This window comes from Hyperolius riggenbachi, chromosome 5 (assembly GCF_040937935.1).
Source record: "Hyperolius riggenbachi isolate aHypRig1 chromosome 5, aHypRig1.pri, whole genome shotgun sequence".
NCBI lineage: Eukaryota > Metazoa > Chordata > Amphibia > Anura > Hyperoliidae > Hyperolius > Hyperolius riggenbachi.
Window position 1 is genome coordinate 376,853,007 of NC_090650.1, and position 60,948 is coordinate 376,913,954.

At 45.3% G+C, this 60,948-nt stretch overlaps 1 protein-coding gene across 2 annotated transcripts; it reads right to left on the reverse strand.

The window, feature by feature from the left end:
* Window positions 1–2,229: 2,229 nt before the first annotated feature.
* On the reverse strand, window positions 2,230–59,496 carry LOC137519027 (Y+L amino acid transporter 2-like). 2 transcript variants are annotated; one of them, XM_068237614.1, is made up of 10 exons: window positions 59,381–59,496; window positions 44,499–45,031; window positions 41,224–41,349; window positions 37,013–37,157; window positions 30,911–31,034; window positions 30,715–30,818; window positions 20,947–21,043; window positions 14,541–14,690; window positions 9,084–9,267; window positions 2,230–3,662 (listed from the first exon to the last, which is right to left on the reverse strand). In XM_068237614.1, exons 2-10 carry the CDS (start codon window positions 45,010–45,012, stop codon window positions 3,586–3,588), a joined length of 1,521 nt encoding a protein of 506 aa, XP_068093715.1. In that variant the 5' UTR covers window positions 45,013–45,031; window positions 59,381–59,496; the 3' UTR covers window positions 2,230–3,585. The 2 variants fall into 2 exon arrangements, with proteins under 2 accessions (XP_068093715.1, XP_068093716.1); XM_068237615.1 differs by lacking the exon at window positions 14,541–14,690.
* Between the last annotated feature and the right edge of the window lie 1,452 nt (window positions 59,497–60,948).

The following is a 60,948-nucleotide window of genomic DNA, read 5'->3' on the forward strand; positions in this document are numbered from 1 at the left end:
CGCGCTGCAGCGGCGATCAGGCAGCACACGCGGCTGGCAAAGTGCCGGCTGCGTGTGCTGCTTTTTATTTGGTGGAAATCGGCCCAGCAGGGCCTGAGCGGCAGCCTCTGGCGGTGTTGGACGAGCTGAGCTCGTCCAGACCGCTCAGCAGGTTAAAACAGAAAATGAAAAATTGTCTAGGAGAAAATTCAAGAGAAAAAATGAATTGAATAAGGGCAATTGGGGTTAATGCACAAAGCAGCGGCACATTGCAACATGGGCGTAACAATCACCCCTGCAACCCCTGCCATAGCAGGGGGGGCCAGAGGCTTTGGGGGCCTCTCCTCCTCCCTTTCCCCAACCACAAGTGCAGCCAACTTGCAAAGAAACCTCCCCATTCACTCAAGAAAACCGCATGACGTTTTTCCTGCTTCCAGACGCTGCTTCATAGCAGAACACTCTCTGCTGCCGTTTGCCGGCTCCCAATCCCATGGGGTTCGGGGACAAAGGGAGCCCCATGCTATCATTTTTGCAGGGGAGCCCTATTAAGTCTAGTTACGACCTGTGACTGCAATATTACTGCTACTACCTCCAGCAGTGTACCATGAGCTACACTATAAGCGCGGTCCGCGGTACTTGAGTAACGTGAGCATTGCCACAGTAATGCGCAGTACTAACAAGCGTTACTATAGCATTAGCAATGCTAGCGGTGCTCGAGTACAGCGGGCCGCACTAATAACGTCACTCTCCAAACACAGCATTGTTACCACTGCATTGTACATCAACCCCTATGTTTGTTAACAATACAACACGCAGCTACAGGGTCGGACTGCGGCACTGAGGGCCCACCAGTGAAGTGTCAGCTTGGGTCCCTCGGTCACATGATTTGGAGTTTGTATACTTTTGTAGTCTGTAAAGTACTGCAGAAGATGTAGGTGTTACATAAATATACAATAATATGTTAGGCCCTTAGACTATGGTAAGGATTAAATTGTGAGCTCCTCAGACGACAGTCAGTCACATAACAATGCAAGGCTGGCATGTCATGTGACCCAAAGCAGGTCACATCATGGCGTATCTATTAAATGGCCGCCGAGAGATTTAATTACTATTTCCCCTCCAGGCCGCCATGGATAGTGGGGGAAAGATGTAATTTGGCTTCCAGCTGTTGCTGGCGGCCCAATTACACTGTTTCTGTAGTCATTTGTGTTCTTTCTTTTGATGGTGCCCGAATTACTCACTAAGCGCTGCTATAGCCGTAATTCCTATTACAGCCTATGGTGGCGCCGACTGCGGCCCAAATTTCCTGCGCTGTTTGTACAGAACACACACATAACATGCCAGGGCCCGTACATGGACACAGGGAAGCCACTGGAAGCTGCAGAAGTGTAAAAGACGGCACCCAGAGGACTGGGCGGTAAGTTGCTTCTGCTGCACAAAACCTCTGCACATAACAAAAGTACAGTCCCCATTGTCCATCTCTCAGGCATGTCGGTTAGTTGAGACTTCTGGGTGCCTGAGTTCCGGATAAAGAGGACTTAACTGTACTATTTTTGGACCCAAAAAATACTGTATAAATGTATATTGTGTCGCCACTACATGGGCAGCAGCACATCAATTACTGGCAGGTTGTATTACCTCCAAATTCATTAGCTTGCTCAGGCTGTTTCAAGAATAATGTAATATGGTATAAGAGACAACAGTGGCAAGTTGGAACTGCCAAGTTGAATTTGTTATTACAATCAACAAAGTGCACATTGTTTTGTTTCAATTGTATAAAAGTGCAATTTTGTGAGACATGTTACCATAATACCACAGAAAGTTTCCTGCTGCGCCCACCATCACTCTCTTTGCTGATCCTCTATCATGGTAATATGCCTCTTATGCACAAAATTGCACTTATACAAGTTATACAGCTGAAATGGAAACTTGCACTTTGTTGATTATAATATTCCAACTTAATAGTCCCAGCTTAAAAGGAAGGTCCGAGGAGCATAACAATCTACTTACCTGCCCCCCGGCAGTCATCCTGTGCCCTCACCGCAGCTCCGGTGGCTCCTGGTCTCCTCTGCTGCAGATGCCGACCTCATCAGGTCTGCATCTACTTGCGCTCCAGCGTGCGACTCATGGAGTCACACTGACGTCATCCGGACTGTACTGGGCAGGCGCAGAACTACTGTGCCTGCGCAGTACAGTCCGGATGATGTCAGCGCAGCTACGTGAGCCGCACGCTGGAGTGCAAGTAGGCCTTTTGCACCAGAGGGGACCCCGGCCACTGGCACGGAGTGGAGCTGCAGTGAGGGCACAGGAAGGCTGCAAGGGGCTGGATGAAGCCCGAGGTAAGTTGATTTTTGCTTTTTATACACCTCGGACCTTCCCTTTAAGTCGCCCCTGACTTCTCTTATACCACATTTCTTTTTCAGCCTGCTTTCTGCATCTCAATTTTAATCACCCCAATGACCCCATTCCCAACCTCCTGCTAGCTTCTTGCTAGTTGCTAACTTGACCAGCATGCAGAAACAGTCGCTCTCCTCTAGCAGACAGTCACACTCTCTGTGTGCTTCCTTCTGTCTTCTTGACTGAATTGATCCAGTTCCACCCTCCAATCCCTGGGCCTGGCTGTAGCATCCAGGCTGGCGCATCCTTGCTCTCTCTCCACTCTCTCCAAAGATCACCACCCTTGTGGCAGAGGCTCAGCTCTTCTTATAGATGGTAGACACTCAAACTGCAACTGACGTCATCACGCAGTGACATAAGCACATGGGGCACTCAGTAGGAATGCAGTGGCTGCAGACAGTTTGCCCATCAACCCCAGCATGGCACCATGGGTGGGCACAGTTACATAGAGTTGCACCTGCTGCTGCAACATCATTGTGCGCAGGCCAATCAGGCGCTGGACACGAACACTGGAGGGAAGAGGCATAACAATAGACTCCTTCACAGTCTTGGAAGTTGGATGTCATATGGAATTTAAATTCTGTGCCTACAGAAGGGCTGACCAGAGATGCCCACAGAAAGGCCCACCAGAGGTTTCCCCATCCCTCTGGTGGCCCAGTCCAACCCTTCACAGCTAAATGGTACACTTTAACTTATGTTTTGTCACTTTAAAGGTCTGTAATACCAAACTTACGCAGAGAAGCTTAGTGAATCTTAAACTCTTAAATTTGTCACAGATCACTAAATGATCTAAGAGGCAGCTCTCTGGCCATATCACACCGCAAATGTGGTCACACAAAAATAGATTGCCATCCAATGCAGCAAACCAATGATCCCTCACTGATCTGAATCTGATCAGAGAGGAATTTCTACCACACACAGCACATTCATTTTTAATAGATTTCAATCGATCGAACTGCAGTGTTGCAGTGCATGATTGCCACTCTTATGGCCAGCTTCAATGACATTACTATAGAGATTTCTGTAAATGAAGGTATTTTTATGTATCACTAAATCCAAAAACCAAGCCAGGTATAACCTGAGTTACTGCAAGTCTTACAAAAAAGTAAAATCTGTGCTAATTGAAAAAACATTATATACAGTACTAATCATCAGTGCATGGAACAGTGCAGATCTTCATCCAGAGGTGCGTTGAGACAGACGAGTATCTTATAGATCCTTTTCCTCTTCATCCAGATCTGTCAGGCAGCAGTTGCATAGGATTTGCATGTACTTTGTTATTGATACTGAAAAGAACATTAAAATTTAATTTCACTTCAATAACATTTGTCTTTAAATAAAATTAATTTCACTAACACACTACTCAAACTAAACAACGTAGGACTGTGAGAACCATAAAAATGATTCCACATAAGGTTGTCTGTCATTTTACATAGCCTGACGACAGTCATTAAAGGGATCCTGAACAGTTAATACAAATGAAATCGGTACTTACCTGGGGCTTCCTCCAGCCCACCGTAGGCGTCCGTTCCCTGGCATCCTCTTGGCTCCTCCCCGGGTCCTGCTGGCGGCTCCATTACCAGCGACTTTAGGGCTGAAGGTCGGCAGTACAGTTACTGGACAGGGAAGAACGCCATGCATCATCACGCAGGCCGGTACGCGTCATCACGCCAGACGGTGTATCAGTTCAGAGTTAGAAAAGCGCATTTGCAGGACTGTCATGCCGGCTTGCATGATGATGCGTAGCAGCCGGCGTGATGACGCGGAGCATCCTCGTCCAGGAAGAGTACTGGCAGCCTTCATCCCTAAAGCTGCCGGTAACGGAGCCACCAGCAGGACCGGGAGAGGGAGCTAGGAGGACGCTGGGGGACCTAGCAGCCTACAGTGGGCTGGAGGAAGCCCCAGGTAAGTACCAATTTCATTTTGATCAACTACTCAGGGTACCTTTAAGTAAGGCAATAAAATGTAATTAAAGCAAACTTCAAGCGAAAATAAACTTATGAAATAAAGAATTGTATGTGTAGTACAGCTAAAAAATGGAACATTAGTAGCAAAGAAAAGAGTCTCATATTGTTTTCCAGAGCAGGAAGAGTTAAAAAAACGTAATTTGTTATCTATGCAAAAGAGTGTGTCTGAGCAATTTGACTCACTGGTCCTATTTTCTGAAGCACTTAAATAGCTAAGAAACAGTGAAAGACGTATGATAAGGTTTTACTGCAAGAAAGTTCAAAGGGCCATTATTTATCTTTTTGTTTTATGCAACAACTGTGATAATACGATGCACTGTTAAAAAAAAAAGCTATATAACTGAAAATAAAAAAACTATGAGACTCTTTTCTTTGCTACTAACGTTCTAACAATTATCTGTACTACAAATACAATTCATTATATCATCCGTTTTTCTTCACTTCAGGTTTGCTTTAAAGTGGACCTGAACTCGTGCATGGGACAGGTGGAAAACAGAGAAAAATGTACCCTGTAAGGACGGCGGCGTGGGAGCGATCCGTGCGGATGGAGTTAAACTTTTCACAGCGTGTTAACAGTTAGCACCGTTTTGTGAATCAAGCCCCCTGTCTATGGTACACTTTAAGTATTGCTGCACACAACCACTAGAGGGCACTCACATCCATTCCTCATAGACCTTGCAGACAGTTTGCCAACTAGAAGATGAATTGCTGAAGAGCTAGCACTAATCAGTATTTTACATATACCATTAAAACTAGCCTCTGCTGACAGCAATAAATAACTGGTTCATACAATTCATTCAAAATGCATATGGATTTATTCAAAATCTATTTAGAATGATACTTATCAGGTAAGTTCAAAAAATTGGACAAGATTAAGCACTTTTACAAATAGGAAGTAATTATTTAACTTTTATTGCATTAATTACATGGAATATGCTCTTCAACTTAATTATCAATTAAAAGAAACAAATGTCCCAGTGTTACAAACTTTAATTTAAAGTGCACCCAAAGTGAAACCTGCACAAAAAAACCCCCACATACTTACCTACATAGAGGAAAGCCTCTGGATCCTCCTGGGGTTTTCCATGTCCTCCTGGCCTTCCTAAATGCATAGATCCCCCTGGAACAGATTCAACAAGAGCTTGACGGACATGTTACCATGGCCACAGTACACCAGCACCTGCATGTGCACAAGCAGCTACGTGCTACTGTGCAGGCGGGACTGTACTGGCACAGGCACCTCTTTAATAATATTAATTATCCTACCGCAGTTTTGCTATTTAACCTTTTCATGACCGCTCCACACCAATTGGCGTGGACACGGCGGCAGACCCAGGACTGCTTAATGCCGATCGGCGTGCAGTCCTGGGGGCGTTTTGCAGGAGATGTTTGAATGACGAAGTGGCGGTCGCCACTAGGAAACTGTTAGACGGCGTCTATTTACTTCTTACAGCTCTGCGATCTAAGGCAGCGCTGTACCGGGGACAACCGTGTCACACGGCTGTCCCCCTGGCAGGCTCATGGGTGATCGGCTGTCATAGGCTGATGCCTATGACAGCTGATCACGATGATTGGCTGATCACAAAAAAAAAAATAGTGCTTTTTATTTTAAAAATAAACATAAATAAATACATCAAAAAATATATAAACATGCCGGTGGGGATCAGACCCCACCAACAGATAGCTCTGTTGGTGCACAGAAAAGGGGAGGGGGATCAATTGTGTGATGAGTTGTACGCCCCTGCAGCGAACCCTTAAAGCTGCAGTGGCCTAATTTGTGGAAAATAGCCTGGTCACTAGAATAAGACAAACAGACAGTTGTTGTTACCATTAGTGACCTGTTAGATTCTCCCTTTCATCCTCTCTCAATGCATTTAGAACTAGAGCTTTCAAGGACACCTAAACTGATATAAGTCAATAATAAGCTTGGGTACCTATAGTACTAGCTGTAACGATTGGTGTCAGCAAGAACAGATTTTCTGATCATTGGTGATCTGCAGTATCACTAATAATACAGATGCTATACCTGATTATGTAGTGATCTGCAGAATCACCAATAATGCGAGTATAGCGAGACACAGGACAACCAGATGTAAAGATAGGTGTTTGGTGCAACAGTAATACAGATAGAGATACCAACTTCCCAGAGGAGCTAGTAGAGGGAGATATCGCTATAGAACACAGGGATCAGCATTCCAGCAAGCCGGAGAGATGCAGATGAACTAGTAATCAGTTCACCCGAGGAGCGGGTGGTGCACAGTAAGACAACGTATACTGATCACCCGTGAAGTGGGTGATTAAGACTGCACTGCAGCCGGTGGTCACCTGAGGGGCAGGAGATCAACACTGTACTGCAGCTCCTAATCACCTGAGGAGCAGGTGACTAAGACTGTACTGCAGCTACTGGTCACCTGAGGAGCAGGTGATTAAGACTGTACTGCAGCTACTGGTCACCTGAGGAGCAGGTGATTCAGACTGTACTGTAGCTACTGGTCACCTGAGGAGCAGGTGATTCAGACTGTACTGCAGCTACTGGTCACCTGAGGAGCAGGTGATTAAGCTGTACAGAGAATCCCTCACCAGGGACTAGGCTCACTGGTGAGGGCAGGGGAGTCAGACAAGCAGATTCGGCAACAAACGGACAGATACGGTACAAAGACAGAAAGCTAAATCAAAGTAGTGTTCAGGCTGAGTCGGCAACAGGATCAGATAGGCAGAAGCACAGAATCAGTAGGCAGAAGAGTAGTCAAGGCTAGCAGAAGGTCATAACAAATAATACAATTCAACTAGTACTTTAGCTATCAACAGAATCTGACTAAGTGTGGATCCCCAGCTCCTGCTGGTTCTAGCACACTTTGGGATCTGACTAAGGTCTGAGTGCTAACACGTAGCATTTGCAACAGCAGCCGAGGAGCTACTGACAGGCAGGTCCTATATATACAGAGAGCGCCCCACAGCGCCGCCCCAGTCACTCAGCCAATCAGGAGCACTGCTGGAGTCAGCTGACCGGCCGATGAGCTGACTCCCCTTCAATTCGCATAAAGGTCCTGTCGCCTGGCGCGCGCGCGTAGCCCTCAGTCTATGTGCAACTGAAGGACCAGGCAAAACTCCACCATGTAATTGCACGGCGGAGGCCGCCGGCTGAGACGCGGAGACAGCCACCATGCCGCTCACCGCTGCGGCGGCATCTCCGCTATCTATTACACTAGCCCTACCAATAATTTGGTGGAGGTCTCTTTTTATTTATGTATTTTTTCTTGCAAGCGTTAATAAAACAGTGCTTTTAGCTACAGTTGAATTAGCAGTGTCCTCCTGAAAAATAAAAAAAAGTTAAAACACTATTTGGTTGAGCAAACACTGCTAACAGGACAGGCCAGAAATGTTCAAAAGGATATTACCATATTTTTCGGACCATAAGATGCACTTTTCGGCGCCGGTGGGGGAGGAATCAGTGTGTCTTATGGTCCAAAGATGTGCCAGGTGTGTCCCCACAAGCAATTACCTATCCAGTAGCGTGGTCAATCCGTGCTCAGCTGGTGATCCAAGTCCTCCTTCTGTCCCCTCCTCCATCTCCAGCTGGTGGTCTCCATCCTCCGTGCCTTCTTTCATTGCTAAGTGACATCACCTGTGTGTCCCCATGAGTGACCTACGCATGGCGACTGTAAGCGCCTGTGCACAACCATGTGTGAACCCAAGTCAGGTATCGCAGCGCATAGGGGCCGAGGTCACATATAGCGATGCACAGGGGCTGTCACTCAACGATGCAAGAAGGAATCACCAGGAGAAGATGGAGGTGGCGGATGGAGGAGTTGGAGCAAGGAGGAGATGGACAGAGGAGTGGGAGATGGACAGAGGATTAGGTGAGAGCCCCCACTTGTGCTTGTTGTTCTGAAGTCTTTTATTATCATCCTGTCCCCTGTAGGTTATCTCCCCACATATTGTTATTTTGGATCCAAAATAGCAGGGTTGTAAATTTGCTGACTTACCTGCTTTTGCTGTCCCTGTGCTCTGCAAACTTTACAACTCGCTATAATCTATCATAGTGTAGGGTAGTTAGTGTAGCTAGTGGGGCAGCAGGGGTTAGTTTGCGTAGTTAGTGAAGCTAATGGAACAACAGGGGTAAGTGTAGGATAGTTAGTGTTGTTAGTGGGGCAGCAAGATTTAATGTGAGGTAGTTAGTGTAGCTAATCGGGCAGCAAGGGTTAAAATAGGGTAGTTAGTGTAGCTAGTGGGGCAGCAGGGGTTAGTTTAGGGTAGTTAGTGTAGCTAGTGGGGAAGCAGGGGTTAGTGTAGCTTATGGGGCATCAAAGCTTATTGTAGCTGGGCAGTGTAGCTTAGAAAGCTTGGTGGGAGAAGGTCCACAAGATGCCCCTGCACCAGGTTTAGTATATTTTTTCCCCTGATTTTTGTCCGCTAAACCCAAGTGCCTCTTATGGCCAGGAGTGTCTTATAGCCTGAAAAAATATGTTTTTGTTTTGCAGCTGAATGAAGCAGATTTTACTTCACATTGACATGGCTGCTTTGGAGTTCAGTCTTAGCAATTCAGAACTTAAATGGAAATTGAGAATACGAGACTCTAGGAAAGTTCTATTTACCATAAGTGCTACACATACAATTAATTATTTTCGGTTCAGGTTTGCTCTTAATTAAGAAAATAAGTTGCATAGCGCAAAAAGATTTCTTATGTTAGTTTGATAAAGAAACATAGTTGTAAAAAAACACATTCTATAGTCTACTCACCACACAGGCTAGAAAGGAGTTTTGGTCTCTTTGCAACTGGTAAGTAAACCCCTAAGAAGTAGGCTGGGATTCCAGAGAGTGCGATTCCAATGCCGATCAGCGAGTTGATGGTGTCACCATAGAGTGGCACAATGGTGAGGAAGAGGCTGCAGAGACAGTATACCACAGGGAAAAACAGACTGACCTGCAATCACAGAGAAATGCCATTCAATATCTGTAAACCAGCAAACATCATCCCATTATTACATTATTCAATTCACTAGAGCTTCCTGCAGGGCCTGATTTCTGGAAAGGCCACAAATGCCCAGGCCTTGGGCGGTAGCTGGCAAAGGGGCGGCTGGACATGGAAAAGGAATTGCTGCATATGGAAGAAGAGGCTGCAAAAGAACTATGGAAGTTGCAAATAGGGAGCAACATATGGACATAAAGAGCTGCTGCTGTTCAGGGGCTGCTGTACAGGGGCGTAACTAGAAATCCGGCCCCCCCTGCAAAAATTCGGATGGGCCCACTCAGGGCCGTTTTGGGGGGCTGGAGGGGTCGCAGCATGAGGGGAAAGCGTGGCCAAACATCAGTGGGGAGGGGGGACAGTTCCCCCCTCCCTCACCTCGGGCTCTTTCCTCTGCGCTCCCCTCCAACATCAATCATCAGTGGGAGCAGGTGGCGGGTAAGAACACATACCTCCATTCCCTGCGAAGGTCCATCTCTAAGTGCCTCACGCTACTTCCTGTTTAAACGGGAAGTAGTGTCAGACACTTAGAGATTGGAACCTCCGGCGCGTGGATGGAGGTATGTGTTCCTGCCCGCCGCCTTCTGCAACTGATGATTGATTCTGGAGCGCTGAGGAGAGATCCTGAGGTGAAAGGGGGGGGGGGGGGGGACTGTCCCCCCTCATGTGTGGCCACGCTTTCCCCTCATGCTGCAATCCCTCCTGCCCCCCAAATGGCCCTGAGTCTCCCCCCCCCCCCACAGGTGCAGGGGCTACATCTCCTATTGTTATGCCAGTAACATGAAGGTTAGACATGGAAGAGTGGTCTGCAAAAGGATTAGGAGGGGGGTACTGCACTAGGAAGCTGAGCCACAAGAAAGTTTGCCGAGGGGCAAAAAAACCCCTATAAATCCGGCCTTGGCTACCTGGATTTCCACAGTTCATTACCAGGACATTATTTCCATTTCATTATAGAATGAGTGTTTAGTAGACCATGCTGTAATATGCCAACCATCAGAGGAAAGGCAAGAATCCGTATTAAAGTGGTATGGAACTCACAATTGCAGATAACATTGTCCTGCAAGCTTCAGTGAAGTGGAACCAAGCCTTTCAGTGACATTATATCAGTCTTTTTATGTTTTTTGATTATTTTTTTTTCTGTGCTAAACAAATCAAAAACATAAAAAGGCAGGTATAATGTCACTGGAAGGCTTGGTTCCGCTTACCTGAAGCTGATTGATCATTTGTCATTTCTCTGTTTCTCCCTGGATACAGCAGAAGCTTGTCAGGTTGCTCCTGAGTGCAGATGGAAACTGTTTGCCCTTCCAGTTGGAAACCAGTGATAACTCTTTTTTTTTTCCTAATAGTTTTATGCTGTATTTCATGCTCTAGACAAAATTTGATTTTCATAATACTTTATTATTATAATAATGGCAGATCGAGAGTATGATTGGACCTAAGCAACAGGAAAACAACTACACAGATTTATTTTGCTTTGTTTGGCCTAGTGCACACCAGAGCGGTTCGGCTGCGTTTTGCGATCCGCTTGCGGCTGCGGATACGCTTGGGTAATGTACTTCAATGGGCTGGTGCACACCAGAGCGGGAGGCGTTTTGCAGAAACGCATACTCCCGGGCTACTGCAGATTTTGGATTGCGGAGGCGTTTCTGCCTCAATGTTAAGTATAGGAAAAACGCAAACCACTCTGAAAAATGGCACTTCAGAGCGGTTTGCTAGGCGTTTTTTGGTACAGTAGCTGTTCAGTAACAGCTTTACTGTAACAATATATGAAATCTACTACACCAAAAACGCTTCACAAAACCGCAAAATGCTAGCTGAAACGCTACAGAAAAAGAAGAAAAAGCGTTTCAAAATCTGCCAGCATTTTGCGGATCTGCTAGCGGTTTTTGGTGTGCACTAGGCCATAGAGTCCGATTTTACACTTGTTTTTTGGGTTGTGTTGGAGATGCTATGCTTCTGCCGCATGTCACCGCAACACAAAAATTGACAAACATATGACCCTGCGGAAGGGTCATATGGATTGCCCCGTCAGTGACGCACCCCGCTGGACAGGAAGTATGTCACTGGAATTCCCGTCGGTTTGCGCATGCATGCCAAGACGCACTGCGCTCCATTATTCACACATGGATTTACATTAAACCAAGCACCGTGCATTAAGCGCGGTGCTTGCAGTAATGTGCTGTTGCCCTTGCTTTGGCTCGGATACTTCACCGCAAGGGACTGTAATAAGTGGGAAAGTCTCCACAGATTGTCATTGCTTTTGCGACCCTTAATGGAAAAATAGGGTAATGCAATGCAGGTTTAGCCTGCTAGTGTAAAAGGGGCCTGAAGCAGAATGAGGAAGGGTTAGAACCTCTGTCAGGATTTTTGTTGTGGTCTGTGGGTCACAGGGTCTGTTGTGTGAAAATTCCCCCATATCAAGTTCCCTATTGACAGCTGTAGTTATTCCTTTGCAATAGGCTCACAGTCAGCTGCAGGCTGCAGTTTTGGACAAGATTGTACAGTGCTGCAATCTTCAAGGCCAATTTAGGGACAGCCTCCGCAGCATGTCATTTTTGGCCATTGCAATGCAATTAAATGTAGTAGATTTGTTTAACGGGTTGACATAATCTGTGTGGCTTAGAGAACTTTTCCATAGCATCTTCATTGCATTTTACCTTGTGATAACTAGTGATGGTCAAGTAGATGCAAATAACTTTGAGTTGATGCCAATTTATGCAATTTTTAAGCAAATGTATGCAGATTGAAAATGAACCAATCCAATCCTGCTGAGGTAAAATTCGAATGGTTCATTTTCAAGCTGCATAAATTTGCAGCAACTCAAAGTTATTTGCATCTACCTGTCCGTCACTAGTTATAACTAAAAGTTAGACACATTTTTCTTGCCTTTGACAGACACCAGTCTGAAGTCAGTGGCATAACTAACATTCATGGGCCCCCTCAGCAAAACTTTTATGGGGCCCCACAATCATGGCCGGATTTAGGCCAAGGCTAAAATAGGCCATGGCCTAGGGCACCACAGGAGCAAGGGCACCAAAGCAGCAGGCTAAACTGGTGTAGCAGCTTTCAAATGCTGCAATGCAGGGAGATCAGGCGAGCACCTGACCGTGGTACTCAGCTGCTAGCCGCCTGTGCAGCAGCCACCATGTTCTCTGTGCACGTTTGTGTTGGGGCCGGCGGCTATGGACTTGGGCAGTATTGGAGATGGGAGATGAGTGGAGAAATTAGTGACACTGATGGCTGCTGCAGTGTGAAGGCAAACTGTCTACCTATACTGAAAGGGGGGGAAGGGATTAAGGGAGTCATCTACCTATACTAGAAGGAAAGGGGTCATCTGGCTACCTATACTGGAAGGAAGGGAGGAGGGGGTCATCTCGCTACCTATACTGAAGGGGGGCGGCTGGTGAAAGTGGCCTAGGGCAGTAAAGAGTACAAATCCGGCCCTGCCCACAATGTTCACACCCCTTCCTTTGCCTCCCATTGGTGCCCTTCACGGCCTTGGGGCCCATCTCATAAAGGGTCATCATGATCTTTACAGCCATAACAAGTGTAGCCACAAAAACACCCGATCTGAAGTATAGCCCCCTGTACAGGAGGAAGGGAAGGTTAGTAGTTAGCCCCCCCCCCCCCCCCACAGCTCTGGGCCCCCCTGCGATCTCAGGAGCTGCTCCCCTCTAGTTACGCCCCTGGTCTGAAGCATCCCTATCACAATTCTTCTCTGAAGCTTGAATAATAAATCAAAAATGCATCAAAAACTCAGGAAATGCTTTGAGGGCAAGCTGTGTGCATGCGTTAGGGACAGTGCATGGTAACCATGGTACGCATGCGCAGCAACTGCAGTACATGAACAGATTGCATTCATGCCATGATTGTGCTGCATTCACACCACAGATGTATCGAGACAGATCATTTAGGCGCTCTCTCGGCACCCGTGCTGAGCCAGTTTGGGCACCGCTAAAGGCTGCAATGTTAATAGTTGGAGCTCGAATTATGCTAAAATCATTATAGTTCCAATTACGCGACCACTATAAAAATGAGGTAATCAGTAGGGGAATATATTTGTGATATTCCCAGAGATTACCAAGCACAGAAAGGACCGTCTTTCTGCTCCTCCCTACGCCCAAATGAACACGCAGCCAATCAATACCTACTCAGATGTATTACATCTGCAGCTTTCCACACACAGCACAGCAGAACATGCTGCATTTGGAAAGTAGTGATGCAATGCAACTGCAGTATAACTATGGCTCACATATGACTGAACTGGTTTGTGTACACAAGCCCTTAGGATGATTTGGCAAGGGACAATATAGGACTCTGCATTGAAATCGATGCTGCTGGCCCCAGGCTCCGTCCTCCATCCATGCACATGCCCCATGTGGTTGCCAGAGTAACGTGGGCATGTGTGAGACGTCACACATGCACCCACGTATTCGCTGGTAACCATGTGGGGCGTGTGTATGGATGGAGGATGGAGCTAGGGCCAGTGGCAGACAGGGACAGGTAAAGTGTACTGCACTGGACAGCGAGAGAGGCACAGTTTACTTTAGGATGGACAGCGCTGAGGGAGGCGCGGCAGCAGATGAGACATCACAAGGCCAATTTCTGAGAAATTTTACGCTGAAATCGATCGAGAATCAACCTGCGGTGTATGGGCTGCCGACAGATCTCTCTGTAATCAGATTCGATCAGAGAGAGAGATCTGTCTCTTGGTTGATCTGCCTATACATCGTCTGATGTATGGGCATTGGGCACCTTAAAGAGCAACCGTAACCTAGAATTGAACTTCATCCTAATCAGTAGCTGATACCCCATTTCTCAAACAGATCAACAGGGGGCTCTGTATGGCTGATATTGTGGTGAAACTCCTCCCACAGTGTGGTGTCAGGACCAAGATCTTGACATCACACTGTGGGAGCCTTGTTGCATTGTGGGAAATAACAGCTGTTTCCAACTGACAAAAAAGCAGGCAGCTTCTCCTTTCACTGACATCACCTGCCAGCAGTAAAAATGTGACCATGTGATAAATGGCAGAATGTAAATCAGGGAGTGGAAAGATTTTACAATGGGCAAACACCGACTAAATCATTTATACATAAATATTGAAAACATGGAGCACTTTTTTATCACATTATTTTCACTGGCTTTCCTCTTTAAAACTTAGACCTTTGGCATAAGAGTAAATAACCATTATTAATATCATCAACAAGATTAGCAGTAGCACCACTTACCTTTACAGGACGTGACCTATCGGGCTGGGTAAATCGCAGAACTATTAGGCCAGCAACAGAAAGCCCAACAAATAGCCAGTAACTGAAGCTGTAGTAGTTTATCAGCTGGAACACATCTTCCACTAGTAGATAGAGTATCGCCATCAGCCCCTGGACACAGAAAAAGAAAGTGTCTAAGCCATATTCATGCTACCAATTGCCCACAAGTACATTACTTAGTATTCCTATGCACTACCAGAGACCCAGCCAAAGCAGACAGTGTACCTGATGCTAACCAATGCAGTGTACCTGCCAGGGGCGCAACTACAAATCACGGGGCCCCCCAGCAAAACTTTGAAGGGGCCCCACAATGTTCACACCCTTTCCCTTGGTGACCCTCACAGTATGGGCACTCCTCCTGCAAGGGTCATAAAACAACTGTGGCCATTACAATTTTCACATCCTTAAAGTGAACCTCCGGACTAAAAATCTACTGAAAACTGAAAAGGCTTGGTGTTTCTTTAACAGTTTCACAGCATCAGAACTTTGTTTTTCTTACCAAAGCATCATTTTTAGCTGCATTTTAGCTAAGCTCCACCCATCAAAGAAAACTGCCTGGGCTTTTTTCCCCTGATGCTGTGCAAAGCATGATGGGATTTCTTATGTTGTTATTCACGTTGCCTAGCAACTGGGAGGGGTGATCAGCACACAGGACAGTTGGAACTGTGTCTCATGCTCCCTGTCACCTCCTTTCAACTAAAAAGATGGCTGCCCTCATTAAATCAAGCATTTTCCTGTTCTTTTAAAACAGGGTGGGTAAGAGATTATATTACCTATCTATTTTAATTAACATAACTAATGTAACTTAATGACAGTATGTTTGTTTAGGCTGAAGTTCCTCTTTAACAAGTGTAGCCACAAAAATACCTGATCTGAAGGATGGACCCCTTTTTTGAAAGAAGGGAAGTTTAGTAGTTGGGGCCCCGTCACAGCTCTGGGCACCGCTGCAAATCCAGGGACTGCTCCCCTCAAGTTACGCCCCTAGTACCTGCTGGGTTGGGGATGAGGCTGGGAATGTCCATTGTGGGATCCATATCTGGTGAAAACGGACCTTGCGATTAGACCGTTAGGAAAGCATGGATCATTTCTACATATCCGTTGGTCCACTGCTGGCAGAGGGTCTAGTGTGAAGCAATCCTTATAGTCAGGCTTCATCCTCAGCTTTATGGTTAGAGAAATGTCATCAATACAGGTAAAGTGTGGCAGATGGAAAATAAGGGCGGTTTGCATAAGGAAGAGGCAGTGGCGTAGCAATAGGGGTCGCAGAGGTCTCAACCGCACCAGGGCCCTTGGACCAGAGTGGCCCGTAAGTCCCTCCCTCAACCGCAGTATTAGCTCTTTATTGGTCCTGTGCTTGTAATAATCACTTCTATAGATGCTGTAAATCATAATAATCATTAACAAAATGTTCCCCATCCCCTTCTTGCCCTTTTGACACTGTGATTATCCTCTGCAGGTTTTGGTGCGCCGCATCAATTGTTATGTATAGAGTGCTTTGGGGGCCCAGTTTAAAACTTGCACCAGGGCCCATAGCTCTTTAGCTACGCCACTGGGAAGAGGTTGTTTAAGCCTGGAAATGTTCTCCATCCCTATTGCGTGGTCCCTGTCTAGAAATCTGTTACATCTGATAAATATGTGTGCATGAAATCAGAGATGGATTAATATGGAATGGGGTCCTAGGCAAGATAGTAGCCTTTACTCCCCCTTGTGGTCCTTTTGGTAATCTGAGGTGGAGAGGGATCAGAGAAGGTGGCAGGTGGGCCCTTGAGACCCACTAGGCCCCAGGCACCTGCCTAGATTGCTTTGTGGATGATCCTGCTCTACATGAAATGGGAAGAAGGAGTTTGGTATGTGATATTGCAACTTAATGCCGCAATTCTAACAAAGCGGCGATACTCTCTTTTTTCAGTACTAATTAGAAGGGTTGATTTTTGGGAGCTCAAATTCTCTCTATTATATCAATGAGCGTTCTGATTTACCTTCCTAATGATTACAAAATGTAAGAACATATTTTGGGGTTTATTCACAAAGCAGCATTTTGCCACAACACTTGGACTCGTGTACAGTATGTCATTTCATGTAACAGTTTATGAAAAAGCACTTACAAACGTGTTATCTGCCTGATTGCCTGGTATTTTATGCATTATATAAACAAATGCTACATTTTATACTTGTATATTTGAAATGAGTGCACACATTATTATTATTATTTAAAGTATAGGTATTATTTATTATTATTATAGTGCTGACATCTTCTGCAGTGCTGTGCAGAGTATATTGTCTTGACACTTAAAGAGGAATTCCAGTAAAAATAATGTAATAAAAAAGTGCTTCATTTTTATAATAATTATGTATAAATGATTTAGTCAGTGTTTGCCCATTGGGACATCTTTTAACCACCTGAGCGGTCTGGACGAGCTGAGCTCGTCCAACACCGCCGGAGGTCGCCGCTCAGGCCCTGCTGGGCCGATTTTAATCAAATAAAAAGCAGCACACGCAGCCGGCACTTTGCCAGCCGCGTGTGCTGCCTGATCGCCGCCGCTCTGCGGCGATTCGCCGCGAGCAGCGGCGAAAGAGGGCCCCCCTAGCCGCCTGAGCCCTGCGCAGCCGGAACAAAAAGTTCCGGCCAGCGCTAAGGGCTGGATCGGAGGCGGCTGACGTCAGGACGTCGGCTGACGTCGATGACGTCACTCCGCTCGTCGCTATGGCGACGATATAAGCAAAACAAGGAAGGCCGCTCATTGCGGCCTTCCTTGTTTATTCTGGGCGCCGGAGGCGATCGGAAGATCGCCTCCGGAGCGCCCTCTAGTGGGCCTTCATGCAGCCAACTTTCAGTTGGCTGCATGAAATAGTTTTTTTTTTATTTAAAAAAAACCCTCCCGCAGCCACCCTGGCGATTTAATCAGAACGCCAGGGTGGTTAAATCCCTGATTTACATTCTGACATTTATTACCGTATTTTTCGGACTATAAGACGCTCCGGACTATAAGACGCACCTAGGTTTAGAGGACAAAAATCAGGAAAAAAAACAAAAACTAAACCTAGGTGTGTCTATGGTGCAGGGGCATCTTATGGATCTTTCCCTCCAATTATTTTGCTCCCCTTATGCATTCCTTGTATTTATTTTGCCCCCTGTGGTCCTCCTATGTCCCTCTGTACTTTGTCCACCTTGTGTCCTCTGCCCCGTGTCCTCTTTCACCCTTCCTCTGTCTCCATGTTCTCTGGCCCCCTGTGTCTTCTTTCCCCCCTTCCTCTGGCCCCCTGTGTCTTCTTTCCCCTTTCCTCTGTCTCCATGTCCTCTGGCCCCCTGTGTCTTCTTTCCCCCTTCCTCTTTCTCCATGTGCTCTGTCCACCTGTGTCCTCTGTCCTGGCGTCCAATGCCCTGTGCTCTGACCCTCTTCCTTAGGGCTGGTTCACACGGGCGTCTGCTGAGCTTTTGCTTGGCATTGCGTTCAAACGCCAGCGTTTAAACGCCAGCGTTTAAAAGCTAGCTTTTGAAAGCTTTTGAAAAGCGTTCAAGGCTAGCAGTTCTGGTCTCTGCTATTGTTTCCTCGCGTTTACTGCCTCTGAAAGCAGCATGTTGCTTTTGAGACTAGACGCAACGCTGGGATCTACTGCCAGGCTTTCATGAAAGCCTGCAAAAGCCAGCTCTAAACGGTCCTATTCACTTGCATGGGATGGCAGTAGATCCCAAAAAACGCTGCGTCTGAAACGCTGCGTTAAACGCCACAAAAACGCCCGTCTGAACCAGCCCTAAGTCCCCTGTTTCCTCCATGTCCAGGGTCTTTATCCCCATTGTCCCAGTGTGTTCTGTGTCCCAGGGTCTGCATGTCTGCCAACCCCCTATGTCCCCGTGTCTGCCTGTCTCCAGTCACTCTGTGACCCAGTGTCTGCTTGTGACAGTGTAATAATCACATAAATGCAACTGCCCGGTGTCTGCTTGTCCCGGGGGCCGCCTGTCTCTAGTCACTCTGTGACCCGGTGTCTGCGTGTCTAAGTGTAATTACATGCAGCTGCCCGGTGTCTGCTTGTCCTGGGGCCGCCTGTCTCCAGTGTTGGTGTTCCAGCCAGGGTAATAATCATATACATGTAGCTGCCACTTATTAACCATGCTGTCCCCCGTGTCTCAAATACATACCTCGTATCTTTTATCATCGCGCCGTCCCCCGCTACCGCCGCAGCTTGCATCATCGTGAAGTCCTGGACGTCTTTGCAGAGGAATAACCAATCAGGCTGGTGGCCAATCTCTGCGCACTGTGATTGGCCCAATTGACGGAGAGGTGGTCCCGCCCGCGAGACCATCGCGTCCTATCAACATAGGAGCAGGAAGCAGAGAGCATTCTGATTGGCCGTTAAAGCCAGCGCCCCCTGCCTGATTGGTTAATTCTCTGCAAACGTCCAGGACTTCCCGATGATGCAAGTTGCGGCGGTAGCGGGGGACAGCGCGATGATAAAAGATATGAGAGGTATGTATTTGAGACACGGGGGACAGCGTGGTTAATAAGTGGCAGCTACATGTATATGATTATTACCCTGGCTGGAACACCAACACTGGAGACAGGCGGCCCCAGGACAAGCAGACACCGGGCAGCTGCGTGTATGTGATTACACTTAGACACGCAGACACCGGGTCACAGAGTGACTGGAGACAGGCGGCCCCCGGGACAAGCAGACACCGGGCAGTTTCATCTATGTGATTATTACACTACGACATGCAGACACAGGGACATGCATACGCCGGGAGCAGGCAGACACTGAAATAGAGGGACTCATGGACGGGGGATGCAGACGGGAAGGAGGCTCAGGTCCAAATATGTAGTATTCGGACTATAAGACGCACTGACTTTCCCCCCCCACTTTTGAGGGAGAAAAAGTGCGTCTTATAGTCCGAAAAATACGGTACATGGTGCCATTTTTACTGTTGGCAAGTGATGTAGCTGCTGCATGCTTTTTTGTCAGTTGGAAACAGCTATTTCCCACAATGCAGCAAGGTTCACAGACAGGAAATTGCCAAGAGTACGTACTCAGAATTTCTTTGTGGGAGGGGCTTCACCACAATGTCAGCCATACAGCACCCCCTGATGGTCTGTTTGTGAAAAGGAATAGATTTCGCATGTAAAAGGGGGTATCAGCTACTGATTGGGATAAAGTTCAATTCTTGGTCGGAGTTTCTCTTTAACTGTGCCTCTGAGGAGCTCACAATCGAATCCCTGCCATAGGCCTCAATTCACTAAGATCATGCTAGAGATAATAAGGCAAGAGAAAACTTACCTCCACACGTGAGAGAGTTATCTTACCTCTTCATTCCTTAAGTTACCTCTCCTGTAGTTAAGTTACCTCCTCTGTAGTTAATTTACCGCCTCTGTAGTTAATTTACCTCCTCTGTAATTATTTTCACATGCAGCTAATTAACAGCCTGTCTTTAAAGAGGAGCTGTTAGGTATAAGGTCTCAGAGAAAATAAACACATATATCAGTAGCTAAAGATTGGCTGTACTTACATTACATATGCATTTCACTGTCCACGTTTGGATTTCACAGAATTTGTATATAGTATATACAGAGATAGATGCTCCTGACAGCTCATGGCAGGCTCCATGTTTTTCTGTCAAATGTGTCGTCATGTCCTGCCTGCTTCCTGATCACAGAAAAGCTGGTACTTGAACAACACAGTGTGCAGTGAATATTAATGAGCCATGTGGCTAGGAACAATAGCTGACTCCTGCAGTGTACTCTGCCCGGAGATTTATCAGTGCTACGCGCTGGACTGATTACAAGCTGCTGTAACGTCTCATTAGCAGCCCAGGGGAGGGCCCCAGAATGCTTTGCAGTATAGTATGCGGCTTGCGTCCTCTTGGGTTTTAACAGCCTTGCTGATAAGCACACATCAAAGGTAACTGAGATTTTTATCTTCACTAATGGCTTTTGGGCTTCCTTCTAAACTGTTTAACACAGGAGAATAGAGGTTTAAATTAGCTTCTGCAGCCTGACAGTTATTCTTTAACTCTGGAGTTATTTTAAGGATTGGAGAATTAATTTAAAGACAGAGGAGTTAACTTTAGGCTTGCCTGAGGTAAAATGTTTCCTGAATACTACATGCCTTATCACCATGGTAACAACTCTAGAAGAGTTATTAAAGACAGGAGATAAGTTTAGTGAATTGAGGCCAAAGTCATATGTCTATGTATGTATTGTGTAGTGCATGTACCATAGTCTACGGTCAATTTTAGGGGTTAATTAACTTATCTATGTTTTTGGGATATAGAAAAAAGAAACCAGAGTGCTCACAGGAAACCCACATAGACACCGGGAGAACATACAACCTCAGTGCAGATACATGCCATCTTGTGAAAAATGTCTGTACTTACATTAAAAAGAAGGGCGGGCACAGGGGTAAAGTTGTCTAGGTGAATCAGACTCAGACTTGCAGGAAGGTGACCTTCTCTTGCTCCAACATAGAAGAGTCTGGAAAATAAGATTTTCGAGTTGTTTGCTGATGCTTTACAAATATAGGCCTTTCAATACTCTAGTCTAGACTAACTCAAAGTTCTTTATTGTCATGAATATTATTGTCTAGCTAGGACTGACTGATGGGTTTCAGGTAAGAGTTAGAAAAGCATCAGGTGTAAGTTGTGGGTGAGTAGACCTAGGTTAGGGTTAGAGTATTAGGTTTAGTTTAGGAGGTGCGTATAAGTTAGACTTTAGGCAAAGGTTAGGTTTGAGATATCATTCGGCATTCAGGAGAGCTATAGGTGAATGTTATGCATTGGGCAGGGGTATGGTTAATGTTGTATTCAGTGTTAGGCATATGGTGACGGTAAAGTTAGTGTTAGGTTTACTGTTAGGCATTAGGTGACAGTTAGATGAGTATTATACTTCACATGAGGGTTAAATAAGACTATGGATACAGTGGCATAAACAAGATAAATAGTGAAATAAGTGAAACAAAACGATTAAAAACTGTTTAAAAATAGGGTGGTAATTTAAATGTAAACTTATCTCTCAGAAAAAAAACTCAATCGTGAGGTTAAAGTGTAACTGTCGGGCATAAAATCAAAAATCAATTCTTTATTTTTATCTGGTAAACAAGTAATAAGGGTGCTAACCAGGCAATCCAAAAGCAAAATCACTTACTTTTGTTGTTGATAAAAGATCATTCCCCAGTTTCCCTGACTCTTATTTGGTACGTTGCCGCACAAAGGAAGTTGCAGGACATGCTGGGTTGGGTTTTTTTTGCTTCTTTACTATCCCCTCAGACTTAATTAATGCAGCCTGATTGGCTGAAGACTCTTTCCCTCCTGTTTTCGCCTCCCACACCTCTGTTCCTCTCTGATTGGGCAATATTTCTCATGCTTCTCAAGCTACAGTCACACAATGACAATGCACTTTTCTATTACAGATCTGGGTGGGAGTGTCTGAAGACTGTGTTTGCATTAGCCGCCCTCCTCCCAGAGTGCATATTATTTCGGCGCGGGTAGAGCCGAATGGCAGCTTTCCCCACTGCCGCTAAACTCCGAGGCGGCGTTAAATACTATTCCCCCTCTGAGTTGTCTCAACTCGGAGAGAGATGTATTTCGGGGTCTGGCAACCGCTACACGGGGCACGCATCATATCATTGCTGCTATGACAGCACCCAGTCTCGGCGCTCGGCTCTCAGAGTCGCACGCTGAAATGAACTGATCCGCTCCTCCTAGAGTAAGGGAGGAAATAACATCAGTATTGGCTTCAGTCAGAGAGAATTAAGATGGCAAATGTTTGAAACAGATTTCTCTTTATTTACTATGTGAAATTTACTAAAATCAAAACGTGAACAATGCAGTACATATGTCATGTACGTAGAGTAGTGTTGGGCGAACAGTGTTCGCCACTGTTCGGGTTCTGCAGAACATCACCCTGTTCGGGTGATGTTCGAGTTCGGCCGAACACCTGACGGTGCTCGGCCAAACCGTTCGGCCACATGGCCGAACTAAGAGCGCATGGCCGAACGTTCCCCGAACGTTCGGCTAGCGCTGTGATTGGCCGAACGGGTCACGTGGTTCGGGCCCGAACGCGCTCTGATTGGCCGAACGGTCACGTGGTTCGGGTAAATAAATACCCGAACCACGTCATATCTCCGCCATTTGTCTGTGGGCTTAGCTTTGGGTAGGCAGGCAGGGTAGTTCGCTCTCCAGCCACGCTAGCCAGGGTCCCCCCCAGTCATTGTGTGTCGCTGCTGGGAACAGTAGTACACCGCTCGCTCAGCCACACTATATATAGCATTGTTTACTGCCACTGTGTACCTCGCTCAGCCACGCTATATATATAGCATTGTGTTTTCTGACACTCTGTGTACACGGCTTAGCCTGGCTATATATAGCATTGTGTGTACTGCCACTGTGCACCTCGCTCAGCCACGCTATATATAGCATTGTGTGTACTGCCACTGTGCACCTCGCTCAGCCACGCTATATATAGCATTGTGTGTACTGCCACTGTGCACCTCGCTCAGCCACGCTATATATATAGCATTGTGTTTTCTGACACTCTGTGTACACGGCTTAGCCTGACTAATATAGCATTGTGTGTACTGCCACTGTGCACCTCGCTCAGCCACGCTATATATAGCATTGTGTGTACTGCCACTGTGCACCTCGCTCAGCCACGCTATATATAGCATTGTGTGTACTGCCACTGTGCACCTCGCTCAGCCACGCTATATATAGCATTGTGTGTACTGCCACTGTGTACCTCGCTCAGCCACGCTATATATATAGCATTGTGTTTTCTGACACTCTGTGTACACGGCTTAGCCTGACTAATATAGCATTGTGTGTACTGCCACTGTGCACCTCGCTCAGCCACGCTATATATAGCATTGTGTGTACTGCCACTGTGCACCTCGCTCAGCCACGCTATATATAGCATTGTGTGTACTGCCACTGTGCACCTCGCTTAGCCACGCTATATATATAGCATTGTGTTTTCTGACACTCTGTGTACACGGCTTAGCCTGACTAATATAGCATTGTGTGTACTGCCACTGTGCACCTCGCTCAGCCACGCTATATATAGCATTGTGTGTACTGCCACTGTGCACCTCGCTCAGCCACGCTATATATATAGCATTGTGTTTTCTGACACTCTGTGTACACGGCTTAGCCTGACTAATATAGCATTGTGTGTACTGCCACTGTGCACCTCGCTCAGCCACGCTATATATAGCATTGTGTGTACTGCCACTGTGCACCTCGCTCAGCCACGCTATATATAGCATTGTGTGTACTGCCACTGTGCACCTCGCTCAGCCACGCTATATATAGCATTGTGTGTACTGCCACTGTGCACCTCGCTCAGCCACGCTATATATATAGCATTGTGTTTTCTGACACTCTGTGTACACGGCTTAGCCTGACTAATATAGCATTGTGTGTACTGCCACTGTGCACCTCGCTCAGCCACGCTATATATAGCATTGTGTGTACTGCCACTGTGCACCTCGCTCAGCCACGCTATATATAGCATTGTGTGTACTGCCACTGTGCACCTCGCTCAGCCACGCTATATATAGCATTGTGTGTACTGCCACTGTGCACCTCGCTCAGCCACGCTATATATATAGCATTGTGTTTTCTGACACTCTGTGTACACGGCTTAGCCTGACTAATATAGCATTGTGTGTACTGCCACTGTGCACCTCGCTCAGCCACGCTATATATAGCATTGTGTGTACTGCCACTGTGCACCTCGCTCAGCCACGCTATATATAGCATTGTGTGTACTGCCACTGTGCACCTCGCTCAGCCACGCTATGTATAGCATTGTGTTTACTGCCACTCTGTGTACACCGCTCAGCCAGACTATATACCGTTGTTTACTGACACTCTGTGTACACCGCTCAGCCAGACTATATACCATTGTTTACTGACACTCTGTGTACACCGCTCAGCCAGACTATATACCATTGTTTACTGACACTCTGTGTACACGGCTCAGCCTGACTATAAAGCATTGTGTGTACTGCCACTGTGCACCTCGCTCAGCCACGCTATATATAGCATTGTGTTTTCTGACACTCTGTGTACACGGCTTAGCCTGACTATAAAGCATTGTGTGTACTGCCACTGTGCACCTCGCTCAGCCACGCTATATATAGCATTGTGTTTTCTGACACTCTGTGTACACGGCTTAGCCAGACTATATAGCATTGTGTGTACTGCCACTCTGTGTACACCGCTCAGCCAGACTATATAGCATTGTGTTTACTTCCACTCTTTGTCTGCTGGGCCTGGGAACAGTAGTACACCGCTCACCCGCCTCTGTATAGCATTGTGCTCTGTGTCGCTGCTGGGAATAGTGGTACTGTATAGCATTTCTGTGCTGCCACTGTACTGCTGCCAGTCAGCGTGTACTGTAAGGATAAGTGAAATGAGGAAGAAATCCGGTGAAAGAGGAAGGGGCAAGGGAAGAGGTGTTTCCCCTGACGGTTCACGTACAGGCCACAGGGGAGCACCCAAGAAAACCCACTCAATACCGCCCATGTTGTCCAGGACAACAACCCTCACAAATCCAAAAGAACAGGACCAGATAATTACTTGGATGACCTCTCAAGCGTCCAGCAGTGGGTTAAGCAGCACCAGCACATCACGCACGAGGCCCGAGTCCTCAGCCAGTTACAAGGAGCCAGTGGGCACAAAGCTGACACAACCGGCAGCGACACCACGCACACAACTGCCAGATAACCAGTCCTATGAATTACCTCAGGACACAATGGGGTATTCGCAGGAGCTATTCCCAGCCCAACAAACTTCCACCTATGAAAGGTCAATGGAGGAACAGCCAGAAATGTTGTGCCCGGATTCACAACCATTAACTGTGGGAAATGCACCGCGCACTGAAATACAAGGCGAGTCCGAGGAGGACTCGGAAACCCAAATCCCAGAGCAAGTTGGGCAGGAGGGGTTGCAATTGCAGGAGGTCGGCCGACAAGATCTGGAAGACGACGTTGGAGTGAGCTGCGCAGAGGTTGTTCTGGGAAGCTCTACTCCACGGCGGCGGCCCCCACAATGACATATGACGAGTTTGAGGAGATGGAAGAGGAGGGTATGGACAATGTGGACAGAGACCCAGATTTTATTTGTGAACGAGAACATCGCCGTCGTAGCAGCAGCACAGATGAGTCTGTTGAAGAACCCACTGCTGCACGAGTTCGCCTTGTGCCACAAGGTAGGCGGCGCGCAATTTCAGGCACCACAAGCGTGGAAGTTAGAGTGAGAGGCAAAAGAGGAGGAAACAGAAATCGCCAGCAAGGAGGCAGGTGCTCCAAAGTCTGGGCTTTCTTTGAAGACTGCACTGAGGATGTTACCATGGCGATTTGCAAGGTGTGCAAGACTCGCCTGAGCAGGGGGAAAAGTATTAACAACCTCTCCACCACCAGCATGAGCCGCCACATGCTATCCAAACATCCCACTCTGTGGGCAAACGCGGCAGGACAGGGTACCAGCAACACTGCCTCCCTTGGGTTCACCAGACTCACCACCAGACCCGCCTCAGCAGCAGCAGTAGCCCAGCCATTGCGTGGTTCACAACATTCACAAACATCAGACGACGCTGACACTGTCACTTTCCGGAGTAGTGCTCTTGAGGTCTCCCAGTGTTCATCAAACACAACAACCAACAGCCCTTCCGTGTGCAGCGCTACGGTTCAGTTGTCTGTGTCGGAGATGTTTGAGCGCAAGAGAAAATTGCCAGCAAATGACCCCCGGGCCGTGGCAGTAACAGCCAGCATAGCCAAGCTTCTGGCCTGCGAAATGCTGCCATATCGAGTGGTGGAGACAAACAGCTTCAAGGGCATGATGTCAGTGGCCATCCCACGTTACGTGGTTCCCAGCCGCTACCACTTTGCGCGCTCTGCAGTGCCTGAGTTGCATGAGCACGTGGTCAGCAAAATAACCCGAAGCTTGAAGAATGCCGTTGCCTGCAAGGTTCACCTCACCACTGACACCTGCGTTCGGCCAGGGTCGATACATCTCCCTTACCGCGCACTGGGTGAACCTTGTGGAGCCTGGCAGCGATTCCTCACCTGCTACGGCGCGGGTGTTGCCCACGCCGCAAACAGCTGCACCGCCGTCCCTCCCACTGGATAACAACAGCAGCACCTACCTCTCTGACTCCTTCTCCTCCAACGCATCTCAAAGCTGTACCTCTTTCGGAAACGCTAACCCAGCAGCAGTAGGATCGTGGAAGCAGTGCAGCACAGCTGTTGGCATGCGTCAGCAAGCGTTGCTGAAGCTGATCTGCCTTGGGGATAAGCAGCACACAGGGGAGGAAATTTGGAGGGGAATAAAGGAACAGACGGATTTGTGGCTGGCACCGCTGGACCTGAAACCGGGCATGGTTGTGTGTGATAATGGGAGTAATCTCATTCGCGCTTTAAGGTTGGCTAAGCTGACACACATCCCTTGCCTGGCGCACGTGATGAACCTAGTAGTTCAGCGGTTCCTGAGGACATACCCAGGCGTGGCCGATCTTCTGTTGAAGGTGCGTCGAGTGGCCAAACATTGTAGAAATTCCAGTACTGCTTCGGGGGCACTCGCCAAGATGCAGGAGCGCTTCAATCTCCCCCACCATCGCTTGCTGTGTGATGTCCCTACGCGCTGGAATTCTACGCTGCACATGCTAGCACGCTTTTGTGAGCAGAAGAGTGCAGTGGTCCAGTACATGACGGCGCAGTACCGAGGCGCATCCGGACAGCTGCCAAGCTTCTGTGGATCCGATTGGGCCAACATGTTGGACCTCTGCCAAGTCCTCCAAAATTTTGAGCAATCCACGTTGCTTGTGAGCAGTGACAACTCTTCAGTCAGCATTGCCATACCACTGCTGTGTTTACTGAAGAGGTCGATGTTAAAAATCAAGGAAACAGCTGTCATGATGCAACTGGGGGAATCTGAAGGAGAAAACGATCAGCGTGATGGTACCAACATCAGGCCATCCGCCTCAGGGAACGCTGGCCCCAGCAGCTATGACGAAGAAGAGGAGGAGGAACAGCTGGAGTTGGAGCAGGAATTTCATGCCACCACTGACGAGGGCCAGAGCGGTGCACGTTGGACTTCCACAATTCAACGCGAATGGTCAGCAGAAGCAGACCAGGAGGAAGGTGACGACTATGATGCATCACAACAACTATCACAACGCTCACAAGAGGATGATGAGGATTCTGGTAGGACTCTGGCACACATGGCTCAATTCATGCTAGACTGCATTGAACGTGACCCACGCATTGTGCGCATTCTGGACAACACCAATTACTGGGTTTATACCCTTCTGGATCCACGGTACAAACACAATGTTCCAAAACTGCTTGAAGAAAGAGTCAGACAGGTCAAAATGGAAGAATACCAGCAGGCCCTTGTGGAGACTTTAGAGAGGAGATTGACATCCTCCCCCTCCTCTAGCCAGTTGTACGCAGACAGACTGACTTCCGCAAACCCAGGACGACCAGGAGGGCAGCAAACAACGCAAGCCGCAGCTAGTACCCAAAAGGGAACGGTATCGGCAGTGTCCTTGGAGTGGAAAAATTTTCTGACACCCATGCAGCAGCAGCCCACTGAACAGCAAGCGTGCAGATCCACCTCCAACACCGATCGCCTGGAGAAGATGGTCAAGGACTACATGTCAGATGACGTAGCTGTGTCGAACAATCCATCTGCACCCTTCAACTATTGGGTATCGAAGCTAGACACCTGGCACGAACTGGCAATGTACGCAATAGAGGTGCTGGCTTGCCCGGCAGCCAGCGTTATGTCGGAACGCTGTTTCAGTGCTGCCGGAGGCATCGTCACAGATCGGCGTATCCGCCTCTCTACAGAAAATGCAGACCGTCTGACTCAAATTAAAATGAATCAATCCTGGATTGGAAATGACTACGCAACACTCCAGGACCCCAACCAAGTAACATGACCAATGAACATCTGGGATGGTGTAGCGTTTCCGGTCCCTGTTTATTGAACCTCTCATCTGTATTACATTTATGACTGCATGGCGGCAAAAAGCATTGCTGCTATATCCGCACGCTTTTTGTCCTCATGCAAGGCCTGGGTTGTTGTGTCTCAAAAACCGTGGCCTTCTCCTCCTGCGCCTGCTCCTGTTCCATCACGTCTGCTGCTGCTGGGTTAGCGTTGCCGCGTGGTCCCTGTTTATTGAACCACTTATCTTTATTACATTTATGACTGCATGGCGGTACAAAGCATGCTATCCGCACGCTTCTTGCCCTCATGCAAGGCCTGGGTTGTTGTGTCTCACAAAGCGTGGCCTTCTCCTCCTGCGCCTCCTCCTGTTCCATCACGTCTGCTGCTACTGGGTTAGCGTTGCCGCGTGGTCCCTGTTTATTGAACCACTTATCTTTATTACATTTATGACTGCATGGCGGTACAAAGCATGCTATCCGCACGCTTCTTGCCCTCATGCAAGGCCTGGGTTGTTGTGTCTCACAAAGCATGGCCTTCTCCTCCTGCGCCTCCTCCTGTTCCATCACGTCTGCTGCTGCTGGGTTAGCGTTGCCGCGTGGTCCCTGTTTATTGAACCACTTATCTTTATTACATTTATGACTGCATGGCGGTACAAAGCATGCTATCCGCACGCTTCTTGCCCTCATGCAAGGCCTGGGTTGTTGTGTCTCACAAAGCGTGGCCTTCTCCTCCTGCGCCTCCTCCTGTTCCATCACGTCTGCTGCTGCTGGGTTAGCGTTGCCGCGTGGTCCCTGTTTATTGAACCACTTATCTTTATTACATTTATGACTGCATGGCGGTACAAAGCATGCTATCCGCACGCTTTTTGTCCTCATGCAAGGCCTGGGTTGTTGTGTCTCACAAAGCGTGGCCTTCTCCTCCTGCGCCTCCTCCTGTTCCATCACGTCTGCTGCTGCTGGGTTAGCGTTGCCGGTCCTTGTTTATGGAACCTCTTATCTTTATTACATTTATGACTGCATGGCGGTACAAAGCATGCTATCCGCACGCTTCTTGCCCTCATGCAAGGCCGGGGTTGTTGTGTCTCACAAAGCGTGGCCTTCTCCTCCTGCGCCTCCTCCTGTTCCATCACGTGTGCTGCTGCTGGGTTAGCGTTACCGGTCCCTTTTCCTGGAACCTCTTATATGTATTACATTTATGACTGCATGCCGACAAAAAGCATGTTACCTGTGCAAAGAAAACAGACATTTCCTGCATTTAAAAGACAGTTTTCCCTTTGAAACTTTAAAATCGATTTTCTCAAAAACTATAAGCTCTTTTTGCTAATTTTTTTTTCCTCTTGTACCCACTCCCAAGGTGCACATACCCTGTAAATTTGGGGTATGTAGCATGTAAGGAGGCTTTACAAACCACAAAAGTTCGGGTCCCCATTGACTTCCATTATGTTCGGAGTTCGGGTCGAACACCCGAACATCGCGGCCATGTTCGGCCTGTTCGGCCCGAACCCGAACATCTAGATGTTCGCCCAACACTAACGTAGAGCAAGTATTTATCTACTTATATCTTATACATGTGTTGTTGTTTTTTTAGATAGTATGACTGACAGCTCCTCTTTACAAAACTGTCATTTTATTGATCCAAATTAACAAAACTCTCAAAGATTGCAATGCATTTCTTAGGACTAGGTTCCCGCTTCTTCAGGTATATAAAGAGAGCAAAATCTCCAATGAGCCATAGTAGATCCTAGTGCCTCAGTTTTAAAACTCACCATTGAGTTTTTCCCTCGAGAAGAGGTAAGTTTACCTTAAACTCTATTTTTTAACTATTTTTAATAATCTTATTTTACTTTGGTACCTCGGAACCACATACATAATCATTCGGCCTCGTGTGGAGGGTTTATCCCATTGTTTTATTATCCATAACTGCAGGGAGTGAATTTTTAACCAGAGTGGGGTTGGGATTGTTCTCCCCACCAGCCTACTGCAGTGCCAGTGCCACTGCTGTGACACACAAATGTAAGTATAATTATTCACGCCTTCTTAATCCCTGTGTCAGAAACGTACTGCACTATATTGGCTCTTTGTTTCCTTCAAACATTCCCCTCCCCCATTTTTTCCCTTGCATAAAAATATTACATTTTTGGTCCATCCCAGCACTAGAAAAGAATGCGGAGGTCAGACCCCGTCATTTCCTCACCTTGATGCTGCAATGATAGATGAGTTGAGTCCACCATAGCAAGACATGGCAACGGCTATTGGGATCAACCATTTGGCCAAGCCAAGAACTTCATTTCCAAACATCTACATAAATAGATAGAGGTGTGAACCGTTGTTAATTACAATAATGAATAACCAGAACACTTTGTCAGCAAATAATAAAACAATAAACTCACCACAGCAACTGCATCGCTGGTAAGAACAGCCGCCATGTCCAGAACCACGTAGTACGCCACGTTGGTCAGCAAATATATAATAGTCACAACAGGCATGGAAATAGCTATAGCAAGAGGGAGGTTCCTGTGGATTACACAAGAGGTACAAGGAATCTGTAGAAATACCTGAATAATTCAAACATGAAAATAACTGTTATACTTTTATCACCACATCCTTTTCATCTTGTTGTTTTGGCATCTAGCTACCTTATGTAATGCAAAAGCTTTTTACTGATAAACAATGTTATTAAACTTTTGCATCTCATTAACCAGACAAGACACCCTGGCCCATATGCAATTCATTTTTTCTCCTGAGTTTTCTCCTAGGTGATATTTTTACAACTTGTCATAAAATACCTTTTAAGTCTCCAACAAGCAAGGAAACACTCAAAACAAATTTGATAGTACTTTTTAACCAATTTTTGGGTACTTTTTCAATTGTAAAATGCTGAAAATTTAGTTTACAGAGAAGATGAAAATTATCTCCTAGGAGATAACTCAGGTGAAAAAATGAATGGCATATGGCCCCCTGGGCCTGATTCAATTCACTTTTTCTCCCAAATTTTCTCCTAGGTGATATTTTCACATTATAAATAAAATGCCTTGTAAGCCGCCAGCAAGCCAGAAAATAATAATAAATAGGAGAAAACTTGGATTGGTCCCAGTGACAGAGCTAGAGATCATGGGGCCACATAGCAAAACCTCCATGGGGCCCTCAGATGTAGGGACTCTTAAGCAATGCCACCTGCCCCTATCCTATGGATATGAGTTAATTGGGTAATTTACATTCTCATGCAATCAACACTGCACATAGTTCGTGGGCACCGAGACAAAGTTTGAGGGTGGAGGAACACAAGAAAGTTAATGGTGAATACATTAAATCGGACCTTAAGATTGTTTTTTTTCACTTACCTAGGGCTTCTGCCTAGTTTCACTTACCTAGGGCTTCTGCCTAGTTTCACTTACCTAGGGCTTCTGCCTAGTTTCACTTACCTAGGGCTTCTGCCTAGTTTCACTTACCTAGGGCTTCTGCCTAGTTTCACTTACCTAGGGCTTCTGCCTAGTTTCACTTACCTAGGGCTTCTGCCTAGTTTCACTTACCTAGGGCTTCTGCCTAGTTTCACTTACCTAGGGCTTCTGCCTAGTTTCATTTACCTAAGGCTTCTGCCTAGTTTCACTTACCTAGGGCTTCTGCCTAGTTTCACTTACCTAGGGCTTCTGCCTAGTTTCACTTACCTAGGGCTTCTGCCTAGTTTCACTTACCTAGGGCTTCTGCCTAGTTTCACTTACCTATGGCTTCTGCCTAGTTTCACTTACCTAGGGCTTCTGCCTAGTTTCACTTACCTAAGGCTTCTGCCTAGTTTCACTTACCTAGGGCTTCTGCCAAGTTTCACTTACCTAGGGCTTCTGCCTAGTTTCACTTACCTAGGGCTTCTGCCTAGTTTCACTTACCTAGGGCTTCTGCCTAGTTTCACTTACCTAGGGCTTCTGCCTAGTTTCACTTACCTGGGGCTTCTGCCTAGTTTCACTTACCTAGGGCTTCTGCCCAGTTTCACTTACCGAGGGCTTCTGCATAGTTTCACTTACCGTACCTAGGGGTTCTGTGCCCGGCCCCATGCATATCTGGAACGATCCTCTGGTCCCCCGCCATGGCTCACTTTCTCTTTCATCGGTCGCCGTCCACTGCGCCTGTGCGGCCCTGGTCTTGCAGGTCCTCGTTCGCACACTCGTCATCGGGAGCATCCTACACAAGCCTAGTAGAGATTTTCTCGTACTACGTCTGTGCAAGACACTCCTAGTCCCGGGGATATGAACGAGAATACGCCCGGCCAGGGTCATGCAGGCGCAGTGGCTGTCGACTTGCACTGAAGAGAAACAGAGCCGCAGTGGGGGACTGGAGGGTCTATGAGGACCAGCGTGGGACAGAATGGCTGCAGGGGGCTGGGAAAAGCCCCAGGTAAGTGAACCTCTCTTTTTTTAAAAAAAAAACTTATTTCAGGTTTGCTTTAAGTACCACCTGGGCCCCCTATATCCCAGGGCCCCATAGCAGCTGCTATGACTGCTATGGCTATTGCTACGCCTTTGATTAGTCCCAAAGTGGTTTCAGCACTAGATATGTATCTGGTGAGTATATTCTGTGGGCATTGGTTTGGAAAGCTGGTGGCTTTTTTATGATGAAGTGCTAGAAAAGTTGGATACCCTCATACAGCTAATTCATACTGGTGGCAGCTGGTTGATGCTGGCACTCATGTACTGTACATGTGCTGGTGCCCAAACACTCATGTAACCAAACATTCCAGCTGCTAATGAAGATGAGGGAGGGGTAGTATCAGTTATAGTTAGTCATATGGGATAGAAAATATTTTAGTAGGGTTAGTGTTGGGGCTAAGGTAGGCGGAGGTTAGATTTAATAAAATGCTTCTCGATTTTAGGTGTCAGAAGGCAGTATGCTGGAGGTGTTAGGCATCAGGAAGTGGTTGCACAATGATATATTAAAAAGGTGCGCGGGTGAATAATTTTTTAAAAAAATTGTATAACTTTATTATACTTTCTCTCAACAAATAATATATATATCATGCCAACACACACCAAACATACATGGGAGTCTAGGTGGTGCCCACAAAAGGAGAAATTATAGCTCTAAACTGTGTAATAGGTAGCTGTAGGTGGGAAGAGGAATATTTAGGAGTCACAATTTAGTAACCTAGAGAAGCAGCGCCATCTAGTTTTTTATAAAATCAGGAAGTGGTTGTTTATGTTAGGGTAAGGGGGTGTTAGGGTTAGGCATCAGGAAGTGGTTAGCATTTGTAGGGAAGGCCAGGGTTAGGGTTAGGCATTTGGAAAAGAGGAAGAAGAAAGAGATTTGGAAGCCAATCGATGAGAAGAAGTGCCGAAAACCCATATAAAAGCACTGTCACACAGAGGTGACATCCATAATCCAACTGATCTTATATCTCTATCATACTTACAGTAATCCCTTTATGGTGTTAAAAGGCAGAGTAATTTAGCTCCTTGTTGCATCATATTGGTGTCATTTAAAAGTATAAAATCTGCCTACAGGGATGGTAAATTCATATACTGTACGTATGCTAGTAATGTGGTGGAAACTGGTGTCCGTTAAAATATCACGCTAATCTCGTGTGTTTATTAAATTGGGATAAAACTCTGACATAACATTCACTAAAAATGTGTTTTCTTACTTTGTATTACCCATACAGTTACTAGATTTGCTTTTGTGCACAAGTAATATTGTCTGTCTACAAATTAGAAATTCCCAAAGTACAGTTTATCTGCTCTGAAAGCTGCCATTGCATTTTATTGCATACTTACTGTATTTATACATTAAAATCAGTCAAGTGATCACTTCACAGCTCTTTCTGCTCCTCAGCTCAGTACAGCTTAGTTTGGGCACTTTGCTAATGTTTATTAAATGTATCTGACAAAGGAATGTAAACAAAAGAAAATTTAATCAGCTCTCCGGATGCAGCCAGAAGCTGCCCACTGAAACAAGGAGCTTTCCACTGAAGAACCAAGTGCTGTGTTTAACTGTCTGAATGCTGTTTTGCTACATTTTTTTGTGTGTGTGTGGTAGTAGGTTTTCGGCTGTAAATAATCTTTTAGAGCAAAGAGGACATGCCAGGGGTATAACTAGGCCCCACCGGGCCCCCCTGCAGAAATTCTGAGCGGCCCCCGACAGGAAGTCGCGTCAGAGGCTAGATAAAGGAACTTCCTCGTTGGAGCGCACGGAAGGTATGTAACTGCCGCTGCCCGCTGCCTGCATACCCAAATGCATTGATGATGGAGGGGAGCGCAGAGGGGAGAGCCTGAGGTGAGGGAGACGTCCCCCCTCCCCACCGAATGTGGCCATAGCTCTCCCCTCATGCTGCGACCCCTCCAGCCCCCCAAAATGGCCCCGAGCGGGGCAGGGGCTGCAGGCCCTATTGTTATGCCAGTGGGACATGCTGAGTTTCAGACCACTTTAAAGTGGATTGTATGGAAAGGAATGGAACAAACATTTCAGGACACATTTTCTTTTTTAGCAAGACATTAAAAGTGTTGTGAAAGTCTTATAATTACATAAAATTCATCTCTGCTCATATAGTTTCAGGTTATTATGTTATTATGTTCTGCTCCTCTTTAGGTGAAGCATTAGCCTAGTGTCTTAGTCCGTTTGCTTCAGCTAATGGTCCGGAGCCAATGGTTTATTCTTGAAACAGAAAAAAATGTATTACTGTGATGGGAATTCCCGAAAACCCTAAATTATAACTTTAAATTCAAACTACCGACGAGTGAACAAATATCTAATTTACATCATATTTTCCACTGTATATGTCTATTTTTTCCATTTTCACTGACCTTCACCTTCATGGAAAACTTTGTGACTATGTTGTTTCAGAGTTGTCAGAACAATAGGTAGGGATGCAATGCTTGGGAGAACTTATGAAGAAGCATGTGATCAGTTTGATCAGCTGATAGCTTTGTAAGGTTCTGATTTGCTGGTCATGATCATGTGTTAAACCAGGAAGTCCTCATAACCTTACACATCTATCAGCTGATCAAACTGATCACATGCTTCTCTATGAATTTTCCTAAGCGTTGCCATCCCTAACAATGGGTTGGTGTATACATGTACTAAAAGGAAGATTTATTCTGGATATAACTTACGCCAAGGATAGTAAATCTGGGCAGAAATGTCCATTATTATATGCTCGAACTTTTAACTAAAAATCATGTAGGCTCCCCCCCATGTAACTTTGATGCTCCCCCCTTTTTCTACCCCAACACCCTGGGGGCCCATCTAGTGCTGCAACTACAGGGTAGTAGCCCACGATCATGGGGGGGTGGGGGTATTGGGGAAGAGGGTCCGGGACTTCTTCCTTCCTCCTCCTCCACCAGGGACCTCTTCCTGTGCTCCCCTGGCTGTATCACACCCACAGGCACAGACCAGGGGACACCTAGTGGCTGCAGCAGGAGAAGTGGAGAAGGTAAGCCCCAGGCACCACTGCTGCCATGATAATCTATGGGTCTGACACAGCCAGGGGAGCAGAGGAGGAGGGCAGCACCCGAGCCCCTCCTCTGCAACATGCACCAGTAGGAGGGGGGTCTGAATGAAGGAAGGGGGCCCCTAAAAATTTTGCATGGAGGCCCGTGATGAATAATTACTCCCATGGGCCCATGTGCTAGGTGGTCATATGACAACAATATCTAACAAATGCCCTATTTTAAAGGTAGAAAGGTTAAAGAGGAACTCCAATGAAAATAATGTAATAAAAAAGTGCTTATTTTTTACAATAATTATGTATAAATGATTTAGTCAGTGTTTGCTCATTGTAAATTTTTTCTTCTCCCTGATTTACATTCTGACATTCATCACATGGTGACATTTTTACTGCTGGCATGTGATGTCACTGGAAGGAGATGTTGCTTGCATTTTTGGCAATTGGAAACAGCTGTTATTTCCCACAATGCTACAAGGCTCCCAGAGTGTGATGTCAGGACCTCAGTGCTGTGAGGCACTGACATCACACTGTGGGAGGGCTTTCACCACCGTATCAGCCTTACAGAGCCCCTTGATGATCCGGTTGAGGGGCTATCAGCTATTAATTGGGATGAAGTTCAATTCTTGGTTACGGTTTCTCTTTAAGTAGTTAGTGGACCCCACAGCCCTGCTTCTCCCCCTCCCGTTATAGTTATGCTTCAGCTCCTAGTGACAGAAAGAATAGGAGTTGCTACAGCAATTTTTAAGTGATTGACTCCTGCAAAAGTTGCCAAATCATCTCTATAGTTACTGACAAGTCGGTATGCAAGTTCCAGGGTTACTTATAAATACTGAATCAATGCCTTAACTGACTCTATATCGCCTCAAGACCTGTATAATTCCTAAGTGTCAATAATTAAAGGGATTATTTTGCAACATTAATTGCTGATCTAAAACTCAGCATTTTTGTGCATGTATATCTATTATTTAGGAGCATTATCATAGAGTTAATTGTTTCCTGCTGCATTACAATTTATTAGCGTATTGTCTAGATCTCCGCTGAAAAGAATTCAGACCATTCAGACCTCTCAGGATTTTTCATCTCTTCTGTGACGAAGTTCAGAGTGTCCCATCCAGAATAGGAATAGAGTGCAGAATACAGGGCGAGTGCCATTGACCCCACATTAGTTGTCGATCCTTCAAATGGACTTCTTAGATTATCAGTCTCACCTAAAAAAAAAAAAAAATTAAACAGTGCACAGTACTGCCACCTACTGGAGGGTTTTTGAGTTTAATATATAGCATGTTAGAATTACCAACAGGATTGCTTAAACTGCAGTACAGTAAAGCAAACACAAGATGTCACTGTCTGTAATGTGCTGTGATGATCTCTATGGTATTGTGATTTCCTGTATTCATTCTGTGTTCCTCTCTGTTCTAATTAAGCTGCATATCCAGATGCTTGCGTATGATTTATCTCTGCACGTTTTCTTCAGAGTTGTAACTTGTTATACTGGGTGTCTGCGTGTACCTACTATTCTGCTCCAGGGGCGCCGCCACCATACAAGCAAGCCAAGCCCCCGCTTGGGGCCTCACGTTGCGGGGGGCCTTGCTTGCTGCTGGAGGCGGGCGGCAGGCGTACGGGCACCGGGCAGAGCTGCGGGGGGAGAGAAGTTACTTTCCACTTACCTATCTGGATCCTGCGCAGCTTCTATGTACTTCCTGTCCCGGCCGGCATCTGTCGCTATGGTAACAGCGCCCCTGTGATGACGTGACCACATGGCATCACAGGGGGAGCTCTTACCGATGCGACGCGTGCCGGGAGAACCTGAAGATAGAAGTTGCGTGCAGGATGAAGGCAGGTAAGTGGAAACTCCTCTCTCCCCGCTCCCCCCACCTACCTATCTAACCTATACTGGGACATATACCTATCTAATCTATACTGGGGCATATACCTATCTAAGTTATACTGGGGCATATACCTATCTAATCTATACTGGGGCTTATACCTATCTAATCTATACTGGGGCATATACCTATCTAATCTATACTGGGGCATATACCTATCTAATCTATACTGGGGCATATACCTATCTAACCTATAGTGGGGCATATACCTATCTAATGTATACTGGGGCATATACCTATCTGACCTATACTGGGGCATATACCTATCTGACCTATACTGGGGCATATACCTATCTAATCTATACTGGGGCATATACCTATCTAATCTATACTGGAGCATATACCTATCTAACCTATACTGGGGCATATACCTATCTAATCTATACTGGGGCATATACCTATCTAATCTATACTGGGGCATATACCTATCTAACTGGGGCATCTAATCTATACTAGGGGCATATACCTATCTAACCTATACTGGGGAACATATACCTATCAACCCTATACTGGGGACATATACTTATCTAATCTATACTGGGGCATATACCTATTTGATTTATACTGGGGCATATACCTATCTAACCTATAGTGGGGCATATACCTATCTAATCTATAATGGGGCATATACCTATCTAACTGGGGCATCTAATCTATACTAGGGGCATATATCTATCTAACCTATACTGGGGAACGTATACATATCAACCCTATACTGGGGGCATATACCTATCTAATCTATATGGGGGCATATACCTATCTAATGTATACTGGGGGCATATACCTATCTAATCTATACTGGGGCATATACCTATCTAATGTATACTGGGGCATATACCTATCTAACCTATACTGGGGCATATACCTATCTAACTGGGGCATCTAATCTATACTAGGGGCATATACCTATCTAATCTATACTGGGGGCATATACTTATCTAACCTATACGGGGGGAAACTATATGGGCTACCTATACTGGGGGGGACCTATAGCTGGCTACCTATACCGCGGGCACCTATACTTGTCTCCACGTTGGGGGCGCATTTTACGCCCTCGCCCTGGGTGCAATTTAGCCTAGAAACTGCTAGAATTTGGCTCCACCCACATCATGTTTTGGTCACGCCCACTTTTTGCCACACGCCGCTTTGTTTTGAGGTGTGGCTATCCATTTTTTAGAAGCGCCGCTTCATTCGTGGGTGGGGGCTTCAAGTTATGGACTGCTTGGGGCCACCAAAACCTTAGCTGCACCCCTATTCTGCTCCATCAATAACAGACTTTTTTTTATAGTTAAATCCTTTTAGACTGTACAATGCCAAGGAAAGGTTTTTTTTTTTTACTCTGTATGTTTGTCAAGCAGTGTCTTTTTCTTATATTTGTGTCTTATAGGCCATGGGAGGTGATCGTGTTTGGTAAATCAATACTAATGCTACTATGAACAATATAAGTCAACTCTAGCTGACACAACAGCATCTTTTTGATTCAGTTTTATTATACTGGTAAACATTTGAACTGGAATACCGTGTTTATATAAGCATGCAAAAACACACGCATTGAAAGTGTCCCAACAGAAAATGATAGCTTTGCCACATATTTTACATGGGGGGAAACTAGTTGGGGTCATTTAGATCGATTTCAGCCAGGAATGTATCGAGATTACGATTGAGCGGCCTCATTACAGCATCTTTGCCAGATTCGATGATTATGATTAAATCGGATGGATATTGATGCTGTATATAGAGTATTATATCAATTCCATGGCTGGACAATGTGGAAGGCGCTCGTTATCATTGTTTTCACAGCAAGAGATGTAAAATTTTATCTGAAAGTATATTGATTAGTAAATAATGTTTTTAGCAGTCTCTCAAAGCACATTATCAGCAACGAGATAACAGTATCCCAAGATCTATTGCAATCTATCCTATCTAATAATCCCCCTGTGTCTTTGTTTCCCTGTGTGTGTGTCCGTGCTTTGCGCTACTGCGCATGTGCCGCATGGACAGCCTTGACACAGGGAGCAGAACGGGCTAGGGGGCCGACTGAGCGGGTGTGCACACGCGCGCGGCGGGCCGTTGCGCATGCGGTGAGCACGCATGCATGCTGACTGTGCGGCGGTGGTCACAGGGGAGGGAGGGGAGGCGGAGTTCCAACACAGACCTAGAGCCTGTTTTTAAACGAGTTTAGGTCTACTAGTATATATATAAAATCAGACGTGTGCGTGTGTGTGTGTGTATGTATGAGCCGCCATCACTCGAAATGCCTTGGCCGATTTCAACAAAACTTGGTATACAGATCCCTCACTACCTGGTAAGATATGTTCTGGGGGTCTCACACCCCCTCCTGCACACCTGGGGTGAACCACAAACAGCCAATCAGATTTCACCCATCCATGTCAATGGGAAAATTCTCACAGTGATAAAGCCAGAGTCCCCACACTTGGCACATTTGGTCACTTGGTGACCGTAGCTAAAAATTCAGGGAAAGTGGGCCAAAAATAAAACAGCTAATCAAATTTCTGCCATTCATTTTAAATGGGAAAATGTAAACGGCAGCCATTCTCAAACTTGACACACTTGGTCACTGGGATTAATATTCAGGACAGTGGGTGGAGCCCACAACAGCCAATCAAATTCACCTATTGATTTTCAAGGGTAATATTTAAAATGCTGCCATTCTTACACTGTTAATGGCAGAGGCCTCAAACTTTCTACAGTCGGTCATTGGGTAACTGGGGTTCAAATTCAGAAGAGGGGCCACAAACAGCCAGTCAGATTTGTTTGATTGATAAACAGCTTCCATTCTCACATTATTGAGGCCAAGGACCCTAAAGCTCACAAACTTGGTCACTGAGTGATTGTTTGTCACGGTTAGAAAAAGTGGGCGGAGCCAACAACAACCAAATACATACCCGAGCAATGCCGGTCTTCAGCTAGTCATTTATAGGACTACGGGGATACTTTAGGTTGTACAATGTTTGAAATCACTGAAACTCTTCCTCATAGCATGGGACTTGCTCTGCTGACTGCAAGTCATCCCTTTATGTCATGTGATCTACAAAGCTCATTTCCTATTAAAGCGTACCTTAACTCAGAACTTCCTCTCTGCTCTAAAAGATAAGCCACTCTAAAAGATACGCAATCTGCACTGTTGCTACTTCCTGCTTTCATGGAAGCAGACATATTGTCCTGTGCTTTCAAATGAGCTCTCTGCCGTGGCAGTCAGGTGACACAGGGGAGATATCAAATTACAACTTGTGCTTAGTCACAGATGATGGGGAATTAGACAAGCTAAACTCTCTAAATACATACAGGGTACATGTCTCTGTTTTCCTTTTGTCCTGTGCAAGCGTTCAGATCCACTTTAACAAAGGGAAACAAAAAATTATCTCACCTTGACCAATCTTCACAAGACCCACAGAAATAATCATCAGGAGGGCCAAAACCTTTGCATACGTAAATACGTCTTGGACTCTCGTTCCCCATTTGACATGGACGCAATTGATGAATGTTAAAGTGCCTACGTGTAAAAGTAAAAGGCGTGTAAAACAATGTTTCAAAATTAAAGCACTGATCATACTACATCTATTATTAGCCCAATAAATATCACAAAGCTTTTTCATTGACTTTTGATCTATTTTTGGTTTGACTGTAAGCAGGGGCGTAACTAGACTTAATAGGGCCCTACCTGCAAAAATGCTAGCATGGGGCCCCCTTGGTCCCCGAACCCCATGTGGGTCACGTGATTGGGAGCCGGGGAATGGCAGCAGAGAGTGTTCTGCTGTGAAGCAGCATCTGGAAGCAGGAAAAAAATTACACACGCTCCTGCACACGGTTTTTGTGAGCTTTTTTGCTAACTGGCTACACTTGTGGTTTGGGAGAGTGAGGAGGAGGGGCCCGCAAAGCCTCTGGGCTTGGAGGGGTCCCAGGGGTGATTGCTACACCCATTACTGTAAGGAACCAAATGGATAACCAAGTCCATTTTTTTTAATTCTTGAAACAAACAGATGTTTAACTACCTAGTGTAAGCAGGTAATGTAATAATAGAAATACTACAACCTTTCTGCGAAGGAAACTAAACAATAAGATATCTTTTTGTTTTGTTTTTTGTCTGTGTGACCGAGACTTAAGCCCAAATTCCTTTGGGCAGACTGTAGACTATGCAATGTATTCTGAGACTTGAGAATGTTCTGCTCCCCATCTTCTCCAGCTGTTGTACTCATAAAAGGCAAGTAGTTAAAGCGACCCTGTGAGGACCAAACATTTTAGTTAGATATTTACCTACAGTAAGTAATGGGAAACCACTGGGTGTTTCAGACGCTTACCAGATCCCCATGCAGCCCCTCCCTCCTGCCGGCCGGGACTGTCTTCAGCTCCCTGGCCGTGCTCCCGATGGTTTCTGAGTGCAACTATACTGCTCATGTGTAAGGAGAGTCCGTGCATTCCCAGTAGCACAAAGCTGCTTGTGTACAGAGGAAAAAGCCAAGTGTGAACGGCTTCATTTTAGTGGGCATGCACAGACTGTACTGGCGCATGCGCAGTACAGCTGCACTCGTACAGGAGAACACACTTGACAAGCGCTTTTTGAATATATACAGGGTACAAGCAGCGAAACAGAGGGCTGGAGGAGGATCAGGAAAGTTTTGGACTATCCCACTAGTAAGTATCTATCTTTCTTCTTGAAATACACGTCAGGTAAACTTTAAGCTTTAAAGCAAACCTGAGGGGCCTTCCCCACTGGCGCGGTGCGGCATTTTGCCGTAGCCTAACACTAGGGCAATGAAAGTCTATGGGGTAGTTCACATTGCCTGCGGTGCACTGCACCGGAAGTACCCTAACGTGAGCGCATACCTACGATACCGTGTGGCTCCTGATGCGGCGTGCGGTGGACCCGAAGTAATGTAAGTCTATGGCGACACACATTTTTTCAAATGACCGCCACAAGTTTGACGCAATATGCTTCCTCCCATGTCATCGATTTGGCCACACAGGAAGTGAGAGTCACTTCCGGCATGGCCTGCTGCCTGCTAAAAATATGAAACTCTTTTCTATGCTACTTATGTTCTATTTTTTTTGCTTCAGGATTGCTTAACTTCATAACGACAGCGTCACAATGGGCGTGACCGCGGCGGCAGCCCCAGGACCGCCTAACGCTGATTGGTGTCAGGTCCTGGGGCTGCAGTTTCCCAGGGAACGGCCGTGCACATGCGCGATCGTTCCTTGCCGGTTACATTCGTACAGTGCTGTGGTCTATGACAGCGCTGTACGAGATCGGAGATCTCCGGCCTCTGATTGGCTCGGGATCGCCGCGCTGTCATAGGCTGATGTCTATGAGAGGCGGAACAGGACAGATCGCCGTCCTGTTCCATACAGAACACGGAGGGGAGGAGGGAGGGAGAAACAGCCTTGTACAGGCTGAAAAAAACTGCCACAGCGATCGGACACCTCCGGCGTCATGTCCCTTTAGGGACAAAACAAGGAGGTGAGTCCGATCGCTGGGCTCCATATCTGGGCTGTGCAGGAGCTGAAAAACTGCACAGCTCAACTTAGTTAAAAAGAGCCTGGTCGTTAGGGGGGTTAAGCCTGGGGTCCTAAAGTGGTTAAACAAAGGTATTACCCACGTCCCTTCCCCTGAGATGAGTAACTACGATCCTGCAAGTTCTCATAACTTCTTGCAGGGGCGTAGCTATCACGCCTCTCACCGCCACGGATTACTGCTCGCCCCCCCCCCATGCCCCCCCCCCACGCTCGCCGATCTTTAGCTATAAGAGAGATGAATGGGAACACAGTTCCCATTCATTGATCTAAGTCCCCGTGTGAATGACCACAGCCTTCTATTAATGGCGCCGTCATTCACAAAACCTTTCCATGCAGTGCTTCCTGTTTGCGTACTAATACTACGCATACAGAAGACACCCACGAGGACATCTTGTGGACAAATAATAAAATTACATCTGCGTATTATTTTTTCAATAAAGGACCTATTTTTATAAATTTTTTTTACTTTTTTAAATTAACCCCTGACCTCTCACACTCCTCAATAATTAGAAAATTGTTTTGTGTGAAAATGTTGTATTTTTATAATACATAAATAGTTACACTTTTTAATATGTATGTCAAGAGGGTAAATTACTATTACTTTATAAATTATGGACTTGTAATCAGGGATGGACGCAAAACTGAAAAAAATCCACCTTTATTTCCAAATAAAATATTGGCGCCTTACATTGTAGTAGGGAAAATTTTTAAACGTTGCAATAACCGGGGCAAATGGGAAAATAAAATGTGTGTATTTTAATTACAGTAGCATATATTATTTTAAAACTATAATGGCCAAAAACTGAGAAATAATGATTTTTTTTCCATTTTCTCTTCTTTTTCCTGATAAAACACTTTTAGAATAAAATAATTCTTAGCAAAAAGTACCCCCCAAAGAAAGCCTAATTGGTGGCGGAAAAAAAAAACAAGCTATAGATAGTTTTGTTGTGATAAGTAGTAATAAAGATAAAGGCAAATTAATGGAAGGAGCGCTGACAGGTGAAAATTGCTATGTTTTTTAAGGGGAAAAACCCTTTGAGGTGAAGTGGTTAAAATCTATTCTTTCACGTAAACAACAAACACAACAAAAAGGTGAGTCACAACAAAAGAAACAGATGAATGCATACTCACATACACAGGCTGCTGCTATCAATCTAACAGCTGCATATGGAGGGTCGCAGAAGGGAAATATTGACTGGACGATATAATTGGCAAATGTGATGGCGATGATGGCCTGCGTTGTAGGCTCAATGATTAGCAAGGATGACCACAGTCTAATAAAGGCAACAAACTCTCCAAATGCTTCCAGGATGTACGCATAACTGGCCCCAGACTTTATGACTGATGTCCCAAGTTCTGCATAGCACAACGCTCCGAACATGGAGAAGATGCCCCCTAGTGTCCACACAATGAGAGACAGTCCAAATGATTCGCTGTACATCAGAACACCCTTCGGAGACACAAATATCCCAGATCCAATCATATTCCCCACTATTAAAGAAACGCCATTGAACAGCGTGATTTCCTGTTTCATTTTCATCTTGTCATCCTGACTGTCCAAACTTTCCATGCTTGTCTCTTTTCTCTTCATTTCGTATTTTTCATCCTTTTGGCCACAGCAGCATAAAGTCCCTGGTAGAGGCATGCTGATGGTTATCTGGGGCCTAGTTTAAAATGAGAAAAAACAGGCTAATAGTGCTGTTCACAAGAGAACCTGTAGAGAGAAATGATGTATCAGTCTGCATCCCTCACGCAGCATTACACTATCTGACAACGGTTACAAGACTGATTAGGTGCTGTAGCTGCGCATTCTTGTTGTAAGATAAACTAGCTGCTGCTTCTACTGTACCTGCCGGAATAAGTTTTTCCTACTGGAAGCTGATAGATTGGGAAACAAACACTAATATGAAGCTGGCTGTTGTCTGCCAGAGTCAATTAGGTTTTTATAGCAAGACTTAGAAACCGAAATGTCATTTTTGATTGTTCCATTGGACAATTCCGGGGTTTCTTCTGCCTCACTGTAAGGTTTGAAGGAGATTTCCGGAATTCAGTTTAAATATAAAGTATGTGCTTTTTTACCGCAGGTTAACGCAACAGTAATGCATGGCAATTGGGCCTTGTCCACTTACAGCATCACATTGCGCTGGAAGTGCCTGATCTGCCGCCGACCCATCGCTACGACAACAGCGTGTTACCAGCCGACTTCCGTGGCGACGCAACGGTGGGGGAAGTAATTTAAGTTAATGGGCAATGCAGGAATTTTAAACATGTTGTTGCGATGTGCATGCGCAGAACTACGGGATTTATGACAAGGAAACCCAGGAATCCCAGTGACGTACTTCCTGTCCAGCATAGAGCATGTCCCTGGGTGAGGGGCGTGCGGGGGGGGGGGGGGGGGGGGGTCAGCGCTATGAAAATGACCCTGACGGCGCACTTCACCGCAGGTTCATATGATTGACATTTTGTGCCTTGCTATGGCGGGGCATTGCACTGCATACGCACAGGCCAGGTGTAAAAACTGGCCTGAGGCAAACATGAACTGAAAATATAATTCATTTTATGTGTAGCAGCAATAGTGTTTAGGACCTCCCTGCAGTCTCATATTCCTATTTTCAATATAAGGGGTTAACTCTGTAATTTGAACTGCAGCCATTTCAGTGGGACATACAATCTAGTTCATTCTGCTCAACAAACTGAAATAAATGATCATTTAAACTTTCTAGGTCTCTTTTGCTATCAGCAGTGTTTGCTCATCCAAATAACACTAATTTCCTTCTGTTTACTCTTCATGAGAGCTGTAGATTCAGCTTGCGCTTTGACTGCTTTATTTGCATATAGATAATACTGGTCTCTTAAAGAGACACTGAAGCGAAAAAAAATATATGATATAATGAATTGGTTGTGTACTGAATAATTACTAGAAGATTAGCAGCAAAGAAAATATTCTCATATTTTTATTTTCAGGTATATAGTGTTTTTTCTAACACTGCATTATTCTATAATATGTGCAGATTACACAACACTCAGCATTCAAAATGAGTCTTTCAGAGCAGTCTGAGAAGTAATGAACTCTCCTCTAGCAGAGGAAAAGTAAACAGTTCAATTACAGTTGAGATAATAAAAGTCAGATAACAGCCCTCTCCACGACTAAGTTAGTCGGAGAGCTTAATAGCTTTTTTGCATAGAGATAACAACTGGAGTTTCTCAACTCTTCCTGTACTGGAAACAATTAGACTGATGTATCTGATCTTAATGTTTTTTTTCTTAGCTGTACTACACATACAAATCATAATATCATCATTTTTTTTTTCGCTTCAGTGTAACTCTTTGAAATCAGAAAATACCAAAAAAAGTTGAAAATTCTGTACCCATGCTTGACCCAAGATGGCCTCAATTCACTAAGATCATGCTGGAGATAAGGCAAGAAAAAACTTACCTCCACACAGTGAGAGTTATTTTATCTCTCCATTCCTTAAGTTACCTCCTCTGTAGTTATTTTCAGAATTCTGGAGTTATTTTAGGGATTGAAGAGTTAACTTTAGAGATCTCATCTTAACTTAAAGACAGAAGAGTTAACTTTAGGTTTGCCTGAGGTAAAATGTTTCCTGAATACTACATGCCTCATCACCATGGTGATAACTATAGAAACATTATTAAAGACAGGAGATGAGCTTAGTGAATTGAGGCCAATGTATCTCTTGATCTCTGTGTGTCTCCTAATTTATCTCTCTTGGGCCTCAATTCAACTAAATGTGAGTCTAAAAAATAATTTTCACCAATTGACAACTGAAAAAATACTAGAGTATAAAGAAGTGCTATCAAACGTATCTGGGGTATTTTCTTGCTTTTTTCTGAGATATAAAAAACATCTTATATGAGAAAACTAAGGAGAAAAGGTAAATGAATGAATGTACTCTCATTGGGGTTTATTCACTAAAGGTGTTTCATAAATTATCTCACCTTACTTATATTTCATCTTAACTATAACGAGAGATAATTGTGAGACAAACTGATGGTATAAACAAATAGGGAAAGATTATTAATTAGGTAAATAGTTAAAGTTGGATTTATTTGCTTTTGTGCACAAGTAATATTGTTTGTCTACAAATTACAAATACCCAAAGTACAGCTTATCTGCTCTGAAAGTTGCCATTACATTTTATTGCATAACTGCTGTATTTACATTTTAAAATCTATCTAGTGATTACCTCAGCTACAGACATACTAGAAGCAGAAAGCTCTCAGTTTCAACACTTTACTAAAATGTTATCTGACAAAGCAATATAAACAAAAGATAATGTTACCACCTCTTTGGATGTGGCCAGAAGCTTCCACTGAAGAACAAAATGTATTGAGTCCTGTGATAGGACTATTATTGCGAAAAATTGCAAAATTTGAATACACGTAAACCAGTTTTTCTCAAACCTGTCCTCGTGACTCCCCAACGCTGCATGTTTTGCAGGCAGCCTCACCTATGTACAGGTGAGGTAATTAGTGTCTCAGCCGCATGGAATCCACCTAGCTGAGACACTAATTACCTCACCTGTGCATAGATGAGGTTGTCTGCAAAACACGCACTGTTGGCGAGTCACCAGGACCAGTTTGAGAAACACTGCTGTAAACACATACAAAAAAGAAGTATGTTTCTTCCAGAGTAAAATGATCCATAAATTACTTTTCTCCTATGTTGCTGTCACCTACAGTAGTTAGCAAACATCTGACAGAACTGACAGCTTTTTGAATAGTCCATCTCTTCCTGGGGGTTATCAGTATTTCACTTATTCTTTTAAAAAAGCACACCCTGGAAAGGATCTATACACAGATTCAGGCACCCCACCCCAGCTGTTTGCACACTATTCTGGCAGTTGGACTGAGCAATTGCTGTTCACTAAGTGCTTTTAAAAATACAGACAACCCTGAGAATCCCCCTTGAGGAGATGGGCCAGACCAAAACCAGTCAGTTCTGTCTGATTTCTACTACTTACTGTAAGTGACAGCAACATAGGAGAAAAGTAATTTATAGCACATTTTACTCTGGCTGTAATATTAATATTAATGTATTTCCATGTATTTTAAATCGTACAATTTTTAGAGATCGTTGTCCTTTAACCACTTTAGCCTTCAGTCATTTTTCACCTCATGCATCCGAGCAATTTTCACCTCCCATTCATTCGCTAATAACTTTACCACTACTTATCACAATGAATTGATCTATATCTTGTTTTTTTCGCCACCAATTAGGCTTTCTTTGGGTGGTACATTTTGCTAAGAATTATTTTTTTCTAAATGCATTTTAAAAGGAATATCAAGAAAAAATTGAAAAATACATTATTTCTCAGTTTTCAGCCACTAAAGCTTTAAAATAATACATGCTACCATAATAAAAACCCACGTATTGCATTTGCCCATTTATCTCGGTTATTACACCATCACTATTTACAAGCTTATAATTTAAAAGATATAAGTGGTATACCCTCTTCACATGCATATTAAAAAAGTTCAGACCCTTAGGTAACTATTTATGTTTTGTTTTGTTTTAAATTGTATTTTTTTTTTAGTTAAACATTTTGTTTGGGCATTTCTTGGGTGTGGGAGGTAAACAATTAATTTTAAATGTAATGTATTGTGTCTCACAGGAACTACAAGGAGGACGTGTTTTTTTTTCTTTTGCAGAAAGACTGCGGCCTCCAAAAAGAAGCCATCGGGGGGGGGAAGGGTAGCACGTCGGTGCGCATACAATCACACGCGGGGGCGCACGAACGCACACAGTAGCAGATCAGCAGCCTTTTTCACGTCCAAAAGGCACAAATGGTTAAACATAGTGAAACCTGGGTAAAGGATTTATTTTCAGACAACCCTGACTTTGGATGTATAAACAATGCTTTTTGTTTGTTTTCAATGTGCTTGAAAGTGAACCGAGTTAGATTATTTAAAATAAACACATAATCTCACCATTTTCTTCTTACAACAATTCCTTCCAGTTCTGACAAGACTTCGGAACTGAAATATACCAGTTGCTGCCAGTTATATATCAGTTGCTGTCAGCTATACCTGAAAAGGCAAGGTAATGTTCATGTTTCCCTATGGCTCAAGTGGGCATGTTACAGTTTAACAGTGTGCTGACCAGAAAGCTGTTTTGGGGTAATGGCCATTTTCAAAATGGGGGACTGAGAATTGCATTGATCACAGTGGACAAACAGGACGCAGGGGAGGAGAAAGAGATTGATGAGCAGACAACACGGGAGGCAAGTATAACGTGTATGTTTATTTTGACTTTTACTTTTCAGTTCCGGTTTGCTTTAAAGTGCTTTAAACTGCTTAGTTTAAACAATACAGTAACATTTAACAACAAAAATATGTAATAAAAACAGTTGTATATTTTGTACACAAAGACCATTTTGTTTGTATCTCTGAAATGTTGTAACTTGAGTCGTTTGTAAGTAGGGGACTGTTTGTACATTTGACTATATCTCAGCTGTACTGTACACTGTTAGGAGCATCACTTCATTTCCAGTAACTGCAATGTGATCCTGCGGTGACTCTGGAGACCAGCACTTGGCATAGAGCTCTGCTGTTGCTTCATGTGATTGCTCAACCAACCTCCATCTCCTGCTGTAAACAGTTACAGTCAGGCAGCATTCACACCCGTCTGTCAGTTTTGTGAGCGATTTCTCCTGCATGTGTTTTCTTGACATCGAATGCGTATGTTTTTTCATAGCAGCTAATGGAATTGATAGAGAAAACGCACACAGTGTGGGGAATTTTGCTGCATGGAAAAGCATTCAAGTGTGAACTATCACATTGATTTAAATGGGCTCCCAGTTTGAGGCTCGGTTCACTCAGAAATCATTTTTTGGTCCAGTCCAGTCCTGTCAGTTTTGCATCATTTTTATATCAGATTTACCTGACTGGACTGGAAATGTACACCTTTTATGTGTGAACACACCCATACAAAACTGATACAAAACTGACAGGGCAGGAAATAAACAACTTTACGTGTGAACACAGCTATAGAAACACATACAAAACTGATGCCAACTGTCAAAAACTGACAAGACACCTTTTTATGTGTGAACCAAGCCTTGTGTTTTCCTGTGCAGTAAATGACTTTATTCCTGTTAGAGGTGGCATGCTTTATGCCAGGTTCACACTGTACCTGATTCAAAGTGTGTCCGTCAAAAACGGATCTGTCTTCTTTTCCGTTTTGATCCATTGCCATACGTTCTATCTATGTTTTACAACCGTTTTACATACGTTCTGCTAGAGTTTGTTCCTCTATAATATTCCACCAGAGCCGGGACAAGGTCCTCCAGCACCCAAGGCTGATACACCAAAGTGCGCTCCTCCATCCCTCCCACCCCAGCTGTCACACACTGATTGCTATTAGACTAAAGGTCCATACACACGCCGGACTAGAGGCAAGTCAACGACGGGTCCGTCGTCACCTCCCGCTGGGTGGGCGTTCCAACGACAGTCCGGCGTGTGTACGCACTGTCGGCGGACTGATGCGGCTGCTTCTGAGCTATCCGCCCGGCGGATCGCTCAGAAACAGCCGTATCAGTCCGCCGACAGTGCGTGCACACGCCGGACTGTCGTTGGAACGCCCACCCAGTGGGAGGTGACGACGGACCCGTCGTTGCCTCCAGTCCGACGTGTGTACGGACCTTAACCTCCTTGCCGTTCTAAAAAATCCGGCAAGGAGGCAGCGCCGCACTTTTTTTTTATTTATTTTTTTTTAAATCATGTAGCGAGCCCAGGGCTCGCTACATGATAGCCGCTGAGCGGCGGCATCCCCCCACCCACCCCCTTCGGCGATCAGAGTATGCAGGAAATCCCGTTGAAAACGGGATTTCCTGCAGGGCCTGCAGGGCTTCCCCGGTCGCCATGGCGACCGGGCGGGATGACGTCACCGACGTCATAGACGTCGTGACGTCAGAGGGAATCCCAATCCGCCCCTTAGCGCTGCCTGGCACTGATTGGCCAGGCTGTGCAGGGGTCTGGGGCGGGGGAGGCGGCTCGGTGCGGCGGGTAGCGGCGAATCGGTGGCGAGCGGCAGAGATCGCATACTACACAGAGCTAGCAAAGTGCTAGCTGCGTGTAGGAAAAAAAATTATGCAAATCGGCCCAGCGGGACCTGAGAAATCCTCCTGCGCAGGTTACCCCGAACTGTGTTCGGGATAACTGGCAATGAGGTTAAGAGGTGCCCCAGGGTCCCCTCCCCACACTTTAATCTCTAGTTATCTGACTTGCAGTCACTGCCATGTATCCCCTGTTCTTATTTCTCTCTGCTTCAAACACAGTGGGGTCAATTCATAAAGCATTCCCGCATGCTGTAATGCTCAAAACAGACTGACTTAGCAAAATGTAATAGACAGTAATAGACAGATTCTGTGCAGATTAAAGAGGAGCTGTTAGGTATAGGGTCTCAGAGAAAAAAAAAACAACATATATCAGTAGCTAAATATTGGCTCTACTTACATTACATATGCATTTCACTGTCCACGTTTGGATTTCACAGAATTTTTATATAGTATTTGCAGAGAATGATGCTCCTGACAGCTCATGGCAGGTTCCATGTTTGTCTGTCTCCTTTGAAGCCAATTGTGATGTCATATCCTCCCTGCTTCCTGATGATTCGACTCACAAAAAAGATCCTAATGGACAACACTACTGTACAGTGAATATTAATTAGCCATGTGGCTAGGAACAATAGCGACTCATGCAGTATACTCTAATGGAACATGTGCCCTGTGATTTTTCAGTGCTGTGGCTGCAAATTACAAGCTGCTGTAACATGAGCCTGTAACTTCTTACTGTGAAAGCAGCCTTAGGTAGAGTGACCAGACGTCCCGGATTGCTCGGGACACGTCCCGGATTCGGGGTCCGCTGTCCCAGGCTTAATGAGGTCCCGGGAAACGTCCCGCTTTCAGCAGCGGGACGTCCCGGCCTCGGGACTCTGGCCACTCTCTCCTCAATGAACTGGCAGCGGCGTCTATAGACGCCGTGCCAGTTCATTGCCTGCAGCCCCGCTCCAGCCTCCTCTTCCGGTGTCTGTTCCCGACACCGGCAGGCGAGCAGGGCTACGGCAAGATGGCTGCCGAAGCCCTGTACTGGAGACCTATTTGTGTCTCCAGTACAGGGCTTCGGGCGCCATCTTGCCGTAGCCCTGTCAGCGCGGGAGAGAAGAGCAGGAGGAACAAGACGGTCCCGGGACGGAGCAGCGCGCCAGAGGCCGGACACTTCTGCCAGGTGAGTAAATGCTTTCTTTTCCAGGTGAAATGTTTGCCCGCATTAGGTTTCTTTTCCAGGTGAAATGTTTGCCCGCATTGTTTCTTTTCTAGCGAAATGTTTGCCCGCATTGCGTTTCTTTTCTAGCGAAATGTTTGCCCGCATTGTTTCTTTTCTAGCGAAATGTTTGCCCGCATTGTTTCTTTTCTGGTGAAATGTTTGCCCGCATTGTTTCTTTTCTAGCGAAATGTTTGCCCGCATTGCGTTTCTTTTCTAGCGAAATGTTTGCCCGCATTGTTTATTTTCTAGCGAAATGTTTGCCAGCATTGTTTCTTTTCTGGTGAAATGTTTGCCCGCATTGTTTCTTTTCTAGCGAAATGTTTGCCCGCATTGTTTCTTTTCTGGTGAAATGTTTGCCCGCATTGCGTTTCTTTTCTGGGGAAATGTTTGCCTGCATTGTTTCTTTTCTAGCGAAATGTTTGCCCGCATTGTTTCTTTTCTGGTGAAATGTTTGCCCGCATTGCGTTTCTTTTCTGGTGAAATGTTTGCCCGCATTGTTTCTTTTCTAGCGAAATGTTTGCCCGCATTGCGTTTCTTTTCTGGTGAAATGTTTGCCCGCATTGTTTCTTTTCTAGCGAAATGTTTGCCCGCAGTGCGTTTCTTTTCTAGCGAAATGTTTGCCCGCATTGCGTTTCTTTTCTGGTGAAATGTTTGCCCGCATTGTTTCTTTTCTAGCGAAATGTTTGCCCGCAGTGCGTTTCTTTTCTGGTGAAATGTTTGCCCGCATTGTTTCTTTTCTAGCGAAATGTTTGCCCGCAGTGCGTTTCTTTTCTAGCGAAATGTTTGCCCGCAGTGCGTTTCTTTTCTGGTGAAATGTTTGCCCGCATTGCGTTTATTTTGTACCGATATGTTGCCCGCATTGCGGTTATTTTGTGCTGACATGTTGCCTATTGCGTTTATTTTCTGGTGTCCGGGGTAACTGTTACTACATTTATTATTTAATGGTCATAGATGGCTATGTTTGCTGCTTTGTGGTTACGGTATACTATTAGCATCACACAGTTTCTGCCCACCCATGATGCAAAGTCTCGTTTGTCCACATCATGGCGTAAACACTGCTTTCTTATGCCTCGCTGTTACATCATTACGTTAGCTCCGCCCATACAATGTCATGGCCACGCCCATTTTTCCGGCACGGCGCAACCCCCCCCAGTCTTCGCCGCTGCGCGCTCAGTCCTCCCCACTTTTCGACGCGGCGCGCACGCGCGCCGCCCCCCCATCCCACGCCCCCCTCCCCGTCCCAGGTTGGACCCACAAAAATATGGTCACTCTACCTTAGGGCGTGATAGGGAAATGAAGGGGATGACCCACGGTAGTGCACTGGGGAGAAGAGGCAGCCCCAGAATGCTTTGCAGTATCTGTTATGCGTCCTGCCGGCCTCCTTACGAGCTTGGGAATAACAGCCTTGCTGTTCAGCACACATCACAGTAAGAGAGATTTTTAACTTCAGTATTGCCTTTTTAGCTTCCTTCTAAACTGTTTAACACAGGAGAATAGAGGTTTAAATTAGCTTTTGCAGCCTGACAGTTACTCTTTAAGGGCAAACAGAGGAAGTTTAAAAAAAAAATGCACATCTAAAGCAAAGGTGGGGATGCCTCTTTTATTGTAATGCTGTCTCTGCACTGAGAAAATGTATCAACTCAGGCAGCACCTCCATCTTAGTTCGGGAAATCCCGAACTTCTATCGCAACTGCATTCTTATGAATTAGCACACAAAAGTCTAAATTGCTGTATTTTCCCAACAAGATTTTTTCACCGCACAGTCTTTTATGAATAGACTCCAATAGGGGAATAATAGATGAGTTGTGTGCCCCCTCCTACACTGCGCCCTGAGGCTGGAGCCTCTCTTGCCTCTGGCTTGGCCCTGCCCTGTATTCCACTATAATAAATGAAGAAAATCAAAACAGGAAGTGATCTTTTGGTATGATACATGTACGTTTTCAAGCCAGTCTGATTAGTATCATTCAGTATGAATTGTCAGCAGCAGTTCCTCATCAAATATTCCTCCACCAAAATGTGGTTAACCTATGGAATGCGACTCACCCGCTAGTTGTGCTACGATCACAGTAGCATATACACCTTTGGGGCATTACATAGGCTCCCCTCACGTTCTGTGCCTCCACTGTACTCCCAGCCACCAAAGAGAGACAGAGAGAGTGCACTGTGTGTGCGATCTACTGGCCACGACTGGCTGAAGTTACGGGAACCGTCACCAAAGAGGGAGAAGACTGAGAACGGCAGCCTGGGAGCGATCTGTGTGGATGGGGCTGGAGGAAGCCCCAGGTATGTATAAAACATGATGTGTCATGAAGAGAAAGAGAATCTGGGCACCATTTGTCCACATGAATGCTTTTATTGCTTAAGAAGTGGGTTACATTGTGTCAACATGTTTATAACTTGTACCACTCTTAATAAACCAATAAATATTTACCGTAAAAAAAAAAGAAGTGGGTTACATTACCGCATTGCGGAGTTCGGCATAGTGATCATCTATAGCCCAGGCTGTGGTGGTGTGAAGGTGGTGGGGGCATCGGGCACCAGTGTGGGACCTGTGACGGCCAATTCGCGTCCACCCGGACACTTGGTCATGCTGCGCTCCACTGAATATTGCACAACACGTACATCCAGTATATCCCGGCAAGCCTTCCAGGTGCCGCGTCCTGCCATTGGTTAGAGTACTCGTGACTACTCACGTAAATGAAATAATAGAAACGCTATGGAAACCTATGAGAGCAGCATGGAAAGGATTAGCCCGATGCCCCCACCACCTTCACACCACCACCACCTGGGCTATGGATGACCACTATGCCAAACTCTGCAATGTGGTAATGTAACCCACTTCTTAAAGAGACTCTGTAACAAAAATGTTATGCTTTGTTCTACCATCCTACAAGTTCCTAAACCTATTCTAATCTACTCTGGCTTACTGCAGCACTTTCTACTATAACCCTCTCTGTAATAAATCAGCGTATCTTTCCCCTGTCGGACTTGTCGCTTTGTGTCTGGAAGGCTGCCAAGCTCTTCAGTGTTGTGGTTCTGCTATGCATGCCCCCTCCAGGCCCCTCTATGCACACTCCAGTATGTGTGTTATTTACATAAGCCAGCAGCGTCTCTGCTTATCACTGAAAGAGAGCTGGATAAAAATCCTCCTCTGTTAGGCTGTGAAAGGAGCTGGCTGACACATACTGAGGAATTACAAACACAGGCATAGGCAGAGCTGTCTGCAGGAAGCCTGTTACTCTTCAGTGGATGAGAGCTGCAGGAGACAGAAAGTAAACACACAAATGATCTCTTGAGATTCAAAAGGAAAGCTGTATACAGCCTGCTTGTGTATGGATGTATTTTCTATGTGTGGACATACTGTACATCAACCTACTTCCTGTTTTGGTGGCCATTTTGTTTTTTTATAAACAAACTTTTTAAAACTGTTTTTGACTACTTTTAATGTGGCGGGGAGCGGCGAAATTGTGACAGAGGGGAATAGGAGATGTCCCCTAACGCACTGGTATGTTTACTTTTGTGCGATTTTAACAATACAGACTCTCTTTAACTACCTGCGGACCGAGCGAGTATGAATCTACAGTGGGCAGGGGGCGCTGCGGTCCTGACCTGACGTAAACTCTACGTCCCATTGGCCGCGCACCCCCGCCCGTCCCCGTCGCTCGGTCCGCTCTGCCCCCGCCCCAATGTGATGCCCTGCCGCCTCTATGACGGCAGAGCACTGTGAGCCGGGCAGGAGCCGTTTTCATTGGCTCCTGGCCCTGTCATTCATGTAAGCCGTTCCCATTGGCTTACATGGATTGACAGGGTCAGGAGCCAATGAAAGCGGCTCCTGACCGGCGCACAGCGCTCTGCCGTCATAGCGACGGCAGAGAGAGCAGCCTGCGGCGGGGACAGAGCGGTGTGTCCGCGGGAGCGACGGTAACTTGCGGCGATTCGTTGGGAAGCGGCGGTTTGCTGGACCAGCACCCTCTGATCCTTAAAGGGAACCTTAACCGGTGGGGAAAAAAATTCACTTACCTGGGGGCTTTCCCAAGCCTCCTGCAGCCGTCCTGTGCCCGCGCCGGTCCTTCGGTGCCCTCCGGTCTCCCTCCGCGGCTAAGTTTCGTTTTCGGCCGACTGCCAGTCGTCCTCGGGCAAAGCGTCCTCTTTTTCCGCATTCCCCGTCGTAAAGAGCCGTAAAGTGCGTCCGCATGACATCATGCAGATGCGCTTTACGGCTCTTTACGACGGGGAATGCGGAAGAAGAGGACGCTTTGCCCGAGGACGACTGGCAGTCAGCCGAAAACGAAACTTAGCCGCGGAGGGAGACCGGAGGGCACCGAAGGACCGGCGCGGGCACAGGATGGCTGCAGGAGGCTTGGGAAAGCCCCCAGGTAAGTGAATTTTTTCCCCCACCGGTTAAAGTTCCCTTTAAGGGGGCAGAGGGTGCTGGTCCCGAAAGGGTTAAGCAATAAAAGCTTTCATGTGGATGGTGCCTGAATTCTCTTTCTCTTCATGACACAACATGATTTGGCTTCTTTCTTCACATATACCCTATGTGCACACGTCCAGCTGAGAGTTGATGTGGAGTTTATAGTGAATGGGTGAGAACAGTATTTTTCTCTATTTATATCGCTGACAAAACTCTTTTGGAAGTGCCACACTCAACTACACTCTATAGTGAAAAAAAAAGTATAAAACTTGAACATTTAATCGTCTCTGATACACTTTAACGATTTCAGCCTGCGGGCTTTTTTCACCTTATGCGTCAGATCAATGTTCACCTCCCATTAATTCACCAATAACTTTATCACTAATTATCACAATTAATCGAGCGATATCTTGTTTAGGCTTTCTTTGGATTGTACATTTTGCTAAGAATTATTTTTTTCTAAATGCATTTTCACAGGAATATTAAGAAAAAAATTGAAAAAATGCATTATTTCTCAGTTTTTTCGGCCACTACAGCTGTAAAATAATACATGCTACCATAATACAACCTCTGTATTTTATTTGCCTATTTGACCTGGTTATTACACCATTTAAATTATGTCCCTATCACAATGTATGGCGCCAATATTTTATTTGGAAATAAAGGTGCATTTTTTCAGTTTTGCGTCCATCACTATTTACAAGCTTACAATTTAAAAAATGTTCGTAATATACCCTCTTCACATATAAATAAATAAAAATGTTCGTAATATACCCTCTTCACATGCATATTTTTTTTTTATAAAAAAAAATATTTGGGTAATTTTTGGTGTGGCGTGTGGGAGTTAAACAGTTCATCTTAAATGTAATAATGTGGGTTTATTTTATATAAAAATGTATGTAGATGTAGTTTTTCTATTTGGCCACAAGATGGCCACAGTGAATTTTTTTTTTAGCCCTGAAAGCAAAGTACTCAGTTCCAGGAAGCATATGGAGGACAGGGAACTTTTTTTTTTTTGTCAGAAAGGCGACGGCTTCTGATGAAAATCCGTCAGTCTTTCTACTGGTGACTTAGATCAATGACTTAGATCAAAGAATAGATCAATGAATGGTAACTATGTTCCTATTTATTGATCTCCCAGCTAACAGGGGACGACACGTGCGCGCGCTCCATCGTGTGTGGGAGCACGCAGAAGCGCGCAGCAGCTCTACAGCAGCCGCCTGGACATGATAATCGCATCCAGGTGGCATAAATGGTTAAGAAATTGAGTGTCCCTAATGCTTGACTGCTATATTAGAATATAAAAATAAAGTTTTTGCTGGAGTTCTTCCATAAACTAGCTGCTGGCAAATGTTTTGAGTGCACACATTTAACGGGTTATACGCAATCTCTATGATGCATATTACGCAAACAGCAAGTCAAGTTATACTGTACAAGCAATGTGAATGCAATCCATAGAGGGATAGGTAGGGTAACAGAAAGACACGATAGATAGATAGATAGATAGATAGATAGATAGATAGATAGATAGATAGATAGATAGATAGATAGATAGATAGATAGATCGATAGATAGACACAGAAAGACAGATAGATAGATAGATAGATAGATAGATAGATAGATAGATAGATAGATAGATACCAGTAGGTAGGTAGTTACCAGTAGGTAGGTAATTATCTTTATCTATTTGTATTTAAAATAATATGTTTAAACAAGCTGTTATTTTGCATTGTATGTATGCTTTTGTGAAGTTAGAATGCCCTATGTATGTGAAGTTAAAGCAAACCTGAACTGAAAATTAGAAGTCAAAATAAACATACACAGGTCATACTTACCTCCCGTGTAGTCTACTCATCAATCTTTTTCTCCTCTCCTGCTTCTCCTGTTTCTCCACTGTGACCAGTAGACTTCTCTGTCCTCCATTTTAAAATGGCCCTTAACAGCTTCCTGGTGAGCACACTGTTAAACTGTAATATTGCCCACTTGAGCCATAGAGAAACATGGGCATTACTTTGCTCATCAGTTGTCCTTTCAGTTATAACTGGCAGCAACTGATATATAACTGACAGCAGCTGATATATTACATTTCTGAAAAAATCTAATCGGAACTGAAAGGAATCTTTGCAAGAAGAAAATGGTGAGCTTCTGAGAGGAACTGACAGCGATATAAATATGTAATATTAATTTGAAGGTAGATCATATGTGTCTTTTAAATAATTTTACTTGGTTCAATTTCATTTTAAGCACTGCAGAGCATATTAAAATACACTAGGGTCACTAACAGTAAACAGATAAGAAAGCAGCAGCTTACCTTTGTAGGCAATCTCAAGTCTCTTCTTCTATGGCTCTGACAGAACAGCGGCCACGTCCATTTGTGAGGAAGGATTTGTTCTAATGTGGGTCCTCCTCTGTCATTTGAAATCCGCACTAAACAAACAGCTGAGGATCTGCCTGATAAATGATACTGCATCACTTTCCTGTCAGAGAGCCACTAGTCCTCGGGTTTATTTTGGTCCCTCAGTCAGCCAGTACTGTATGCTGAACACAACAACACCAGACAGTGACAGAAGGTGTCCTATTTATGGGCATTCACCGGACTAGAGGTTAGCTAGGGAAAGTTATGCCTATATGATCCTCTGATGGACACACTGTTATGTAACTGTTATATGAACCGATAGGGCCTGAGTACACTGCACTTTGCTCAGCAATGTAGGTGGCTGTGCATTTTACACAATTTACACCAACACATGGCACCACGTGCATGAAATAGAGGCGCAAGGAAAAATGGGCACCCGGTGAAGCCAATTTAAGTCTAAACGATACATAACATTGTGAAGATAAGTGGTAATAACGATAGTAAAATATTGGTTAACATTAACGATATTTTGCTACAACTAAATCCTAACCCCCAACTCCCCCTTCCTGATGCCTAATCCTAAAAACCCCCTTCCTGACACCAAACCCTAAACCCCTCAAACCCCCCCCCGTCTTGACACCTAACCCTAAAACTCCTCTTCCTGGCGCCTAACCCTAAGGCCCCCATTCCTGACACCTAACCCTTAAACCCCCCGTCCTGACGCCTAACCTTAAAACCCAAATTCTTGATGCCTCACCTTAAAACCCCCCTTCCTGATGCCTAACCCTAAAAGTCTCCTCACTGACGCCTAACCCCAAACCCCCTTTCCTGACACCTAACCCTAAACCCCCCTTCCTGATACCTAACCTTAAAACCCCCCTTCCTCACGCCTAATCCGAAAACCTCCCTCCCTAATGCCTAACCCTAAACCCCCCTTTCTGACGCCTAACCCTGACGCCTAACCCTAAGACCCCCCTTTCTGATGCCTAACCCTAAGACCCCCTCTCCATGATGCCTAACCCTAAACCCACCCCTTCCTAATGCTTAACCCTAAAAACACCCTCCCAGCCATAAAACACCATTTTCTAACGCCTAACCCTAAAACCCCCTTCCTGACCATATAATTTTCAAAATAATACATTTTAAAACTATAATTTTCAAAAATGAAAAATATTTCAAATGCTAACTTTTTAATTTTCAAAATTTCAAAAACTATAACGTTGTAATCTTCTCAAAATAATAAAAATTTTAAAAGCTATAACGTTCTAATTTTCAAAATGGTACCCAAAATTCTGCTTTCAGCGTCCAATAAATGATGTTTTCATTAGCACCTATTGCGGCGCCCAAATTTCCTGCTTCTAATGGCATGCTGAATAGGACAGCTCTGTGCTTCTCTCAAAATACGTACAGCAGGGTGCTGTCACAATGCACTCCTGTGCAACGCATCATTGTGCCCATCACACAGAGCACAGACCATGCACTGTCTGATGTCTCTGATTATCACACACTGAGCCGCCACTGCT

Coding starts and splice junctions, on each gene's coding strand:
- LOC137519027 (XM_068237614.1), bottom strand. CDS start 45,012: ATGCCTCTACCAGGGACTTTATGCTGCTGTGGCCAAAAGGATGAAAAA. Junction 37,158..41,223: donor TCTTGTGAAGATTGGTCAAG/GTGAGATAATTT, acceptor TTTTTTTTTTAG/GTGAGACTGATAATCTAAGA. Junction 21,044..30,714: donor TCTATCATTGCAGCATCAAG/GTGAGGAAATGA, acceptor CTTATTTTCCAG/ACTCTTCTATGTTGGAGCAA.